The sequence below is a fragment of the Quercus robur genome, chromosome 11, assembly GCF_932294415.1.
Source record: "Quercus robur chromosome 11, dhQueRobu3.1, whole genome shotgun sequence".
NCBI lineage: Eukaryota > Viridiplantae > Streptophyta > Magnoliopsida > Fagales > Fagaceae > Quercus > Quercus robur.
This window is the reverse complement of record NC_065544.1, coordinates 11567188-11631787: the sequence shown is the minus strand read 5'-3', so window position 1 is coordinate 11631787 and position 64600 is coordinate 11567188. Positions and strand designations below refer to the sequence as shown.

The 64600-nt window shown below is 33.9% G+C and overlaps 3 protein-coding genes across 6 annotated transcripts; 2 read left to right on the top strand and 1 right to left on the bottom strand.

Moving 5' to 3' along the window:
* Positions 1-6600: 6600 nt before the first annotated feature.
* Positions 6601-11296, top strand: LOC126705595 (uncharacterized). The gene is made up of 5 exons (XM_050404674.1): positions 6601-6918; positions 7852-8412; positions 9428-9875; positions 10094-10171; positions 10926-11296. Exons 1-5 carry the CDS (start codon positions 6911-6913, stop codon positions 10977-10979), a joined length of 1149 nt encoding a protein of 382 aa, XP_050260631.1. The 5' UTR covers positions 6601-6910; the 3' UTR covers positions 10980-11296.
* A 17129-nt stretch (positions 11297-28425) lies between these two features.
* Positions 28426-38162, bottom strand: LOC126706039 (actin-related protein 2/3 complex subunit 2A). Its single transcript, XM_050405299.1, has 10 exons — positions 37983-38162; positions 37823-37889; positions 36829-37036; positions 33108-33277; positions 32219-32296; positions 31678-31810; positions 31498-31589; positions 30591-30647; positions 28944-29015; positions 28426-28798 (listed from the first exon to the last, which is right to left on the bottom strand). The coding sequence occupies exons 1-10, from the start codon at positions 38042-38044 to the stop codon at positions 28763-28765; spliced, it is 975 nt and encodes a 324-aa protein (XP_050261256.1). The 5' UTR covers positions 38045-38162; the 3' UTR covers positions 28426-28762.
* Positions 38163-40931: 2769 nt separating this feature from the next.
* Positions 40932-55568, top strand: LOC126707425 (membrane-bound transcription factor site-2 protease homolog). 4 transcript variants are annotated; one of them, XM_050407047.1, is made up of 10 exons: positions 40932-41132; positions 41209-41274; positions 41358-41424; positions 43013-43114; positions 43473-43576; positions 45122-45269; positions 45941-46021; positions 46142-46603; positions 46747-47070; positions 55343-55568. In XM_050407047.1, exons 1-10 carry the CDS (start codon positions 41008-41010, stop codon positions 55499-55501), a joined length of 1638 nt encoding a protein of 545 aa, XP_050263004.1. In that variant the 5' UTR covers positions 40932-41007; the 3' UTR covers positions 55502-55568. The 4 variants fall into 4 exon arrangements, with proteins under 4 accessions (XP_050263004.1, XP_050263005.1, XP_050263006.1 ...); XM_050407048.1 differs by lacking the exons at positions 40932-41132; positions 41358-41424; XM_050407049.1 differs by lacking the exons at positions 40932-41132; positions 41358-41424 and having other exon boundaries at positions 45100-45269.
* Positions 55569-64600: the final 9032 nt, after the last annotated feature.

The following is a 64600-nucleotide window of genomic DNA, read 5'->3' as shown; positions in this document are numbered from 1 at the left end:
GAGTCATGGGCGAAGTTACGTAGATTAAAAAATAAATACTCAATGTCGTGGCTGTGTGCAGAGGACTTCAATGAAATCGTTCGAGCACATGAAAAATTGGGGGGTCGTCTTAGAACAACTAGACAAATAGAGGATTTCAGAGCAGTACTTGATGAATATGGGTTCCAAGACTTGGGTTATGTAGGAAACAAATTCACTTGGTGCAACGGACATGAGGAGGGATACACAATTTGGGAAAGATTGGATAGAGCCGTCGCCACTACCGATTGGATTGAAAAATTCCCAGCAACAAAAGTCCTGCACTTGGAATGTGGGTCGTCGGATCATAAGCCACTGATTATATTGCCCATGGGGATCCTAAAAAAAAGACGAAAACCATGGCGGTTTGAAAAAATGTGGTTGGAAGATGAAGGATGCTGAGGGATAATCGAATTAGCATGGAGACAAGAATTCATGGGCAAACCGATTGACAAATTGGAAGGAAAAATTAAACACTGCCAAGCACAATTGTTCAGATGGAGCCGAATTGCTTTTGGTAACACTACGAAGGCATTAACTGAAAAGAAAAAAAAATTGAAGCAAGCAGAGTAGATGGCAATGCAGGGAGGGTCAATGGATAGAATTCATAGACTGAAATGGGAGATTAATGGGCTTTTGATCAAGGAAGAGAAGATGTGGAAGCAAAGATCAAGGACCTTATGGCTACAAGAGGGTGATCAAAATACACAGTTCTTCCATAATCGAGCTTTTCACAGATTTCGCCGAAATTAGATTGTAGAATTACAGGACTCATATGGTGTTGTTTGCTTGGGTGAGGATGAAATATCTACTATCTTAATTGATTATTATCAGTCCATGCTCACATCCACCACACCAACAAATTTGGAGGAAGCCTTAGCAATAGTACCGGAGTTGATTACAAAGGAGATAAACTCCATGCTCACGGCATAATATATGAGAGAGGAAGTTGATGAGGCCTTGAACCAAATGGAACCTCTCAAAGCACCTGGTCCAGATGGGTTACCTCCCTTATTTTTCCAAAATTTTTGGCCTTGCATTAGAGAGGAAGTCTCACAGGCTCTCAATTCAGGTTCTATCCCTTCATCTATTAATCACAACTTCATCACTCTAATACCTAAAGTAAAAAGCCCATCTAAGGTTACTAAATTTAGACCTATAGCACTATGTAATACTATTTACAAACTTGTGTCGAAAGTTATTGCTAACAAGTTCAAAAGAGTTATTCCTATCATCATCTCAGAGTCCCAAAGTGCATTCCAATCCAACAAGGCAATATCAAACAATATTCTGATAGCTTTCGAGATGCTCCATCATATGAAGACACAGAAGTCAAGGAGGGCAGATTTTATGTTCCTCAAATTGGATATGAGTAAGGCTTACGACCAGATGGAATGGAGTTTTTTTACAGGAATCATGAGAAAGATGGGATTTTGTGAAGCTTGGATAAATCTGATTTTCAATTGTGTCAGCATAGTATCATACTCAATTGTGGTGAATGGTGAGCCTAAAGGAAACATACTCCCATCTAGAGGAATCCGCCAAGGAGATCCTCTATCTCCATTCCTATTCTTATTATGTTCAGAGGGGCTAAACAGAATGTTGCAGTGGGCAGCCTAAGAAAATTCTATCCGAGGTTATTCATTATGCAAAAATGGTCCTAGAATTACCCACCTTTTCTTTGCAGACGATAGCCTGCTTTTTTGTAGAGCAAGACTAACAAATTTGGTAGTAATCCAAGACATTTTGGTGGTGTATGAACAAGCTTTAGGACAACAAATTAATAGAAACAAAACCACTCTCTTCTTTAGCAAGGCTGTGACCGAAGAGAAGAATGGAGAAATTTTGAATTTCCTAGGTGTCTCGGAGATTAAAGAGTACAAAAGATACCTTGGTTTACCAGCAGTAGTGGGAAAAAACAAAAAGGCTAGCCTCAATTACATTAAGGAAAGAGTTTGGAGTAAGCTACAAGGATGGAAGGAAAAATTGTTATCTCAAGCAAGTAGGGAGGTTTTAATAAAAGCCGTAGTGCAAGCACTTCCAACATTTGCAATGGGTTTCTTTAAATTACCGGTGGGATTATGTCATGATATTGAGATGCTTATTCGGAAGTTTTGGTGGGGTGAGTATGGGGAGCGGAGCAAAATTCATTGGAGGAATTGGGAGTCATTGTGCAAACATAAGCTGGAAGGTGGATTAGGCTTCAAAGATTTGGTTAAATTCAATGAAGCAATGCTCGCTAAACAAGTTTGGAGGCTGCTCATAGATAAGTCATTACTTTTCTTCAGAGTGTTCAGTACCAAATACTTTCCAACAGGGCCAGTCCTTAATGCAAAAAGTTCAAGGGGGTCTTTTGCTTGGCGAAGCATACTCAAGGCAAGACATGTCATAGAGAGATGGATGCTGTGGAGAATAGGAGATGGAAAAACAATCTGTTTGTTTTGTGACAATTGGATACCTAGGGACTTCCCATCAAAGGCAGTACCTTGCAATTTGGATGCTTCAAATGAGGCCACAATATCTACCATGATCGATCCAGATACAAGGACTTGGAATGATGCGCTTCTGCAACAGTCCATCGCCCCTTTTTTACTTCAAAAAATCAAGGCCATACCAATCTGAAAAACGGAACAGGAAGACTATATAGTTTGGTCGAGAAGTAGGTGTGGCTCATACACGGTGCGAATAGGGTATCAACTCCTATGTGAGTTGAGAAATTTGGAAAGGGCCTCTAGCTTAAACACAGCAACACAAAAGGTTTTCTGGAAGAATATTTGGAAATTAAAACTTCCAAATAAAATGAAGATTTTTTGTTGGCGTGCTTGCTCCAATGCCCTCCCAACTTTGAAGAACCTCCATCGAAGAAAAGTGCTCAATTCATCCTTATGCAATGCCTGTGGATTGTATGAGGAATCGACTCTCCATGCTTTATGGAATTGCAAGTCAGTCAAGCCAATATGGGGACCAAGATTTAATGCTTTTCGAAACGATATACCTAATGTATCCTCCTTCTCGGATCTAGTGTACTTCATTGGACAACACTAGAAAATTTTGGAACTATTCACATGTGTGGCGTGGTTTATTTGGTTTAGGAGGAACAAGAAAAGGCTGAATGAATCATGCCTTCCTCCTGAGAAAATCCTTGATGCAACTCTGACACTAATGAAGGAATTCCAGGCAAAACCAGCACAGCAATCACATATTGCAAGACTGAAAGTTGTGAGGTGGATACCACCAGGACCAGAAACCTACAAAGTCAACTATGATGGGGCGATGTTTACAGAGTTGGGTGAAGTTGGAATTGGTATTGTGGTCAGAAATGAAAAAGGCGAAGTGATGGCCTCCATAGCAAAAAAATTTTCGAGTCCAGAAAGTATTGAAATGCTTGAGGCTTTGGCGGCTAGGAGAGCTGCAATCTTCTCTGTGAAATTGGGTCTTCATCAGGTGGTCATTAAAGGTGATTCAGAAATTGTGTTTAAAGCCTTATCGAGTTGGTGTTTGGAGTGTTTTGGCATTGGTCATATTATCAAAGACTGTAAGTCTATTTCAGGTTTCTTACAAACTTGTTCCTTCTCACATACTAGAAGACAGGGCAACTATGTGGCTCATGCCTTAGCTAAACGAGCAAGGATGTCTTCCCCTCTCTTAGTTTGGATGGAGTCTGTTCCTCCAGACATTTCTTATTCAGTTTTCGTTGATGTAATTCCTTAATTCTATCTTAATAAAATTGAATTATATTCCTCTCAAAAAAAAAAAAAAAAAAAGAGAGAGAGAGAGAGAGAGATCATAATTATGTATATTTGGGACCTGACTCAAGTAAGTGCATTTTACTGTTAAAACTTGTTTTCTTGGTATCTTTTAATCTAGTTGTCCAATTAAAGCTCATGAATTGTCATTTTGATTGTTATGACATCAAGATTCATTTCATAAAATGTATATGGAGATCAAATGGCCAAAATTATATTTTTGCGTTGGATACATGAGATGGTGATGGTGATGATATGCAATGCAATGTAAATGAGGTTAAATGAAAGTTGCAAAATGGGGTGTCTACACATCATGTATGAGAGTTGCAAAAGCTGTGAGACCTTCAACACAAATTGGGAATGAATATAGAGAATTATGATCACCTTGCCTTAAACCCCAACTATGTTTAATATATCCCTTAGGATCTCCATTCAACAAATAGAAATAAGTAACCAATGTAATGCATTTTTTAAATCCACCCATCTAGGAGCAAACCCAACTTCAATACCATTTTGCCACAAATACTCCTACTCCACATGGTTATAAGCCTTAGTCATATCAAGTTTGATAGCCATATGTGCATATTTCCTTCATCTATTATTAAATCTAATACCTCAAAAACCAAAAGTACATCATTTGTAATCAAAAGCCCACGAACAATATATTGCAAGTTAAGGTTTTTTTTTTTGGTTTAATTTTTTTTAAAGAAAAAGGTAAGTGAAATTTTATTAAAGAAATTAAGACAAATACGATTGAAATACATCATCCAAATCAGTGGATAATTCTTCCACCCATACATCAATGTCTACAAATAAAACTGCTCTTCTAGCTAAACTATGAGCTAACTTATTCCCTTCCCAATGAACATGCTAAAACTTACAACATCCCAAATTACGCCCAAAGCTCTTTGTTTCTTCAATAATGTGACCAAACAACATTTTACATCGACCCAAGCACTGTAGAGCCTGTATAACACGAAGACAATCGCCTTCAAAAATCACATTGAAAAGACTCACCTCCCCAGCAAGTTAAGGTCTAATCCATGTTATTATGATAAATTAATTTTTCTTGGTTCTTAAATGAATTAATTTAAATTAATTACATGTTAAAATCTCCTTTAAAAAAAAAAATTCATCATAAAAGTGTAATAAAATGCATAAAATAAATAATATAGATATTAATTATTTTTGAAAATTTAATAAATTATCTCATAAAAGAGATGACTGGTTAAAATTTAAAAACTTTAAATGTCTTAAGAGGTTATCGTGATAAAATATTGTGAAATACCATTAAAACCTCATAATAATTCTCAAAATGATTAGAAGATTGAGCTAAAATCACGCAACTTTCGAAATCGGAACCAAAATATGAGTTCTAGAGGCAATGACCACAAGTGTGTATAAATTGAACCAAAATCTACGCAGTGACCTTGAGTGTGTACGCAAATTCAAGGCTGCGAACACATCCTAAAGGGATAAACCATTTCTAGGCTACATTTCTACCCTAGGTTTGTTATTACTTTTCTTTGAGGGAAAGAAAACAAGAGAAAAATAAATAAACTTAAAAGACAAAAAATAAAAAGGCAAGAAATTGAAAAAAATATATATATATTAAAGACAATATTTAAGAATAGGAGATAAAAGAACATGAAAAAAAGAAAAAAAGAAAAAGAGAAAACACCTCACTTGGTGAGTAGATTGACCAATCCTTTCGATCATTGGAGAGAATCTCTATACGAAGTAGAGCATAAGTGTGCTAGTGACAAAATTAACTCGAAGGATCAAAGCCACTCAAGAAGAGAGTGCCAAAAGCCCGTTGGAAGCCTTAAGCATACCCAGTCTTTACTCTCTTTTAAGTGTCTTTAATGATTTTTTTCTTCCTATGTGTGTTTAGCCCAAAGACCAAAGCCTCTTTTCTATAGTTGAGAAATGGGTGCAAAATCACTCCGCAATAGTATCGGACTAGGGTTTTTCACATATTCCCATTTTTCTTCAAAAACTTCCTTTATAAGGTTCTCTAATGTGTATGCAAGGATTAACCCTGTGTGCAAGACCTTGAGACTATGTACGTAGGGATGAGGCACGTGTACGCAGGAGTAGGGCTTTTTGAAATATTTTGTGCAACCATACATGTTACTTGCTTGATACTTACTCCCTTCAATGTTGTCATTGAGGACTAGGGGCTTTAGTTTTAGAAGTTAAAATGAGGTATTTACAACCCAAAAAAAAAAAAAAAAAACCTTTTAAATGGTGGAAATAGTGGCGGTGAAGAGACATGCATTATAACTTGGTTAAGAATCAAGTGTAACCAGCGACCCACTATTGTTCACAGCAATGTAATCGCACATTGTTCTTTTATATCTAAACAATGACATTAATAATTCAAACTTTGTATTGTTGGTTTTAAGCAAATACCAATATCTTGATCCAAAGGCAACTAAAAAACTACAAGAAAATTATTCAGTCAATATTCATGAAATGTATCAACCTAACACTTTCTCCGGTCATATAAACGGCGAATTCTACTATACTTTAAATTAGTAGGACCTCCTTCTCAAAAAACAGAATAGTAGGACCTACTATGAGAACCAACGTACGGGTTGGGTTTGAACTTGGATGTTGTAACCCTAATGTTGGGAAGTTGCAAGACTAAAAAAAAGGAAGATGTGGGCATAAACATAGCGACATAACATACACCAGACCAAGTAAGTGGCAAAGTGGGTAGATAAGGAAGACAATAAGGGGGGTGTTTTAGTAAATTCAGTTGATTAATAAACAAAGAAAAACCTCGCAGAGTCCCACTCACTTCCACATCCCCTACTTAATATTATATGTCTCGTCTTATTGCCCCCCAATCTCTCACTGTTGGTCTTCTTCTTCTTCTCCTTCTCCTTCTTCTTCTTCTTCATCTTCTCTATTTTGTTGTTTTCTCTTCTGGGTGTACTCTCTGTATTCCTCTATCTCTGCCATTGTTTCATAAATTTAATGAGCGAATGACTACATCATTATCTGATTGATGATTTTCATTGTCAACAACTTACATACATACATGTTCCAAAAAGCTGATTCAGTGAGTAGTTGAAGGATCAATCAAGGAACTTGTCTCAGCAATATTCATTCTCTGTGTTACATATATTACACATATAATGATGAGGTCTGCCTCCAGATTTCCCTTCCTCTTCCTCTTTCTCTGTTTCTCTCTGTTCATATAACAACAAGTACCACAATATATGGCCATTGCTTGAGGCTTTTTGAGATGAATTAAAGTTTCTTTCTTTCCTTTTTGTTTTTTTGGTTTTTGGTTCTTGTTTTTCCTTTACCTTTTGGTTCTTTTATCTGATTGTGAAATGGGTTCGTGGATCCTGTTGTTCCTGACAATTGACTGAGGTGTATTTTGCTGCTTTTGTTTTGTTGGTTTGAATGTTGTCCGAGATCGGCCTGTTTTTTTGATGAAAATGGTTGCCCAAGGATCAATGCCTCAGATTCTATGGGAAAGAAATAATGGGTCGGAATCTAAGTTGATTCTTTTTTTGATTTTCTTCAATGAATGCAAAGATTTTCACTTGCATAAAGCACAAGGAGGACCCTCTCAATCTCTCTCACAGTCTGTGTGAGCGTGGATTGGATTCACGGAGATGCCAATCAGATTGAGACTGAGAGTCATAGCTGATCCAAGAAGGTCTCTTTGTTGGATTTTGTTGCAAGAGGATTCATTGTGGCCTTATGTCCCCATATGAATTTCCATCCCAAGATGTTATTATTAGTTTCGAGTCTATCATGTTTTACCAAAATTGTTAAAAATCTGGCAATTTCTTATGCAAATTAGTGTTGGGTGCTTTCTTTACCTTAATATTCTTCTTAAGCCGAATGTTGAATTGAATGGTTGCCAAAATACAGTTTACAGCAATTGAGTAGTAGTTGGGAATGGCAAATTTGCTGTCTTTGTTATTTCCAAACGCTATGCCATCAGATCTTCTTATAAACACTCGTTTTTGTGATGAATTGGAATGTGTCTGCTTCTATTTGGGTTTGATTTTAGTACATTTCTGTAATATTCTGATGCTATTTTATTTGTTTGGTTTGACAGATATCAGAGAGTCAGCCCAGATTGTCTTCCTTTGAGCAATGGAAAAAAGACCAACATCAATGGCAGAATTCTACAAACTAATAACGGTACTAGTACAAAAGCAGCAATTGTGAGTAGCAGCACTACTAGTTGTTCAACTCTGGATGGCAAAGGATTTAGATTCAGATCCCCATCAAGAACCCAAGACCATCCTAGCCATCATATTGAGGCTTCAACTGCAACACCCACTTCTCCTCAATCAGAGAACAACCATGATTCTCCACCACCACCAAAGAACCAACAGACCCCAAGTCCCAGTGCTAGCCCCAGCAACTGTGGAGGTACTGGTGCTTGTGGAGGTGATATGCTTTTGCAGTGGGGGCAAAGAAAGAAAGCAAGGGTCTCAAGGGCTGAGATCCGAGCTCTCACTGATGACTCATCATCTTCATCCTCAGCTGCTATCAAGGCTCAGAGAAAATCTTCCTCCACAAGTATGCCACCACCTCCACCTCCTCTTCCTTCCACTTCTGCTTCTAATGCCAGCAGACCCAGAAGGGAAGCTTCTGCCTTTCTTTCGAACAGGTATTAGTATTACCTTTCTTCTGGACTCTCTTCTTCTTCTTCTTCTTGTTTGTTCCTCTCTCTTTTTTCTTTTTATCTCCTTTTGTTTTCTTTTTCCAATATGTATATAATGCATATTTATTAGTTAAGATTATTTGTGGATCTTGTCACCTCTATTACTGCTAGTCTTGGTGTTTGTAGTTCTTTTTTTTAAAAATAGTCCATTATTCATGCTATGCTTTTATATAGGATTGTTCATTAGTTTGATTTAAAAGATTGAGTCTTTTTTTTTTTGGGTGCTTTATGTGAGAAATTTTGAATTTTGATGGAATCATATGTTTGCTTGCTTTGTTCATTTTGCTCCAGGATCTGAGAAACTATGTTGCTGTTGTTAATGTTATTGTTATTGTTTCTGCTTCTATTCAATCTTATTCTTTACTAGTAGTTGAAAAGAACACACTTTAGCTAATTTACCTTTGTACCCCTCAAAAGATGGGGCTTGGAGAAATCTCTAACATCTTTTATCAGCTTTCTTTCTTTAGTGGGTATCCAAGAAGTCCAATCCTTAGTCCTCCCCCTTCCCCTGTAGTTTTTCTTTGCTTTCCAATATTTTTTTTCTTGACTAAATGTTAATGGGGTTTTAGGGTATCACCCATTAATCCCCTTTTATGTTCTACCTGCCTCTTGTGATTATTAAGACAGATCATTGCTTTGAGCCCCATCAGGGTCCTCCCAGTCCTCATCTTTAAACTTGAAAGGACACCATCTCTTTGAAAATCGTTTTCCTTGCTTTTTCTCTATTGGAATTTGTACTGTTTATAAAAAAAATTATCTGAACTTTTTTATTTTTTGGCAATTACCATGATATGGAGTAGTCTTTAGTCTTTAGTTTAGCATGATTATATGCACTTCTGTCTTTTCTGTTGTCTTCCTTTCCATTTATCTGGTCTTATAAAGTAGTTCCACAACTTGATCTACTCTCCAAGTCCAAGCCAAAAAGTTTTAGACTTCATCATCATTTTTTGGCCATGCTCAGGAACTTAGATGAGAGATCTGGTTGTGGTGGAAATGGATCACCATCAAGAAACGGTACTAGCAGTAGCAGCAGGGTCATCTCTAGATCTATGGTAGCTGGGAAACGATCTCCTCCTCCTGAAAAACTTGATAGAAAGATGTCTTCGGCAAAAGATGATAATAAGCCAAATGGGTCTTCTTTACTAGCCACTGATCGAATGAACCATGTTGATTCTGCTTCTGCTCATCAAGCATCACAACCAGAACAGGAAGCTGCTGGGGCCACTAACACTGCTGCTCCACTGGCTGGAGGAGCAGGAGAAAAGTTGAATGCTGAAGTGATTGAGTGGCCTAGAATTTACGTTGCTCTCTCAAGAAAGGAAAAAGAAGATGATTTCCTTGCAATGAAAGGCACAAAGCTCCCTCAAAGACCCAAGAAAAGAGCCAAGAACATTGATAAAGCTCTACAGGTATACATAGAAACATACAAACAAACAAACAATAATAATAATAATCTAATCTAATCTGTTTTTATTTTGAGTGGCTATCTTTTGTTTGTTGCTTACCATTCCAAAATTTATTTTGTCCATATATTGTATATATATATATATATATATATATATATATATAATCTTGTTTATTGGTTAGATAAGAAAAATAATTTGTGGGTTACTGTGCTTTTTGGCAGTATTGTTTTCCAGGGATGTGGCTATCTGACTTGACAAGGAATCGATATGAGGTTAGGGAGAAGAAAAATGTGAAGAAGGTATAGATGCCCTTTCTTGGTTGTATTCCTCCTTTGCTTTTGTTTGGCCCATAGTTATTTACCAAAAGTTCTTTTTACAAATTGTATTTATAAAAAATTTGTTTAAAATTTTCAACTTGAGGGGTATTTTAGTTACTATGCAATTACTGCTTTAAACTTTAGATGCATAGACCTTGAGGGGTAATTTAGTTACAATTGTTCTTGGATTCTCATTTAGGCATTGAAGTCCTTACAATGAGGGGGTATTAGATGCCATTCCTCCCTCCGGTCATAAACTAATAATTCTAATTACAATTTGGGCTGATTGATTTTCATTGACCTATTCTGCACAATCATTTACTTTGAGTTTATAAAAATAAAAAATAAAATATCTCATTCTTGACAATCACGTGCTTGACTTTTTGTGTTTCTTTCCATCCACTTTCCTTGATGGAAATTCCATTTACTTTTATTTATTTATTTCATTTCAAAATGCTTTTGCAAATCAACCCTTCATAGTTTATTAACTAAAAAAAAAAAAAAAACCCAACTCTTTATTGAAGAGAAGCAATATGGGCAAAGTGGTGTTACAGTTAGCTAGCGTTTAAGAATTGTGGTGCTGTTTTCAAGGCATAATCTTAATATGATTTTGTTCTTATATTATTGAAAAAGTGGCTTGGATTAAATGTCTTTATATTATTATAAATTTAAAAAAAAAAAAATTGTAGCAGACTAAGACAATTTTGTGTTTTTTGCTTGTGGATGGCATATGCAGCAAAAGCGAAGGGGTTTGAAAGGAATGGAGAGCTTGGACAGTGAATCTGAGTAGTAGTGAAATTTTTTATTCAATTCTGCTTGAGAAAAAGTTTTGGGGGGCCTTCTCAAGTCTCAACAAAGCTGGTGCCTGTTTGTTGGTTTATAGTTGGTGGGGTAGGGTCCACCAACCACTTTTTGCAATTCACCTGCCCCCATACTTATGTATCACTGAGTTGCTGTTAATGATATCATCCTAGAGGTTGAGGAACAGGAAAGAATGAATGAGAGAGAAAAAAGAAAAGAAAAGGTGACATCTTAATTTTCTGGTAGATCAGATGTCATAATATTTTGATCCCGGTTGCCTATAAAAAGACAGTAATTTCATGAGTAGCTCTTAGACCACAGCATTTACCACTTTTTTTTTTACTACAACTAGTCTGTGTAATAGTATGTCCAATCATTTTCACATAAGCTTACTTTCCGGTGAAACTCTACTAAAATTATTACAAAAAACTGTGGTTTTAGATTTTTTTTTCCCCAATTTTATAAGAATACATGTATGAATAGAAATGGATTTCCCATTTTTGGCTTCCATCATGTGTGTGATCTTTCTTTTCTTTCTTTTTTTTTTATCATTTTCTTTTTAAACACTTTAATTATTTATTAGAAAAGATAAAAGAATACGTGACAAGTTGTGATTGGTTGTGATCAGTGAAGCATAAGGTAGAGCATAAAATACACATACACACACATTTATAACCAATAAAATCTTGGCCCACAGTGTTAGAGCATTAACATTAGTTGTGTTAAAAAAATGTCATTTTAACACATCAAAAAATTACTTTATTTATTTTTAATACACTATTTTACAATTCACCTACATAAGATATTCTATTTTTCTATACAATATATTAAAATAATATATACAACACATTAAAATAACCTGAAAAACTACTACAATAAAAATAAATAAATGCAAAACCAACCACAACCATTGCCCACAACCCACTCCCACTAGATCCGAACACCGACTACAACCACAACCCACCATTATTGCAAAACCCAAATCAACCATCATTGATCATCGTAACCAAACCCCAAATTCATCTAACCACTGTTGACCACCATAACAAATACCCAAAATCAACTTAACCACCCCACTCTGCCATACCACAACCACCAAAATTAGCCCATCATAATCCATCAAAATCAACCCAAAACCACAAAAAAAAAAAAATTTTAATAAAATAAAAATTTCACAATTTGTGAACAATTCTGTTCCAAATTTGGTACGGTACTGTTCACCTATGCTAAAAGTTTTAGAATTTGAAACATGTGATGTGGGAGTTTTTTTGGTGTATGATATGCCAAGTGTCAAATGCCAAATATTTGGCATTTAGCACACCTGATGCTAGTGCTCATTTTATGTTTCACTCCCGTAAGTTAAAGTCTTAACTTTTTTTTTATTGGCATCAAAAAAAAACTTTTTATTTTATTTTTATTACCTATATAATAATTATTTAAAAAAATATACATAACATATTATAATTGAAAAAATATAAAATAAAATATTAAGAGTTGGATGGAAAGTCAATTATTTATAATAGTAACATGGAACTTATTGTGTATTTAAGGTTCATGAATGTGAATTTTATACGCATAGAAATGAAAAAAATATAGTACAAAGAGAAAACAAAAATGGTTGGGAACAAATTATAAAGAAAAAATTAAAACATATAGGGAGTGCATTGTTTATGAAATAAATAAATTCACTTTTTGGTTTAAGAAAATGTAATTTTTTATAGATAAAAATCTAACTTTTGAGTTAGCTAGAGAAAGAATATAGGGACAAATGGAGCGGTGACTCGAGGTTTTAGTCTTTTCTTTGTCTGACAGAAGAGCTTAACTCAGATCGTGTGACGTGGGTTCTAAGTACTAACTCACGTGCGGAAACCACCACGCCACCAGTTGTTTTCTTTTTCTTTTCTTTTTTTTGAAACTGCCACCGGTTGTTTTCAAAATTCAAAAATCCTTTTTTTTTTTTTTTTTTTTTTGTGTCATTTGTTTTGCGTTAAATTCTTTCACGCTCATCTCGTGTACAAAACTGCCCCTGTTCTGTTTTTCTTTTTCTTCCTCATCAATGACATTGACAATGACAAATAGCAGTTTAACCTTTTTGTTTTTGAACCCTCTAACATTTTAGCATTCATTATTTTTGGGCTATGCCAAATGCTAAATATAACACATAAAAAAAACCTACTTTCTTACTTTTTCTACTTAATATAGCATTTGATAATACACCATACATCAAATGTTATATTTTAATATAGCTGTTTAACTTTTTTATAGCACATTGTAAAAAAAAATTTGGGATTTGGCACATCTCATGAAGTATGGTTTTTAGTGTGCTAAATACTACAAATTTAGCATTTGATACACTAGATGCTAATGCTTAGAATTTGTATTTTTTTTTTAAAAAAAATTCTCATTTTACACTCTAAAAAATGACTTATGAATTTTAACAACTCATTTAACAATACACATTTCTTATTTTAACATACAACTCACACACACACACACGTGTGTGCCGGTGCGCACACACACTTGTGAAATACAAAAATCTCAAGAGTTCTCAAATCCACATTTTTTTTTTTGGGTGAAAAAGAGCTTCATTACAAACTAAGCAGCAACAATACAAACAAAACAGACCCTATTACAAAACAACCCATTGAGGTCATCCTCAAAAACATCTATAAGGTCCACAGGCAGACTATCAAAGGTAGAAAAATCAGCATCAAAACAAAAGCTCAATCTAGCAAGACTATCCGCACACTTATTCGCCTGACGGAAGCAATGCTTAATACAAAACTGTGGAATGCGAGAAATCAATAGCTTGCAATCATCCAACAGAGGCGATATGACATTATTCACATAAGAAGGATTTCCTAAGGCATCCACAATAGATTTGGCATCAAGTTCAACTTCAAGAGCATTAATGTTAAGGTTGCTGCATAAAAGAAGACCCTCCCTTAAACCCCATAGTTCAGTGGCAAAACTGTTGGTCATGCCAATACTCCTACTAAAACCCATAACCCATAACCCACCTACCTGCATCATTTCTAATCACCCCTCCACAGCTTGCCAAACCTGTGTTACCACAATAAGAGCCATCTGTGTTGAGCTTCAGCCATCTGTGTTGAGCTTCCACCATCCTTGAAACGGCTTCTCCCATCTAATCCTCCTTAAAACTTTCTGGGTCAACAGCCTTGGAGAAGAAAGGCAATGAAAGAATTCCACTGCTTGGTTTACAATCACCAAATCAAGCTTTGGGTTCCTACATTTGCCTTCGGGTTCTCAAATCCACATTCACCATCACCTACAATAGCCGAATAAATCCATTCCCGTCCTCACATGCCTTTAAGAGTGCACCCACGCGCCACCCATAAGCCTTTGCACAACCAAGAACAGAGACCAAACATCATCCCAAACCTCCCCCCTTCCCCCAACTAACTTATTCGATTTGATGAGAGAGAGAGAGAGAGAGAGAGAGAGAGAGAGAGAGAGAGGAAACCACCATTGTCGGTGAGTGGTGAGTGGTGCAGTTTGCAGAGCTTGTACCTCCAACCATGGAGCTTTGGCTCATTGAATTAAGAAAGAGAAAAGGAGAAGTAAGAGTTTGGTTTGGGTTCAAAGAGAGAAACCGTTGCCATGGTGGTGGTGAAAAAGCTCCTTAGCTTCAACCATGAAGCCTTGGTGAAAATAAACTAGACAATTCGAGAGATTCAATGTGAGAGAAAGAAAGCTAAGGGAGAAGAGAGAGTCAGAGAGCGAGAGCAAGAGAGCTGAGTTAAAAGAGAAGGGGGGGATAAAATCAAAATTTTGAGTTTTACATATGAGCTACAAAAACTTCTTAAATTTAGAAGTTATTGTGGCAAAGTTTTAAAATTTTTTTAGGAATATATACCTAGATGTTGCTAGAATTGCTAGAATTTTGGTGTTTCGCGATGTAAAATAGCATTTTGGGGGGTTTTACACTCCCAAATACTGATGCTCTAAAAAGTTTTTTCTTTTCATCCTAATTGTAAAATTTAGTGTAGGTAATTTTTTGTTCTTACTGTTTGAAAATACACAAGGGATAGATTATATGAAAACCACCTAAATTTATTTGGGATGAAAGAGTCTTATATCTCCATTGGTATTTCACAGTGTTTTCAACGAAGACATTTAGAATTCAAATTTTATATCTCTCACTATTGAATTATAATAAATAAATAAAATATCTATAATTAAAGTTATACAAATTAAAATGGGCTAAATGATGCTATTACATTACATTATTACTTACCAAAAATATAAATGATTTTACATAATATTTTAAAGGATTCAGATCATCTAGAATTCCTAAGATACTCTACCAAATAGATTTTCTTAAATCTTAACCATTCTTTAATGATTTAATGATCTAGATTTTGCCATGTCAACATTCCACTAACAATAATCTTAATTGTTTTGTTTGCAACATTATTTAATTATTTTAAAAGTATTATTAGTAGAATGCTAACATGGTAGAATCTAGACCCTTAAATTATAAAAAAGTGGATAGGATTTAAAGAAATCTATTAGTAGAGTACCCTAGAAAATCTAGAAGATCTGAATCCTATTTTAAAAGAAAAATGTTAATGTGACTTGAATTTAATGAGGTGGTGCATGCTTAATCAATACACCCACCATAGGTTATCATATTTCATACTAATCCAATTGCATTTATTAGATGAATGACAGCCGAAAAAAAGATTAAAGTATACTTTTTTGGCTTTTAAAATTTATAAGCATTTTCATTTTAGCCATTTACGTTTCAATATATATATATATATATATTTATTTATTTATTTATTTATTTATTTATTAAGCTTTCATATTGGCTAAGTCGTTCATTTTTGTTAATAATCTGGTGACACTTGGCATTATATAGGTGACGTGTATTAATGGATGACACTAATTTGACACTTAACAGTTTGATTACAAACATAAATAGATAACATTCATTTGATGTGCCTTAATAGATAACATTCATTTGACGTTTAACGAATCAAATTACTAACAGAAATGGACAACATGGGCAATATGAAAACATAATCAATTATGAAGGGTCAAAATGAAAATAATGAAATATAAAAGGCCAAAATGAGAACATCTCCAAATTTCGTTCTCTCCATACATTAATAGGTTGTAGCTCAAACCCCTTCCCCCCTCTTGAAACCCCTAAGCAATTCGTGTATGGAGATGCATCATCTTGCCTACAAGGCAGGTGGAAAAACATATTTTCCCCTAGTATCTAAAATCTTAATTGGTTTGCCCCACAATCAAAGCCTAAAAGCTGAATTAGAGTTTAAATAGGAGTGAGAGTATTAGTGAGTGTTGTGCTTCTTTTTCTTTTTCTTTTTTGGAGGGGTTTAAGTACCTTATTAGAAGTGAGAGAATCTTATATAAGTATTTTTAACTACACACTAAAAAAAAAAAAGTATTTTTAATTACACAAATAGAAGGATGGAAACTGAAATCCTATTCTCCTTATTAGAGCACTAGCATCCAGGGATGTAAAAAAAAACCTATTTTGCATTCTCAAACATTATTTTATTTATTTTACCAATCCATTTTACAACTCACCCTACATTCCCCTTTTTATTTTTACATACAATACAATAAAATAATATAAACTATCTAATAAAATAACAAAAAATATTCTACTCTCTCTTTCCTCCCACTATCTTTTTCTCTTCACACACAATCACAAGATTATTTTTTTTTTTTTTTTTTTACAACCTATGAATAGTAAAGTTATATATATGCAACCTTACTATTCATAGGTTGCAAATTTTTTTTAAGTATACAAACTTGGAAGGAGTGGGTTTTGGCTGTCTTGGGTTGTAAAATAGCAATTAGAGGGTGTTTAACACCTCCAATGCTAGTGCTTTAATAGTAATAGGTGACAAATAAATAACAAAACATTTTGGCGGAATTGATGATGTAATTGATTAGGGATTGAACTCGGCCCCGTGTACCTGTAAGATTTAGAGGAGACGACAAAATGTATTTGAAGAAAGCTAGGGATATGTTCGTACCTTTTAGGGTTGGTGACGGTGACACTGCTATTTTTGTTGCAATTGAGCTTGAAGATTGAATTATTTTGATTCCTGGATTTGATTGCACCCAATCCCATCCCTTCAATTTAGGTTCATTTTCCTCTAATTAAGGAGTTATACCTTAGCAGTTAAGAGACATAAAAGATAAAACTTGGACATGAAAAAGGATCTATGCAAATCTTTCCTTTCTTTACGAAACTTTGACTTTAGTGAATTTGATGACAGGCTTTAAAGTTGTGGCCAAACTGAGGTTAATCGGTCCAAACTCCAAACTGCCAAATCAGCCTTCATGTCTGATACCAAGGTGAAATACTCTCTTTCAAGAACCAACTAAACAACAATCACATACACTGCATAATTGGCACTTCTATGCGCTAAAGTGTATAGGATCAAAGAGGGAAAATGTTTGATTAGCAGCATATTGTAACTATTTAAAAATAAAAATAAAACAAGGAGTTTCATGTAGGGGTCAATAACAAAAATCAAAATTTTTTTATATAAAAGGTAAGAAATATATATTATTAAGGCTAAGTACTAGTGCACACGGTTGATGGCACAATTTTATACACACTTTACATTGAAGTTATAATTTCAGTGCAAAGTGTGCGTGTATGGTTGTGTGTAACTACTAGTGTCAAATAAACATTGTGTGTATGGATGTATGCAATAGCTGGTATGAAATTAACATTGCTCCATTATTAATATAAGGACATTACAAAGTTACAACATAGTATATTACTGCATGCAAAAATTGACCTGGCAAAGGCTCTCACCAAAACACAATCTATCTTCTTCTTCAAATGTTGGAGAAGTTGACTGCAGAGCTCGAATAAGTTGAACTTCATCAGTTTCAAAAGTAGCATCAAAGGCTCCCACTTTAAATGCATATTTTATCATAGTAAATGCAGGAAAGAATCAACCAACTTAGGAACCAAATCCAACAATAATCTGACGACTTTGGTTATTCCAACAATTCCCTTACCTACACAACCTTGCAAATTCTGCCTAGTTTACTTCCAAAGAAGAGCCAAGCCGACTCCCACATCCACTCTCTATCCACAGCAAAAGCATTGGTAAATTGTAGTCTCTAAAAAATAATTTTTCAATACGCTTACAAGTTACAATCAAGTCTTGTTTCAATATAAAATATGACTTGGGGAGCTTAGATATAAATGATCATAACCAACAGAACAACAATCAGATTGTTTCTTGATTGGGTAAATAATGAAGATTCTCCATATTCCAAAAATAATAGGGTTGTGTTTATTACACACAAAATGTTACACAGTTTTATACACCCTATTTTTCAACTAAAACCATGATTTGGAGTCACGATTTCGAACTTGGAAATCGTGACTTCAAATCACAGTTTCAGTTCAAAAATAGGATGTGCGTAACAGTTTGTGTGCAACAAATATTACCATAATAATAATAATAAGATATATCTAGTAAAAGAAAAAAAATAGAGAATAATTTTGGTCAATAAAAGATAGGTGTTATCTAAGAAGTATAGAACTGAACCGACCTGAGAGAAGAAACAAAACCCCTGATTCTTCTCCACTCAGCTCACAGTTAATTTTGTTGTGTGTTGAAGTGGGCCCGTCTGTGTGGCTTGAATTGCCACAAGCCCAAGTTAATTACAAGTAAACCAAATCCAACTTGTAACAGGAAACCACAAGTTGGTCACAGTTGACCGAATTCAATTGATACAAGGAATCCTATATTGCCGACTTAAGCATAGCAATATATAAGTGCTAGTGTGCGGCAATTATAATTGACAATTCTTAAAAACCTAGCAGCAGTCGCATAAGAAGACAAATAGTATTTTCTTGTCTTGTGGTTGTGGGTAAGATAGAGTTAGGATGTATTGGGATTTGGGTTTCTTGAGAGTATATTTGTGCATTATTACATTTTCCTATTTTTATAGTGAAATTTCTCCATCGTAACTATGGAGGTAGACAATTTGTTGAACCATATAAATTTTTGTGTTCTTTATGTGTGCTTGTTATTTAATTTTCACTTATTTACTGTTATTGATTTGAGTCTTGGGGTGCTATCTACACAACAGGGTGTGTTTATTATGATCGGAAAATATTGAACAGCCAAGAACATAATAAAAAATGCCATAAAATCTAGAAATAGTTAGCAAAATAGGTCTAGTTGTCTACCCAGATAAAGTCATTAGACAAAATTCTCGAAAGAATAATATCCTTGGCTGCTAGCATTGTTGAGTGTTTTGGACTTGGGTTGTTGCTGGTTCGGCACAGACTTTAAATATCTTTTTAACTAGTTCTGTCTTTTGCTAAAGTAAGCTATTCCTCCTTTCTACCTCTTATTTCTGCTATGCCCAGTAGAAGAATCTGCCAATCTTGCTGTTTCTCCAATGGCTTTTGCAGTCTCTGAGTGGTTACTTTGTTTTATATCCTTGAAAGCTCTCTCGAACCTATCAATCAAAATGTTACAAGTATCAGCAATTCATTAGAATTTGGGACCTTGCCTTGAAATAAGAGTTCGTTTGTTATGAATAGTTTTTAGTCTGCACGGAAGTTATTTGTTTTGGTTAGCAGAAGATAGCGACCACTGATCAAGATATTTCACTTTATCCAACACAACGCAACACAATTCAGAGGTTGTTGAGACTCAATTCAGTTCTTGAAAACACTTTTTTGGAAGACTCTAAAGACAGTTGACAAAGTGAGATTTAAAGAATCTATGCAAACATAAGTGAAAATATGTATTTGTCCATAATTTGTCTTTCTGACAAAATCAATCTAAACTAAATAGTAGGGATAGTGTTGGTATTAGGAAAAAGTGGACATTAAAAGTTCTATTCTCTAATGGAAGATGTGATCCAAAGAAAAAAAAAGTGGATGAATGAAATTGAAGCTCAAAGGTTGTGCCTTTGATGCCGAACAAAATGGAATCAACTCATGTTCTGCTGAGTTGATGAGGATGGAGGAATGACAGCGGTTGAAGAATAGGCAAATGGTGGCGGCAATGATGGTGGATCTGCTTATTGTAATGGTGTTTCTTCAAACACCATCTTTGATTTTTTTTTTAAAAATTATTTGTTCTATATAAATTAAGGGAAATGTTAACAAGCATAACAAGCACAGTGCGGTGCTTGTTAACATTTCCTTTTTTGTGTCTCATTAAAAAAAAAAAAAAAAATTGTTAAAAAAAATTATCAAAAGAGATAAAAAAAAATTGGCAAAAACTGTCTAAAGTTGCTCAAAAAGCTGAAAAGCTGCCAATAACTATGTTGTTAACGGGCACCTTACGGTGCCCGTTAACACAACCCATAAAATATTTGAGTTGTCCTCCAATTCTAATTTTGTTCACAAGCTATAGTTAATTCTAATTTAGCATTTTTTTTCCCTAATTTCATTCTATATGACTTATACTTAATCTATTTTAAAAAATTTGATAGTTTAGAATACTTGGCTTTTAGGCTTCTGGTTTTCTTAGCAGTACTAATGCAAAACTTGGAAACAACTACATCATTGATCACAACGTTGTAGGCTTCACATCTTTTCCTCTAAATTCTTATACCAATTTTAAGATATAATCTTCATGATTTACCATTTCCCCCTTTTGGATAATTTTTCTTAGTGTGAACATAGAAACTATTGCCTACATGGTCACATATGATCGCAGTGCTACTACAAGCTTAATTACCATTTCTATTGCTACATGCCTTAACATCAGTATACTTGTCTGCATAGGCCAAAGACATAAAAATTTTCATATATTCTTCATAGCAATTTGAGAAGCAATCACCTTTAAATTAAGTTTTTGCCATCTAAAATGTGGCTGCCATGAATTATATTGTACAGGGTTTGCAGATTGGCTCAATCTGTGGTCCATCCTGCCAAGCAACACCCTCTTATCGGTTACACACTTACACTGTGTACGTAAAATATGGGCTAAACTGGATCTCTCTAAGAACAACAAAAATGAAAATCCAGTTTTATTCTAGCTGTGTACCAAACTGGATCTCTCCATCATTTTAGATTCTCAGCTAAATATCAATTTATTCGTCCATACACAATGTAATGAACCAAAAAGCTTTGCTTGGATGTTGGCTGGATCAGGCTGAGGATTGCACGAAAAGGGAAGTGATAGAGTTTTAGGAGTTTCTATGAGGATAGGCATTAGCAATTGGGTTATTTTAAGTGTCCGCGTTATTATCAGATTTTATTTTCAATTTAGCCATATTGTATTTAAGAAAGGGAATGCAGAATTTCAACTCTAAACTCCATTACAGCTCAGTTCATATCACACCATGTTAGTAGTTGTTAGGAATCATCACTTACATCACATATTACAAAAATGGAATATTGCCACTTTCATTTGGCTCAAATCCATATACATGAAAGAAAGTACTCAAGACTCAAGAGCTCTTGAGTTTTGCCCTATTGGACCAATGACTAACCAAAACGCAAATAAGGCAAATTCAAACCCATCTCTATAGCATGATCCCAGCTTGACATAAAATTTGTTATGAAAATATTGTGTCACTAGCATCTTTCTCTACTTTTTAGTCAGCTTATTGACAAGCTAACAACAATGGCATCTCCTCCTTTTCACTGCAATAGTTGTGAAAAAGTTTTAGGCTCTATCAAGGCACTTTGTGGCCTCACCCCATGGAACTAATCCTTGCAATTACTCATTGTTGAAGAATGATGTAGAGTTACGTTTGAGGCGCAAAGTCTACGGCCTTCCATTTCCACACGTAACAACAATTAAATAATTTAAATTAATTACCTAAAAACTGAAAAGACAAGAAGAAATTTAAATGGTATAGAAAATAGAGTTCCTCAACCAAAACTGCACTATGTGCAAGGTCCCTTGTCAAGGCTCTATCTCTATCTTTAGGTTAGGGACCTCACAATTATTGAACTAAATTTGTCATTTGAGCTGAAATTAGAGTTAATGAGATGGCAATATCTATAAACCCTATATTTGAAATGAGATCCAAATCCTAAAGAACCATGGGTCCTCTAGAGATCTTGGTACCATTTTTACCACTTCGCAATTTTTATATTTATATTTTATTTTATTTTTTAGATATAACATCTGTAACTTCACTAACAATTTTATTATCAGTATAGAGATTGCCAATATAAATCTGCAAAATAATAAATTCCATCAAAAGGGACAATAGCTAATCCTTTTTACATGCCAGATCAAGATTAGCTCCCAATTACAATATAGGATAGGATTTAGCATTGAATTACTTTTTGCTTTCAATTTCGTTTATTTTCATTTAACAAAATGATACCTAAATTTAACAGATTGATACCTGAGTTACTTTTGCGTTGGTGGTTTGTGAAAGTGCTTGAATCTTGTTAATGTATTCGTCCTTAAATTCAGGAAAAAAATTAAATAAAAGTAAAGAAATAATAGTAATAATTCAACAATTAGCATGTGTGTGTTTAAGGGTTTTTCTATTTTTTTAAATGTTACAAATTTTCATTCATCCCAATTTGGGTTTATGTGTTTTTTCTGTGATTGGCAAATGCACAAACCTCATTGGATAAACACATAAATCCCAAATTTAGATGAATGAAAAATTGTAATATTAGAAAAAATTTAAAATAAAAAAAGGCTTTAATCATGTGCATAAAAAACACAATAATGATGGTTTACAAATATATATTAGCCCATGGTTGTCAAAATCCCAATCTGAATCCTACGATCCTACGATTTACGATCTCACCTGTCCAAAACGATTCGGATCTTTCAAGTATCTTAGTGATTGTTCAGGATTGGTAGGATCGTACGATTCTGATAATCCCAAATGACCTTGGTTTTTTGTAATCTTCTTTAACTTGATAAAAAGCTCAGTTAGATCCAAATGAAAAATAAAATCCTAATAAACCAAGTTTTTCTACACTAATGTAGAGAGTGTGTTAATTGGACTCAAATAAAAAATATCCCAATAGAGTGTCATGTTTTGAGATTTTTGACCACTTTAAATGATGTTTACAAATGAATGTAGTAATGTATGGTAATTATATCAATGAATGCATAATTTATGTGATTATTTAACATACTAATGTGTATTTTTTTTTCAAATAATGTAAGATCTTACAATCCATGATCCGATCTTACGATCTACAATTCCACTTACCTCCCACGATCCTACGTAGAATCCCGATTTTGACAACCTTGTATTAGCCTTAGAGGGTGATGACAATGTGTTAAGCACGAAATCAAAAGAGAAAAATAATGGTTTTTAACTTAAGAGAAACTGAGAGAAGGCTTTTCACTTAAGACAAAACGAGAGAGAAATAGTAGAAGTGGCGTTTTTTACTGTTTTTGTGAAGTACATGCATCATGGAAGATTTGTAACGTTTAGGTTAGGAGTTTCCCTCATATTATAGAATTATTTAGATATCAAGACTTCATTGAATATTTTGGTTTGAAAATAGCATTGTAATTGCTAAAGATAACTTCAGGAGTTGATATTCTCTTCCCTTAAACCTATTGATGTTGAAATTGGATTCTCACATTTTTATTATTGTATTTACTTCACCATTCAACACGTATCTAATAAATAATATAGAATTGATTCAAACTGCAGAAGCTGTTTGGAGTCGACACAAACGTATTTAAAAAGGGACCGATCTACCAATGGAGCCAAGGCTAGCAAGTAGAGACAAGTTCTTTTTCTGATGTGAAATTGAAGGTGAACTGAACTGGCCGATACATATATTTATATATTTTAATATATATAGTAACCTTACGTCGTCGTCTTATGCATAGGTTTAGGTTTGAGGGCCAAAATGGGAAATTAACCCTGATTTTCAAACATTATAATTAGTAGGCCACGTTTTCAAACTATATTTTTTACTAGCATCTCGAATCTAAAAAACTTGATTTAGGGCCTATAAATCGAGTTTCCTTCTCATCAGACCAAAAACCAAAGAACCCAGGTAGACCACACCACCACCGTGCGCGACCCCGCAGCGCAACCCAGGCCGTGCGACTTGGGTCGTGCTGCCTGGGCTGTGTGACCTGGCGAGTTGAGGTGAGCTCTCTCTCCTCAGATTCTTTCTCTCTCTGATCTGATGGGTTTTGGGGTTTTTAGTTTTTTTAATCTAGATTTTAGGTGGTTGTTGGGGTGGATTTAGTTGGATTAATGCTTAGATTTGTTGGTTGTATTTGGGACTTTGGAAGTTTGAGAAAGGAGAGTGGGAGAAGAACTGGGTCTGGGTCTCCAGACACTTGAAAATATTTGTACTATAAATGTTGTAGATGTAAATCGAGTCTTAGAGACTTGATTTACAGGTGGATGCCATGTGGAAAAAGTGCCCACTCAGACCCGATCAGAATATGAAAACCGATCCTTAAAGACTCGATTTATAGTCTAAAATCAAACCTCTTAGACTCGAGATGCTAGTAAAAAATATAGTTTGAAAACGTGGCCTACTAATTATAATGTTTGAAAATCAGGGTTAATTTCCTATTTTGGCCTTACAAACACACTTATAAATAATTATAATCCTGTTCTAGTAAAAAAATATAGTTTGAAATCGAGGCCTACTAATTATAATGTTTGAAAATCAGGGTTAATTTCCTATTTTGACCTAAATCGAGGCCTACTAATTATAATGTTTGAAAATCAGGGTTAATTTCCTATTTTGACCTTACAAACACACTTATAAATAATTATAATCCTGTTAGAGCATTCACATCAAGAATGCTAAAAATTATAACTTTTAACAACTCAAAACACTATTTTATCTATTTTAATATCCTACTTTATTATACACCCAACATTAAAGGTTTTATTTTTTTTACCACTTCATTATTATTATTTTTTTTTGCTAATCTGTGTCTCTTCCTCTCTCTTTCTATACATCTCTCTTCTCCAGCTTTGAAGATGAATCACCTGCTCAGTTTGCAAATAAACATGCTGCCCATCATGCAATTTATCAACTAATTTGGCAATTGACTGAGAACGATCAAAACCTGCTTGAGTCATCAAAAACTAAGAATTAAAGGAATTATTAGATTTGGACAAACAATTCAACTCTGCCTGCTCCCTACGAAGTCGCTCAGAATGAAAAACCGGTGGAGGAACTATGGTTGATTCATAGCTAAAGTCAGCTAGATAAAAGCCCAACCCAAAATCAAACAGATAACCACCACAATCAAACCTACCTTTCAAGCCCAAACCCAAATCAAACCCACATCACAATCGGAGACCTATTAGCCACAAGTGAAACCACCAAGAGCCGCAACCACTACTGGAACTATTGTAGCCCAAACCCACACTCGCCAAGCCACCGTAACCCACAAGCCAAAATCAAACCAATAACCACCACAAAATCCAACCTAGGGAGAGGGGGAGAAGATGAGAACGAGAAAGAGAGGCAAAACTGACAGAAAAGAAAGAGACACGCGTGAGTGGGTTTAAAATGCTATTATTTTATTATAGCACTCAACTACAGTGAGCTACTAGAGATAGCAGCTCACTGTAGCTGAGTATCAAAATATTTAGCATTTGAGAGCCTTGATGTAGTAGATATTTTTGTGTGTTGGTTGTTAAATTGGCTTTTGGGCATTTTTAGCATTCTTGATATGAATGCTCTTAACTCATAGACCACAACTCAAAAACAATACGACAATGTAGTAAAAGATGATCTACCTATTCTCCATTACTTTTGCAAAATCGCTTCACTGTAAATGGGAAAGCTGACCAATGGTGGTTTGCAACAGTTTTGGTTATAGGGAAATAGACCCCATTGGTTCGGTAAAAAATTTGAGAAATTACCAAACTAATCCAACTATGCACAACCCTAACACAACATTACTTATTAATATATTTGGTTTCCTCCACTATTTCAAGAAATAAAGTAGCAATAATAGGGAAAAAAAATTGTGTTCCATTGTTAATTGAGAAAAACATTATGAATAAATTTTGAATAAAATACCAATTATTTGTTAGTATAAATAATCCTTTTCTAATTGCTTGAATCATGTGAAGTAACACACAATTGTCATTTACACTCACTCGTAACATAAGAATTTTTCTTGTTAGCCAAATTCCATTTCATAACATAGGTGAGTATGTTATTCTTGGAACACTCGCACACCAGGTGGTAGTTACTTTACTTTTGAATGATATTCAAATTTCTTGGATGATGAAACTTTTCTAGTTAATTTAATCCTAAATCATATTATAAACCTAGAATTACAAAAAAACAAAAAAAAAAAAAAAACAAAAAAGAAAAAGATCCTAAGTACGTGACAAAGTGGTGATGAAGGTAATGAATTGGCACCTAGGTTCTTAAATGACCCACGGTTTTATCCTCCACGATTACCTAAAAATAAGGTTCCTTTCAATTATTTTTCTTCAAAATGTGGATAACATTGACATTTCATCTCCATTTCATTAAAGAAATAAGCATTACCCTCACTTTCAGTCGAATGCTTACGAGAAATAAAATGAAATGGAATGGACATTTCCTTCTAATTATTTTTACCACCTAACATCCATTTAAGAGCTCATAAAATAATGGAAATAAATGAAAATGAACCCAAAAAAAAAAAAAAAAAAATGTTACATACTCCTCTTAACTTTGTATCATGATGGGCCCAAGTGAGGTGAAGGTGGTAACTCAGTGTGAAGTTTTTGCAGCAATTTTTCCATGTTGTAGGCTCAATTTAATAATATAATACTTTAAAAAAACTATTTTTACCACTAGAATTGATTTAATTTAATAATAATCGGTAATCCATGCAATGCACAATAAAGTTCAACATAATATGATTTTTTTTTTTTTGTTTGAATATGAAATTTGATCGTTATGATAATTATTAATAATCATTTATTATAATTATGTATATATTATATATTATAGCATTAGGCAAATTTTTTTTTTTATTATTAACAAAAGGTGGAAGTTAGAAAATGACATTCCTAGCTTTGTGTTCTGTCACATATGTTGCTCTGGTAAGACAACAAAGCTTCACAAGGACCCCAGTCCCCGAGTATTAGAAAAAGTATTTTCTATTAAATGATATCACATCATCCGTATGACCTAATAAATAAGAGATAAATAAGAGACGTGTGTGTAAGAATAACTAACCAATAACACGTCTTTTATTTATTAGTGAAATTATTATTTTTTACTGATATATCTCACACTTATTGGATTTTCATATTACTAACATAATATTATTTGATATCAAATACCTTCTCCGATTACTGGGTAGGCCGCTCTTAGTAAATATTCATAAGCTCAGTATTGTGAATTGTGTTCTTGTTTATATATGGAATTATATATTCTACTATTTATATAAAATATGATATGTTAAGATTCTAATACTGTTTAAATAGAAAATAAATTTTAAATACAATTAAATAATATATATTAAAATAATTAAGTGTAAAATTGTGAAGTCTCAAAACTTTATCTAATACAATATTATGAGGTTAACTAACAACGAAACAATTTTGGTCTTATAAAGATTATAAATATTATTGTCTTATTATATTTATTTTATTTGGTATCATATAATATTTGTCAACTTTTAATACAATATTGTTTAAAATAAAAATAAAATGCCTTGTAACTCAATTAGTTGACACATTTTTGTATTTTCAACGGAAACATTTAAGTTTTAAATCTTCTCAGTCTCAACTATCAAATTATCAATAACAACAACAATAATAAGAGCAAGAATGTGTCAAATATGTAAGAGAGTATTATTGGGAGTATGTATGTTGTGAAGAAATTAAATTCTATAAAAATATGATATAATATCCAAGTTTTATACCCTCCAAAGTCCAATCTCTACATGCCACACCATTTAGTCACATATTAAAGAATAGGTATAGCTACACTCAATCAATTCTAATACTCATTTGAAAATCCAACTTAACTAAAACAAAGAGTTTATTAAGATGTTATTAAGTGTAGTAGTATGTATTGAGTTTTAAGTAAAAAATTAATGTGACAATCTCTTATTGAATTGTGAAAAACATGAGTTTTACACTCATCCTTATCAAATTCAGACTTAGTGAAATTTCGGTTAAAGTTCCTTATCGTCCATTCCATTCCCTGTCTATCAGCCCAATTGGAACAAGCATTCCATTCTACCATTGCACCCTCTTATAAATCTCTGAAACACGTAAATAAACGGAATTCATCTTTTAAAAAAACTTTCTTTAGCATTCATTTCCCATTCCCAAAGAAACTATAAACTCCCAAACTGGAGAATGGATAATAAACTAAAACATACCTGAAGTGAGCGCCTCACATTATAAATTACATGAGCATCAAATTCCACACAAGAATCTACAGGAGCTTCAGACCTTGCATGCAGTGCAGAGAGTGAACATCGGAGCAAGAGAGCATGTCACCCAAGTAACTAAGTTCCATGCATAGCTCCATTGAAATGTTAACAACAGATTAATGTGGGGATAATTAGATTAATTTTTCAAACTGGGAATGAAAATACTACAACACTTGAACAAAATAACCAATTCTGGTTCAAATGCAGTCAACTTCAAACAAAATTGTAGTATATTAGCAACTGAATAAATAGGCACTTCTCTTTTTCTTTTTTCTTTTTTCATTAGAGAATAAAATACAAGCTCTTGCAGCAATCTTCACTGAATATTGCAAGCAATGCCTTGGACAATGAGCTTCTTAGGTTCCAACTGGGAGCATTTCCTCTTCTATCCAGTGATCCCTTATGACTTTGAATTGGTCCTTGCTTCATTGAGGCTCTACAATCCAGTTTATGGAACTTGTTTGTTAATATCAGTGTAAAAAAATTTCGAAAGGACAAAAAAAAAAAAAGTAGCAAGGTAAGTCAAAAATCATGACTATACATTGTTAAAGCATATTAAAATAAGTATCCTCACAACATACCAGTCGTTTGAAGGATCTGCTTTGTGCCGTTTTCTTCGAATTCTCCACATTGGGTTTCGCACGATCTAGAGCCTACAGATTAACACATGCATGCTTCTTTATAAGCCTCTAATCAAACTAATTCTATTTGAACCCAATAATTGCAAACCAAAATTGATTTTAAAATGTTCAACAACCTAAGTAGATAAGAAATGAATTGGTGAGAAAATAAGAGATGGGAATAGAATTGACAATAAGTAGAGAGCCTTATAGGATTGATTCTAAAAAAGAAAAAAAAAATATATATATATATATATATATATATTGTGTGTGTGATTGTTAGGTGTTTTCTGTGTTCAGTTCGAAATTGGAAAAATTGGGAAACAAGTGTTTTCTCATTAATGGTGAATGGTGAGTTTGTAAATACGAGATTTTTTTTTTTTTTTTTGATAAGGAAATAATTTATTGATTGAAAAAAAAAGGTGCTGAGTGCACAGGCAGAATACATAAGAGTACAACACAATCATAAAAGAGAATAGGAAGGCAACAATTGAAAAACAGAAAAATACAAAACTAGTTTTCTAGGAACCCACAATTGGGAACGAAGAAGACAATAAAGACCAATCATATGAGGATTTCAGAATCTAACACTTCAGCTTCCCATACTCCATTATAAGGATTTCAAACAATGAAGACCAATTATAATTCTTACACATGAAACACCACTCCATTATAACGATGCCCGTTCTCCTTAAGTTATTGGTAGTCAAGATCTTCCACAAAGCCACACACCATGAAAAGAAAGCCATCCTTGGTGGGACCCTAAATTTCCATATACTTCTCCAAGGAAAATGTAGGTCACCCTCCTTAGACTCTATAGTAGCTCTTCACCTGGAAAACTTTGGTTCAGCAAAGGACACCACACTAATATCTCTCCTCATACGGTCATACCTGATCTTAACATTGAGCACTCTCTCCCTTTATTTGTTAACTCCTCATCCTTCCAAATCTTCTTCTCCCTCTTCATTTTCATCTTCACAACCTTTACTCCCTCTTCTCTTGATTGCCCAACAAAAACCAAAAAAAGTTTGGGCTGCTGAGTTGTTCCTTGATTTAGGGTCCATGGCCTATTCAAAGCTTCAACCCTTCCTTGATACGGGGTTGTCAATTGGAAATTGTGAACAATTTGTGTTCTTGGTGATGTTTTGGGACAATTTAGGGTGCTTTGGATGCCAATCAGTGATAGCACAATGTTTGGGTACAAGGGCCTGGTTAACCCTATTGAGTAAAATCCAGCCAAATGAACTCAGCCCTAGCAGGGTCTGTTCACATCACAACCCACCAGAAAGGTGGCTTCTCAAAATAGGATGCTTTACAAAACTAGGAATCTATTCTTTTTATTTATTTAGTGTGCATCAATTCTTTTTTTTTTTTTTTGGGGTAAAACTACACATCAATTTTATCTAAAGAAGGATTGGATTCAAAACATTTCTCTTTTGACTGAGCACTTTGTTGAATCACAGTTCAAGATATTCAACTTCATCTCCTTAAAAAAGCATACTTCAACAAAATCAAGAATAATATATCACAATAATACATAATAAAACTAAGAGGGACACTTCATAAAACTAAAAAAAAAAAATAGAGACTGATCAAACAGGAAAAGACCTGAATCAAAGATTCCACACGACGCCGCATCCGTGTATGCATGAAACCCTCTGAGCACTGCAGGAATATGCATGGAAAAGATTTAAATCAATCAAGAAAGGAATAAGTAAAAAAGCATGCTAAAATGAAGCATGGTACAAACTGGAAACACCAAAAGGTGCCAGTTGAGCTACAAGGCTCTTTGCAACAAAAACAACAGATTTCAAGATAAATGAGAGCATATTATCAAAATATGTTGTAGCTCTTGTACTTATGACGCCAAATTTCAACCATTATCTATTCAACTGAGAGCATGGTGAACATATACATGATCAACTATAGTAAACACAATAAAAGTGCTGCATGAATCCTCCCATCACCTTCCCTAGCTAGAGCACTCACTGGGTGGCTGTGAGAAGTAGAGAGAACATAGTAACATGTACCCTAATGGTCATAGTGACATATACTCATGCTAAAAATATGACAGATCTACAGTGGTGTTCATACACAATACATGCTCCTCACTAGAAGATAATATAGCCAAAAAACCACAATATAAATAGATTTAAACTGAATTGTGTGAATATATCCAAGAGCAAATGGTGGATTTTGTCTGATGTAATAAAGCATATCAAATATCAAATAGTTTTAACCACTAACCAAATGTTTTTAATATAGGTACCATTTCCAGCCAAAACTAATCATTATGTGTACATTTACCTAAATGATACTTAAGAAATTTTTGACATGCAATATGGAATCTCTGTGTAAGAAGGTGCATTGCTTTCTCTATCATAAATATTGAGACTAGCATATGCACATGTATTAATTTTAATTTTTTTCTGTACTTCACATTTCCCCAAGCATGTGAAAAAATTTCAGCTAAAAGAACGAAGAATTCAGGCAATTTAGGTAAAAGAGATCTCACTTTAACATGATAACTAACATAAGCGTGAAATGTTGATAAACTCCAAACAGTACGGTCCAGCTTTTTGCCTTCTACATGACGAGGGAAGATAACTGCATTTGTTGAACACATGGCAATCTGTTACATTGAGAAAAAGGACAGAGGAAAAAATAAAAAAATAAAACAACTCTTCTACATTACCAAATGTCACAAATCCTGCATTGGCCAATAATGCTTCGGCAGGAGCTCCCTCTAGTTCTGGAGGAGGAGAAGGAGACCACAAACAAGAAGGGGCACTGTTAAGTCCAGCTGTACGTCTTGCTTCCACAAACTCCTAAATGATAAACAAACCTTGAATGTGAAAAACTAGAAATAACCAAGAACAGATTAAAGAACACATACCAGAAAGGTATGCTTGGAAGTGTCAACAATAGAATTAACATAAATATGGTAAAATTGTAATATTCAATATTTGAAAGGCCTTCTTAGGTTGACCAATAGGCTCCAATTTAAATGGTCCCTCCTCCTTCCATAATAATAGGATGGAGGGTGAGCTTGTGGGTTCAAGGCCCACTTGGTGCATATGTAGCTTACCAATAAAGTAAATTAAAAAAGGCCTTCCTAGGACCATCAACAAAATGTGACAGTCCAGCCGTATCTTTCCCAGATAATAAATCCATGTCTGCATTTTATTTCAAATGTACTCTTTGATCAGTAAATTTAGATCATATATTTATTGTACCTGCAGGAAGGAAGTTGCAAGAACAATATCTATGGAGTCCGTGAATCTCATAGGATATACAACGGTCACCTTTTCAACCTGGCAGAAACCATTTCAGAATTTTGTCAGCATAATTTCAAGCACTTTTCTTCTATAGCTAATAGTGGGCTTGAAAACCTTATATAGCTAAAAATGGGTGAAACGAAAACATACACAAATGAATTGCAGATTACTAGAGGCTCTGCAGAGCAAAGACATTTTTAACTGGATTTTATATATAAATTCACTAAAAAATATGATATTGATGAGGCAAAAGATCAGCCTACACTTAATAGTGACTAAAGGAAGGAGACAGGGCTCTCATTATCCAGAATACTAGAGTATTTAACTTTTGCTTTTGGCTTTCCAAAGCCTTTTCTTTTTTTATGTTGTCATTTGTTGGCTTTATTAAATGAAGAGGCTGTCAGAAAGTATAGAGTATGTAGGAAGTCCAGAATTATTTTAAAACAAACAAGCAGATGAGGGGAGGGGGAAATCAGTTTTAGCTTTTGAGCTATTGAGATCTATGTGACAAACATGTAGGAAGTTAACCCATTTTATTGCTTTCTAACTTGTTTTTTAAAATAATTGAAGTAGAAGCTGTTCCATCTCTGCTATTGCCAGTTTTTCATTTGTGACTTCTTGCTGCGTCAGCTATAAACTAAATGCTAAATTAATTGAAGCTGAAGAATTATTTCAAGGAGAGAGGGAGAATACTAAATGAAAAACTATTTCACACAAAAAAACTTTCTAGTGAATACTACTACTTTCTACAAATAAACCCATGAATGGTTAAACAAAGTTGTTCAAAGTTATAAAGAAGAAAGAAATGCAACAAAATGTGTCAAAACTGTTGAGATGATATTTTTACCTTAGGAACCAGGAAAAAAGACTCATTTGGTCGATGTACAATGGCAACCAGCCGATCCTTATTAGGAGCAACAGCCCTTGAACCAAGTTTTTTTAGAATTACTCTCAATGGAGCTCCAAGTACCACTTCCCTTACAGATGCAATCTTTACCAAAATAGCATGTCTGTACTCTACACAACATCAACAAAACAAAAGTGCCAAAGAGCATCAACAAACTCAGCCACCAATTACATAAATAAAATAGATAAGTGAATACATGAAAAGTGTGTTTTAATACTATATGATAGAAAACAATATTAAACAAAGGTAGACTTCACTGCATTTATATCAGACAAACTGTTCTTAGTTTTTATATGTAAGGTGAAAAAACACTCAATTGTTAATCACAATGATTTGCTTCAATCACGATGCATTTTTAAGAGCATCATTCAGCATTCTTGCCTGCACAGAAGCCCTGAACTGCATGGTAAAAGGGGGATAATGATCCAAATAATAAGGCTTCAGAACAGTAGGTGCAGCAAATATAAGTCAGGTTGGGAAAGGGGAAGAATGATCCGACCTTTAGGAGGTGGTATCTCATGGAATGACTGTATGCAACCGCTCCCTCACAACATGCTTGTGTGTCCCACATGCTGTGAGGGATCAGCTGTATAAGATAAGTTTCCGACATATAGGGCTTCAAAACAGTAAATGCAGTAGCCAGTCACTCAAATTATATCATAAATCTACAGCTTTGAACACAAGGGCGATTTGCACACCTGATGTCAGATCTTTAATTTTGAGTAATATAATATGGCATTTATAACTACAGTCTATTATAGGAAGGTCTACAAGTGAATAAGGCATGTGGAAGAGGATTTTGGAACTTCAGTTATAAATTGTCCCAGGGATTTTTTTTGATAAGTATATAAATTAATTTAAAAAGTGCCAAAGGGACACAACTCTAGTAGGAAGAGCAAGAAAAAAGTAAGAAAAGCATTAATTATCGATAATTCAACTGATCTAAGAATTCTAAGAACTCTGTCAAGGGGGTTGAACTTGCTCCTCATGCCACTCATGCAAGGAATGTAAAAAAAAAAAAAAAAAAAAAAAAATCAGCTCACTACAAACAAAATTTCAAACCAAAAATTCCACATGACACACAAGGGCAAGACTCACTGCACCTTGGCTCCTCTATGGCACTCAAACTGGCCTTGTGAACATTCCAACAGTTCAATCATATATTTGGGCATCACCAAAGTCAGCCCAACCAAAGTAAAGATAAAGGACTATATATCAGTTGCCATAGAGCAATGGAGAAGAAAAGGATCAATAGATTCCCCACTGCATTTACGCATAACACCAATCAACTATTAAAATGTGATGCTCGTGAAGGTTATCAACTGTTAGAATTCTCCTAAGGACCACAGTCCACACGAAAAAAGTCACATTTCTTGGCAACTTAGCCATCCAGATGCTCTTCCAAGGGAAAGAAACTTGTAGGGCCTCTAAGAGCATTTTTTATATTTTTTTAAGACATGGAACCTACCAAGGCAGGGCCCTTTGGACCCACCTCTGAGGAGTAAACCATGGATACATGACCCCACTCACCAAAACCGCGTATCAGGTAATCTAGGTGAACTCCATTAGGGATCGACCCCAAGATGCCTGGTTCAATAGCTCATCCCAAGCCTCCAACCACTAGGCTGCACGGGTATCTAAGAGCATATTAAAATATGATTTCAGCTCAAACACTTCTTTCTTTGATAACAACCACACCACTTTGTCTTGACTGAATGAGGCAAGAAGATTAAGCTCTCTAGCTTTAAGGCGATGCAATGCAACAAGTGCATAACTTTTTAACTACTGCACTTACACATTACACATCTATTAACAATCCCTAGCTCCCGTTTAACAAGGTCATCTATGGTGATTCACGTTGCTTTTATTTCAACTCTATTTTCTTTTCTTTTTTTCTCCAAAAAAAAAAATCTACTTTCTTTTATACAGGTTTTTCTTTTTGTTAACCAAAGGAAAGTGCTTAGGGGAAAAACCTATGTTCAAAGAAAGAATATATCCTAGAGTCTTCTTTTAAAAGCTTATGTTGTCCATGGTAATCCACTTTCTTCCTTGATGTTTCTATTCTCTATTGAGACATTTTTTTTAATTTAGTTCCATTTTCTATTGAGAGATAAAATGAGAATTTCTTACAACCACTTAGCAGCAACAGGGAGGAAAATTCTAATAAGCACTTGAGTGCAAGCATCTAACTCTGAACCTGAGAAACTGGCTTGAACCCAGGAGAATAGTCACAATCAGTTACCATCCTAAAAAATTTTGGAATTTCAAAAATGAATTGAAATGTTGGTTTACCTATTCACTAGTTAATGCAATACAACTAAAACAGAGTTACAGGTTATACACAAATCTTTTTATATTCTCCTAGTCTTAGAGTTTGTTGCGCCCTAAATTTGAATGAGAGCATAATTATCCAAAAAGATCCTACTTGAAGCATGAGTTCATGAATATGAGGAATTACTGCAATGAATTTTTTTTTTTTCTTTTTTTTATTAAGTAATGAAATTTTTTTTGAATGAAATATACCCAAGTACACAGGGGTTGTACTCAGTGAGTAGGTACAATCAAATTCTCAAATTATAATGCTCGAACATATCTAACAAAGTAAAATAGGGCACAGAAGGAAAAGCAACACTCCAATCCAACAAGTGTGAAGGAAAAAGGATTTAACTTGAAGAATAGACAGTTCACATCCCTCAAAGCTTTCTGTTCCCACCAAAGAAACCACATTAATGCAGCAATGCCCTCCAAAAAGCTATACTATGATGCCTACCGAAAGTACCCTGCCATGTGGCTAAGATATAGAGAACCTTCTGTGGCATAACCCATTGAAATCCAAACAAACAACACACCATTTTCCACAGCTCATAAGCTATAGGACAATAAAGAAGGAGATGATCCACCAACTGGAATGTTACCTAAACTGAGAAAGGAACTGCTATTGGCAGATGATCACCTAAGCATAGTCTAACCTTTAGCCACACATCCATGCCTAAAATTCCTTTCAGGTGCTTCTGCTGGGGCAAGTTATTGATTGCATAACTATTTACCAATTTCTATTAGCTTTGCACAAAACCTTCTCAGAAGGTCAGACAGAAAATCAAAAGAGGTTAATAAATGAATATTAGAGCCCAAAAGAAGCACAACCCTGAATTGCTTCATAAAAAAGAATTGAATAATACAACTAATTGAACCTAAGTTAGGATAACACAGGGGACTTAAGTTCTTTAAGTTCTATACAACACATATGGACAAACTAGCAGTGATCTCTTCAATTCATAAATTGATTTCTTTGAACTTCATGAATATTAAAATATGTGCAGCTACACTTATAAGAATGGCATATATGTTTATAAAATGAGAAATCATTAAAGTTCCAACATTTTTAAATTCTTCCAAAAGGTCACACCATCTCAGGTACAACTTCTAAACATTTCACTTATTAGTTCATCAGAACTGATCCTTGACACAAAATTTTACCTATGTTATGTATGAAGGGTGAAAAGTTGTTAAAAGAAAACCTTTTTCGTGAAGTGAAAGAAATATTTCGAGCAGTCTTAAAAATTATACGCGAAGATGGACATGTTTAACAAGTGATCCTAGATATTTCAGCATATCTACTATAGCAAGCTTATAATGACCTTAGAAAAGGAACTCGTTGAACCTTCATCTGGAGGAAGTTTTGACAGATTCAGTTTCAATGTGAGATTAAAGCCATCCTTTGGAGGATCAAGAATTTGCACAACCACGCCATATGCAGCTTTTATAGCTTCAATGGCTCCAAATGGAAGCCCATTAAAGAAAATGGCTTCTGCAGGAGGAGAGGGTAATGATACTGATAACAGCAAGACGTGGGAATTCTTCAACGACACCTGCAATATAATTTTGGCGCATAGTTAAAAGAACCCAAAATACATACTCTACATGACAAAACTACCATATCCAAATAAACAATTACTAGCCTCTTCACGCGCATTATGTTCAAAGGCCCTATCTAATTACTATAAAGTACACATATTTAATCAAATTAGTTATATAAGCAGTTATTCTAGTGCAAAAAGTGGGGTTGCAGGGAATCTGTTTTAAAGTTTAAGTCAAGAGCCTTGTAGCTCAATTGACACCTCATGGTATTTTTAATAGAGACATCAGAGTTCAAGTCCCCACACCCCCAACTTTTTATCCAAAAAAAAAAAGTTTAAGAGTCCATTTGGAAACCGCTTATTTAGTTGAAATTGAAACTTTTTTGCTGAAAGTACCGTAAATAAAACTAAAAAATAGTTGAAATAGTCTAGTGAAACCCCTACCATAAAGTGTAATAGGACTCATAAATAATACAAAAAATAAGATGAATAGAAAAAAAGTTGACATTTTAAGACAATGCCAAACGCAACCTAAATGTGACCTAAATTTTAGGTAAGTGAAATTTATTATTTTCCTTACTAGACCCTATTAATTGAAGTTGTTAGAACTTATTTTCCATTTTCTACCATTTTATTCTATCAAAATTCAAACAAATTATGAAAATTTACAAGAACAAATCGATTCAAGACCCTTTTTAGTTACAAGTTTTACTCTACAACTTCATTGAATAAAGAAAATCAATACAGCCAAAAAAAAAAAAAAAAAAAAAAAAAAAAAAAAAAAGAGGTGAAAATGACCTGAATGTGGAAACGAACATCGTCAAACTCGACCCAGTTGTAATCCAATTCCACTGCTTTATCAAGACTGCACAATCAAATCAAAAATGTAACATAAATATGTGAAAGAATTTCGAAGCATGAATAAAAAAGAGAAGAAGAAGAGAGAAATGGAACGAACTTGTGAACGCGATTTAGCAAGGTCTGGAGGAGAAATCTGGAATGAGATTGCAACAGTATCATCTTTTTTCTCTCTCTCTGTGTGAATTTGAGAGAGTGAAGTAATGACGAGTTTGGGGGATCAAAACAACATCATCAAGTGTTTATTATTATTATTGCTTTTGCTTACAACTTTGGGTCTTTGGAGATTCTCTCATTTCTTTTATTTTCTTCAACTCTCGTCGGCAACGGGTCGGTTTGACTCCATTTTTATAATTGGGTCGGGTTTGCCCACATCTACAGTTAAAATAATTAATTTTAGTTAATCTACGGCTAGGCTATTTCTTTTTTCTTTTTCTTTTTTTTTAATATAAAAAAGACTAAAATTCAATTTATTCCTTAATTTTTGTCCAAGTATTTCATTAATTTTTTTTTTTATATTAATTTAGTCCTTCATATTATAAAAGTGAATTAATTCATTTGTGTTATTTTAATTGATTTTGTTTTTTTTTTTTTATAGGAATTGATTTTGTTGTTGATAAGTTATTAAGAAAAAAGTGGTCAAATAGTCTCACTTGCTATTGAATTTAGTGTATTTTTGAAAATTTCTTATTTGTGATAACTCATTTACATAATGTAAAATAAAAAGTTAAAAAGTTGGCTTAATCTCCAAAATCTAAAAGGTAAATTATTTGAAATAAAACTAAGACAAAAAGTAACGTGGGATTCTCAAACAACAAACAATACATAAAATAAGTAAAAAGCTCACTTATGTAATCACATCTCCAAAACTCACACTTTAGACAATATAAACGTATTGACTTGTTTTGACAAAGTTAGAGATTTATTTATTTTTGGTTTTTACAAGAGACACAGTAAAGGTCTTGTGGGGACACGATTCTCAAGCGGCCCAACGATGACGTTGGGCTCGCGCGTGATGGATCCCCCACAATAAATTTTGTAGAGAGTGGGCTTGAAAGGCTGGAGTTGGGTCACGGGACGCTAGTACAGGCCGGGCATTAGATAAACCTAGACTGGAAAAGGCTTTAGTCCGGTTATCTAAGCCCATTAACTTTATGAATTGAGGGATTGGGCTCCTCGGATAATGTCCGAGGAGCACTAGTGTATTCTCCGATTACCCGTCGATGGGTTATCCCTGGTGGAGCGTATATACTATCCGGGCATTCTCATTCCTGGAGTCTTTTTTATGAAGTGAGATGGGGATCCCCCACTTTGTTACCTTGCGTTTTCTTTTATACTAGTCTACGTTCATTATCCCCCGTCCACGTGTAGGGTCGACTTTTCCAGGACAGAGGTTTGTCCCATCAGTCTAATCCCGAAATTATGGGAGATGGTCCATAAAGCCTAAGAATCCGGCTCTGTTAGGTGTGATGTCATGTCAATGAAGGGTATTAAGGACTATTTCCCTGAGATATTTTCTGATCTTTTAAGTTTGCTTGTACTCCACTTTCGTCAATGGGATTCTGGGTCCTCCGAGGACTGAGCGGTCCTCGGACGTATCTTTGGGCCACATCGGGCTCACTATTTTTGGGCTTGGGCCTTGGCCTCCTTTAGTTTGGGGCCTGTGGACTCCCTATAAGCGAGCGAGTCGGGCCCATAAACTATTGGGCCCCACAGGTCTTAATAGGGATTTTTTTTTTTTGGGATAATTAACATCATTTTGCTAACAATTTTGTTAATTAGCAACATTTCTAAACTAATTAGAAAATTAGCATCTCGAGTCTCTTAGACTCGAGTTCACTATAGCAAATCAAGTTTTAGAGATTTGAGTTCCATGTGATAGCAGAGTTGAGATAGAAAAATTATCCACATGGAACTCGAGTTTTAAAGACATAAAACCCAACAAAACTTGAGTTCCATAAAAACTTGGATACAGAAAGAAGAGCAAAGAAAAGCCCAGTAACACATTTGGATATGGAGAGGAAGAGTAAAGAAAAACCCAGCAATGCATGATCAAGAGGAAGATCAACTTTGCTCAAGTACATCAGTCATATTCTTCTTCTTCTTTAGTCAAATAATTCTTCTTTCTTCTTCTTCTTCACTTTGTTCACTCTGTACTCTGTATTCTATACGCTTCTACTTTTAGCTCTGTGAAAATCGAGTTTTAGAGACTCGAGTTTCATGTGGATAATTTTATCCACCTCAGCTTGGAACTCGAGTGTTTAAGGCTTGATTTTTTACAATTGAACTCAAGTTTTTCAATTTCAAGATGTTAGTTTCCTAAGTAGTTTCAGAAACCTGCTAACTAACAAACACTTTGAAAATCCCATCATAAACCAATATCTCTAAATTTAGAGCAGACCATTCAGAGTGTCCCAAACAGGCAGACTGTTATCTGTATATCTGTATATATTAAGAGGATTCAGAAAGTTAGTTATTGCTTTTTTTCCTGTCAAAAATACCCCTAAATTAATTAACCAACAACTTAAAAATGGGGTTAAAATAGTAAATCTGTATATATTAAAAGAATTCAGAAAGTTTGTTATTGTTTTTTTCCCTGTCAAAAATGCCCCTAAATTAATTAACTAACAACTTAAAAATGGGGTTAAAATAGTAAATTGACAAAAGAAAGTTAGTTATTGCTTTTTTTACTATAAAAAAATACCCCTACCTAAAACTTAAAAATGAGGTTAAAATAGTAAATTGTCAAAAATAATAAATTCTTTCTTCTATGTTGAAATGTCTTCCTACTTTTATGTTAATTTAAATTCCTACAAAATAGGATCATTCTTTTGTTAGTTTTAAAACTTCTCTAATCTACAAAACTCACCCTATGTATTTATTTTTTTATTTATTTTTTTATTGGAAAAAAAAAGTAGAAATCCCCAATTATAATAAATACAAATTATAAAAAAAAAAAAAAAAGCAGCAAACCAATGATTTGATATAATAATAATTCATAATTTTTGTTGTTGTCAAGATTAAATTGAATTTTAGCATTTAATTCCATACACACTTTAATTCGACATTTAAACCGAAAGAATCTGAGAGTGAGTCAGGAAGAGAAGAAGAGACAGTGGTGAGTGATGGAAGGAAGGCGAATGAGAAGGTTTGGAAGGGGTGTACACAGTAACACTCGATCTCACTCTCCCTCTCTTCTTCCCCTACACACCACACCCAACCACAACATCTCCAACTCCATTTCTTGTTGGTCAGTCTCTCTCTCTCTCTCTCTCTCTCTCTCTCTATATTTTGCTTCAAATTTATTAACATCAAAATCTTAACAGGTATTGTGACTATAAAATCACTGCTCTCAATCAACCCCTTTTCCGTTTTGGTCGAAGATACGCCAGGTTTTCCATCTCTCGTCTCAAATATGTTTTTGTTTTTAATAAGAAGAAAGATAAACTGGGTGACAATTATTTATCAAATACAGGGCTTTGAGAGTGTGGTTTTCCATTGGGGTTGGTTTTAGCCTAACTGCACTGTTTGGTGTTACTATGGTATGCTCTCTCTTACACAAGTTGGTGTGGAATGTTATGTAATGGGTATATGCAACATCATTTTCATGTGGGTGTGAGTTTAATTTATGAGTTTCACATTCATGTGATAGAGGAGTGTTGCACACAACAATGTTCTAAGATACCCTTTGCTCAAATTAAAGTTTTTTTACACAAACAAGCAAGGTTGTCAAAATTGGGATCTTAGTAGGATCGTGAGAGGTAGGTGAGATCGTGGATTGTAAAATCCTATATATTTTCATATTTAAAACAAAAAACACATTGATAATGATTTTGTATGTTGAATAATCACGTAAATCGTGAATTTATCCATAAAAAAACAAAGATTTGCATTATATGATGTAATTTGCATATCATACATCACTATGTCTATAACAACGAAACAAATATATTTAAGTTTTGACCTAATGTATCTAAGAAGTTCAATAAATGTTTAATTAGCAACCAAATACCAAAATATTTATGAACACATATGGAAATATATTCTATCAAAAAAGAAAAAAAAATTATGAACACATATGGAAATATATTCTATCAAAAAAAAAAAAAAACATATGGAAATATATTCCAAGTTCCAAGTTTAAATTCCAAAATAAATTATCAAATGGAAACTTGCTAACTAAAATATGAAATCCAAAAGCAAGATTAATATTAAGGTGAAGTGAATATTTAATTATTCTCATTTTAGGATTCTTATGACTATCTTCCTAATCATCATCATCCATTTCTTTATCTATGTAGACATTGTATATTTGTATACTAGAGTTGCAAAAGAGATCAAAATACAACTTCACATTCAACTATTCAAGTTATGCCACTTAGCAACAATTACAGAGCATGCTATAAAAAAACCAATCAATCAATATACAAATACAAGCATACTAATAAAATTATATATAAGAAAAACATTTTAGGAATATTATAATACAAATTAGTATATTGTTTAAACAAATTTAACAACATTATAGCTTAAAATGTAGTAAAGCCAATATAAATTTTTCATTTAGAAATGATGAAGCATTCCTTCATTTTAATTACAAGTGAACTAAAAACTACAAAACATTTGCTTAGGTTAACATAATTTTATAAATAAAAAATAAAAAGGCATACCATCACAATATAGAAAAATAAAAACCCTTAAAGCTTCATCAAAACCAAAAATTTATCCCTAAAAAAAAAAAAAAAAAAAAACCAAAAACCAAAAACTGATATTTTGGTAGGATTGGTAGAATCGGTAGGATCCCATACGATCCTACACGATCTTACATACGATCCTACCATTTTTACGATCTTAGTGCAATTCTAAACGTTTTGGTAAGGTGGAAACGTAAAATCATGCGATCTTACGATCCAGATCATGATTTTGACAACCATGCAAACAAGAGTGTCTAGAGCTCTTCAAGTACCTGACTATTCTCCCCGGTATGTGTAGCTCCTTGAGAGTGGCCCCGCGATATTGGCTAGAGTTTTCGAACCTGGGACTTCATGAGACCTTAGGAATCACCAGGCCAATCTCTTAGGATTTTAAATTAATGTTTTTCTGATGATAAGTTTTGTTGCCATTCACCAGATTCTCCTATGGGAATTAGGCAAAGCCCTGCATCTTATCCACCAAGACACAAAGCTTGGCAATCTTTCTACTGCCTTACTGTTTGGTTTTTCCCCCACTGCGGTTAGTTCATTTCATTCCTTTATTATGATGATGATGTTTATTGTTATTACCATTAGGAAAAAATTTTCCTCCAAGCGGTTTTTTGCATATATTTTTTGGCCATTATCATCGTTATCAACAACTGCTTTAGTCACATGACCCTTTTAAGTTATTTAAACAAGTCAAAATGACTATCAAATAGGATGTGTGACTGAAAACATACATGGATAATCATTTGATTTTCCACGTACTGGGCTGGAGGGCTTGGAGGAAAATTCTGTCATTATTATTATTATTATGGTATTCTTACTTATCAAAAAAATTATAATTTTATGCTTATTTATCAAAATGACTCTTAACTATCTACTGTCATTTGTAGGTCTCTGGTTTTAGCATGTCACTTGCTGATGCTGGATATATCTTTATTTCTACTGTGATTTCTGTATCCGTGCATGAATTTGGGCATGCCCTTGCTGCTGCATGGTCAGCTTCTTTCTGTTCTATTTTTTTTTTTTTGTTTGTTTTGAATTTTTATTAACGATTTTTTATATGTTTTTTTTTATTTAGTTGTTTATTATGGTATTATTCAAATATGCTGTTGTAATAATTGTAAAGAGTTAAAATAGAAGATTGATACTCTATAAAAAGAATATTAGTTAGCATTATTTTCTGATAATCTAATGCACAAGGGACATGTCTTAGGAATGACACAATCTCAAGATATAGATTTTTTGTGCCTCTTGTATGTTATAAATTTGTGTTGCACAAGACTTGGGGATTTGAACTCCTAAAATGTGACTGTGAGGTGATTTCCTTTAACCTCACAATTTTTTAAGTTGTAAGTTGCACATGCACTTGTTGGGTCATGAACCCATGACCACTCCCTCCATATTGCTCTTACAAGGGAGGAGGAGCCGGTTGAGCATTAGGCTAAGGTTAGTTTCACAACCCATTTTATGACTTACGTCCAAATAAATTTGTGTCATGGATGTCTTTTATTGATATTGATATATGCTAAATAACTAATGTATTTGCATCAGTTCATACATACGGTTGATTTTCAAAAAGAAAAAAAGATAAGTTCATGGATTAATTATTTTTAAAGAACATTGTTGAACCAACCTATAAAAGTGACTATATTGAATGACCAATTCCATTCATGGTCAATGAATCAAATGCTTAAGCTTATTAGGAGAATAGCCCTTTATAAGAAATAAATTTTAAATAATATAGAAGCTTGAATAAAATGTATATCCAATACTAGTAGAACCTCCTTGAGGATCCATAGCTTATATCAAGATTTTGGAATTAAGGCTTGGTTGTTGTTGTTATATTAACAATTTTCATATAATATATGATAGGTTTTTCACATTAATTTCAAGACTACAATCAATGAGTTGTCAATTTAAATTGATCAAGCAATTATTATTCTAGCAAAACCTACCCAACTCAGTGGGATTAGGAGAATGGAGGATGGTAGGGTGGGATTCAGGGGTTTATAATTCCAATTACACGATGCAGTGCTAAGTTATGTGAATGTTATCATGTTTTGATCTGCAAAACTGCTTGATTTGTTTATGTTTTCACTTCCAAGAACAAGAATTGGCTGGTTGCAGGGTCTATTGGGAGGTGGCAGGTGGTTGTTTGCATTGAAAATTCTAATTTGTTAATGACTGAAATTATTTACTAAAAAGAAAATTTCAATGACTGAAATTGCACTTGGGGTAATCTTAAGTTTTACAACAACAACAAAGCATTAGTCCCAAAATTTGGAATCGGCTGTAGATCCCTGACAGATTTGATTGAGTCTGCAATTCAAGTAAACTTGGGGTAATCTTAAAGTTTAATATATATATATATATATATATATATATAAATACCTGGGCATCAATTCAAGTAAATTCACATGATGCACCTGTGATGAAGTAAAATATGGCAGGTTGATTAACCACAAAACATTTTATCTTAATATGTGGAATACTAGATTCTCATTCATTGTACCGTAGGCACCTTTTCATTGGAAAGCAGTGAGAGCATACAGATGGAGTACATTGCGATTTTTATTGCAGCTTTATTTCCTGGTGCTCTGGTAGCTTTCAATTACGAGTTTCTGCAAGCATTACCGCAGCTTACTGCCCTTCGTGTATATTGTGCTGGTGTGTGGCACAATGCAGTGGTAAGATCATAATGATATTTTGTAGGCTTCTATACATTTTACCATCCTGTAATATGTGGTATGTGCCACATACATCACTACATTTCTAATCTAAGCAATCAAGTCCCTAGGTTTGCTTGAATTCTAAAAATCTAGTCCAATCAAAGATGCATGTAATGAAATTGAAGCAATCTGATGATGTCGCTCTCGACAATGGCTTTTAATCCGTTAATAGGTGATGTGACAATGCTGTTAACACACTCTGAAGGTGAAATCAGGTAATTGACACTGGAAGTTACTGTTGCTCATAATTATGCGAAACTCACTGGTGGTTGCAGTGAAGGTTGGAATGGGACCCCTTGCACTCTCACATTTTCTATTATCAGTTACAACATGCACTTTTGAGTGAAACACCATCCAGTTTTGCCAATGTCATTAGTCTTTGATTGGATTTGATTGCCACTATTAGAAAAATTCTCGATTCTTTTAGTTAAGCCAAATTTATCTCTCCTAATTTGCTGAAAGCATTCCGAAATCTTATGCATGAAAAAAAAAAAAAGGTTAGGCTTATGAATTTAACTGGTATCTGAAATACTAACTTCTTTTCTTGACTCTTTGATTTTTCATCTTTATGTAGCTTATATGCTGCCAAATCTAATGTTTATTGTGTTTATTTATTTATTCTCCTCTAGTGTTGTGTAGCTTGTGGATTGGTGCTATTCCTCTTGCCCATGATCTTGTTTCCCTTCTACATATATGGTGAAAGCCCCATGGTACTACATCACAAGCATTTAGTTGAAACATATTTTATATACACACGCATATAGCATATGTGTATATTTGGATTTGACACATTTTTCCAATTGCTTTTCGGAAATGGTTTCCTGGAATAGGTTTTGGATGTATCTTCTACATCACCTTTGTCTAGGTATTTGTCTCCTGGGGATCTTATTATGTCACTAGATGGTGTTCGCATCCATAATTCACAAGAGTGGATGGAGATGACTTCTTTGATAGATAAAATGGCACTTCAAAGTACAAACCATTCCAAATATGATGAAGGCTTTGGGAGAGTCAATGGCATAAAAGGATATTGTGTCCCCAATATTATGATAGAAGATAACCAGAAGATTCAATCAGTAGGCAACTATTCTGCTTGTGCTGAGGATCTTACTGCCTTTGAAACCATTCCCTGTCATGATATGAGAATGTCAAATATTGGTGGTGGTGAAGATGGTCATCCAAAGAGAAGAGAGAATACTTACTGCTTGGATGCTAAGGACATTGTCAAGCTTAATAAATGTGGTGATGGATGGGAAATAATAACTAATGGAAGCAGCTGCATATGTTCACTGGTAATAGATGTTTGAATGTTTGTAGGCATTTTAGTATTTTTAGCAAATTCTCCTGCTTTTAAGTCTTTTGTGTATCAAGCAAAATCGAAAGTGGTTCATACGCTACTCACTGCAGCTGAATACATTTTTTTTGGTGTTGATAGGATGAGTCTTGCTTGAGTCCACTTCAGATGCCGGGTTTGAGCTGGGTTGAGATCACATTCTCAAGATCCCTTTCTGCAGAGTGCTTGCAACTTGGAAGAAATTCATTTTCAGATTCCAAGACTTCTGATCTTATAGAATCCAATTGTCGTGGGAGTTTTGTTTTTGTTGGTGATGTAATATCCATGGCTCGTTCAGTTCGTTTAACCGCTTATCAACCTCGTTGGGCATTTCATATTGGTAGAGATCTTCCAGATGTGCTGGAAAGGGTTCTGATGTGCACATTCCATGTCTCTGTAACACTAGCTCTTCTCAATAGCTTGCCAGTAAGTTCTTATAACTATCTCATCTTGTATTAAATTTTACTTACTAACCAAAAGAGAGAGAGAGAGAGGGACAGAGAGAGAGAGTGATTTAATGTCCATAAGTTTGCATGTTTTTGAACAGATGTAAATTTTTTCCTTAGAAAATTTGTATAGTCAGGTCTGGGAGCTAAATATTAAATACATTAGGCTGTAAGACCTCATAACTAATTAGTTGTTAAATTAATAAATTGTGGCCTGAAACGTCTGTATTTCCCGTTTGAATTTACCCCACGCATCAACTACAAGGCTTATTATTCTGCTGATTTTGAACTTTTATTACATAAGCCACTTTGACAAAAATGTGACTAAATTTTGGAATGGACCATCAAAATGTTACATGATTGTTATATGGTCTGAAGCAGCTAAAGCAATAAGGATGGAGGTTTGTTTGTCATGAGTTTACCTTTTGAATGAACATGATAGGATATTATTACATATGTTGGTGAGCTTGTTGATGTAACTCCTTTCAATATATAAAATTGAAGTGATGAAGTCAAAGATGGGATAATATATTTTTATGAGGGTTTGTACAAAGAACTCTTTGTCTGGCACCAGAAGTTGGATGGTCCTGACCTTGCTACTCCTTGGGAGGAAAAGAGAAAAAGGCTTGAAAGGGAATTTGGTGAGGAGGAAGTGCTCTCGGCTATTTCAATGAGTGGTGATAAGGCTCTGGGGCCTAGTGGATTCCCAATAGCTTTCTTTTAATGTTGTTGGAGTGTGATAAAAGATGTTGTGGTTCTTCAATCTTCAGTGAGTTTCATATAGATGGCTCTTTTGGGAAATGCTTGGATGCTTCTTTTATAGCCCTTGTCCCAATGAAGCCGGGTGCCTCATTAGAGACTTCTACCCTGTTAGTTTAGCGAGAGGCCTATTTAAGATTTTAGTGAGTGTTAGTTAGTAGGCTGAGGGGTATTCTTGAAAATCTGATCTCTAACTCTTAGAATGCATTAATAAGGGGGAGACAGATCCTAAACTCTGTTTTAATAGCAAATGAATGCATGGATAGTAGATAGTAGAGTTAGAAGTAAGAAGCCAGGTTTGATATGCAAGCTTGACATCAACAAAGTATAAGACCCACCTGAATTGGGAGTATTTTGTTTATATGTTGGAGAGATATGAATTTGGGAAGAGATGAAGAAGATGGATTAGAATGTGTATAACCTTGGTTAGATTCTCCATATTAGTTAGTGGGAGTCTATTGGTTTCTTTCCAAGTTTAAGGGGAATGAGGTAACGAGACCCTTTGTGATGGAGGAAATTAGTGAAAAGGAGGGCTGTTTTAGAAAGCTAAGTTGTTTAGAGAAAAGAAAGAATGACCTATCTCTTCAAGAGGCACACAAACAGTGACCCCTTGTTATGCTCCTCATTTGCATCTAAAAACAGCCATGATCAATAAATTTTTTTTTTTTGATAAGTAATAAGAATTTATTGATAATAAAAATAGAGACACCCAAGCACACAGGGAGTATACAGGGGTGAACAAGTCAAGAACGAAAATTACAAAAGTCAAGTAAATCCAAAATAGAAAAAGGATGGTTTTTCCACACAGAGAACCATTCAAGTAAGGTTCGGATGAAAAGAAGCTTGAGGTCAGGCATAGCACGCTCAATGTCTTCAAAGCATCTACTATTCCTCTCCTTCCAAATACACCACATCAAACAAAGAGGAACGACCTTCCAAATAACTCCATTGCGGTGGCGACCAAAGCGACCTTGCCAGCAAGCAAAGAGCCCAACAACAGACAAAGGCATGACCCAACACACTCCAAATAAACCAAAAACCATATCCCATAACTCCGAAGCAACTGGGCAATGAAGGAGTATCGAGCTTAAGGGTTAACCTTAGAAAAAGTACGTTGGGGTTAGTCATTATTCGTGCTAGAAGTTGAAGCTTTTGTTGCAGGGTTGTAAGGTGAACTTACTCTACTTATTTAGCTTTATCATTGGGTTGATCTTTTAAGGCTTGAAATATTTGGAATGATATTTTGAGAGAACGAAGAAGAGATTGCAGGTTGGAGGGAAATTTATCTACTTAAAGGGGGTAGATTACTCTCATAATGAGTACTATGTTGAATCTACCTATTTACTTTATGTGTCTATTTGGAAACAACTTTTCTTTTTTGATAGGTAATATGAGAACTATTATTAATGAAATAAGAAAGAAACATAAAGGGTGTTCATGATGATGAACACAGAAAAGCATACACAGTAAACAAAAGAGAAGAAATCAAGAGCCTAGTCTAATAGAATAAAAAAACTGTAGAAGAGGAGCAATTTGTAAAACCCCAGCAGTGCGACCAATCAAAAAGTCTACACTGGCACAAGTCTTTTAACTCAACCAACGTCTTCTCAGAATCTTCAAAGAAACGACGATTACGTTCCAACCAAATAGTCCACATCAACTTATCTAGCTTTTTGGGAACAATTTATCTAGCTTTTTGCTGAAAATGTGTTAAAGTATACTTGTACTTCGACAAAACGAGAAAAAAGTGAGGTTTTAAAAACCTGTATATAAAAGCTAAAAGCTAAAAACTGAGCAAATAAGTTCAAGCCAAATGGACACTATGTCACTCTTCATAATGTCAGTTAGGGATGGAAAAAATTTCCTATGTTTCCCAACTCACCCTACCTTTTGTGGAATTTCTCGCTCCAAAGAGGCCATGGGACTAGGATAGGTTTTGCTTGCCCCACCCCATCTCACCTTGCTCCACCCTGAATTTGTTTGTATATTTAAATTTTATATATATAAAGACACACACACCATCCCCAAAACACTTATATTCTCTTTCTTTTAGCACTCTCTTGACTATTCCTTCCTGATCTCCGTCATTTCCATCTTACTAATGTCGAAGCCAACTAATTAAGGACAGCAAAATAACTCCAAACCACTTTGCCCCAGACCTTTCCTATTCCCACCCCGCTTGGGTTTTCCCTGCCTCAAATGAAGGACAGGGCATCCACAATCTGATCCAGCCGGCCTGTTGCCATCCCTATTGTTAGTGAATGTGACTTACATTTGGAAAAATTACATCAAGATTTTTATGGGCTAGAGTTGGGGAGGAGAAAAATTCATTTGGCAGATAGAAAATTTCTTTTACATTACTTTGAGTTCAAATTGGAGATTTTGGATATATTAAATTTAAGTACATTTAGTGAGGCGTTGTTTGGGAATTGGTTATGGAAATTCACACATCATTTATAGGGATGTTTGGTGGTATCTAAGGGGCAGATAGTAGAAGATTAGACCTTAAACCTAGTTAGTTCAACCCATGGAGTAGGTGTTTTGAAGGCCATTTAAGTGAGTTTAGACTCCATTTGTAGATTTATAAGTTTTAGAGTTGGAGATGGCAAGAGTATCAGAGTATGTTTGGTTGGTGCTTTTAAATGTGTTTCAAGCACTTAAAAGCAAATTTATGTTTTAGGGAAAACCTTTTTGGTGTTTTCAGTATCAAATTTATGTTTTCTAAATGAGTCGGGGGCAAACTTATCATATAAACCCAAAAATAAAAACGCATTGTCAACAAGTTTTGAGGGGGAAAAGCGCTATAAAACAATTTTGAGAATAAGTTCATAAAAAACAGTTTCCAGTGTTTTTAAGAATATTTTAAAAAATTGCTACTAAACAACACCTCGGATTCTAGAATGATAACTGGCAGTGCCTTGAACTAATATGACATCCCTCTTCTTGGATTGATAACAAGTTTCTATAAATAAAAATGCTATGATGCTTGAGTGTATGGAGTGGTCAAATGGCGAAGTGCATTGCATTCCTACTTTTTTTAGGGCTGCTTAGGACTAGGAGGAGTCTTTTACTAATTTCTTCAAGGTGTATATATGAGTCAAGTTCAAGGCGAAGCCATGAATTCCTTTTTTTTTTTTTTGATAAGTAGTAAGTTTATTGATATTAAAAAGGGAACACCCTAGTACACAGGGAGTGTACAAGGCGAAGCCATGAATTCTTGTTTGGGGCACCAAATTGTAGCATCAATACACTAGTCAAGACAAGCTCAAAGTTTATGCTAAGAACACTAAACATTTATACACTAAGAGAGTGTATATATTGTGAAATGTTTATTTTGATGACATAATTATTACTAGTGATCAATAAATTTGATTTGAGTCACTTAAGGGGGAGTTTGGGGGCCCACATATGAGGGTAAGTCTTAGAATAATCAATAATGGTTAAATGATTTAATTTAGGCTTTCCTAATAAGTTAAGCTTTTGGGACAAGCATTATCAATAAGGAAAAAAGGGTAGACTCAAGAAAGTTAACATCAACAGTGTTAAAATGATGAAGAAGCGTACTGCATACACAAGAGACTGTAGTGTTAGTATTAACTCATTACATAAGAGACTCTTGTACTATTAGTATTAAGCTAAAAACTTAATAAACGAATACTTCTTTGGATAGTAAACCGTCTCTTTTATTAATCAACTCAATAAAAGAGATGGTTTACTAGTAACTAACAATCTTAATATTACAAGGTGCAAAGAAAATTTTATTACAGATAGTAACTACGTTCCATCCTTAATAGAAATTTTCTTTTCATCTTTCTTGGTGATGTTTTAGAGGCCCGGCTACCTCAAATTAGTCACAAATACTGTCTGCGTCTACTTCTTTGGATTAGTATGGGTGGATCCCGCAGTTTTTTTATATTGAATCTAAGCTGTTTCAGTTGGTGGTTGAGGAAGGGGGGAATTTTTTCTCCCTTAAGATTTTTGAATGGGGAAAATATTTTATGCAATCAGTTTTTATGGGTAAGAGCACAGCAATTTGGCATTTGGAACACATTGTGATTGGGGTCAACCCCAAGCAATTTTTCACGCATAGGGAATGAGATACTGCTTACAAGGTGCAACGGGGCTCCAACTTGTTTGGTCAGTATTTATCAGTGTCAGAGCTCGAAGTAGGCGGGAGGAGGAGATCTATCATTATCCCTGCAGGTAAGGTACAACAAAGGTGGAGGGCTTTTGGGATTGAATTAAGAAGAATGTTGGATCCTTCCCAATATGTGTTGGGTGGCCCGAAATTTGTTCTGTACAAGTCTAAGCAGCCTTCCGAGATTTATTCTTCCTGGTCCTTTGTAGTAACAGTGAAAGCCCCTGTGCAGGCAAGTTTGAAGCACTCACAGCAGCCCTTCATCAGAGAGAAGGGGAAGAATAGAATAGTGAAAAAAACAAAAGTGGAGTCTCCGAGAGACAAACCTTGCACACAGGTGGTGGTTTTTGAAGCTCAGGCCGGCAAATCTTCCTTGACTGCTGTGGGTGGGGTGGAGGGGAGGGGAGAGTCTGTGATATTAATGGGGATAATAAATTTGAGGTGAAAATCCAGGAAGGAAATAAACACAGATTCCCTTTGAGGTTTAATTTGAATTCAAAAAATGAAGCTGTTGGGAAGGAGCGAGATATTAGGAGATCACGTTGCTTAGGGAAAGGTCTGATTGTGGAAGTGAATGAGAATGGAAAGAGGTGGGTACCTTGGGATCATTATAAGAGTCTCTTATGTATAAAATTTTCTTAAGACTAATCACACGTCTCTCTTTTATTAAAATTTTCTTTGCACCTTGTACTATTAAGATTGTTAGTCACTAGTAAACCGTCTCTCTTTTATTAATCAACTCAATACATAAGAGACTCTTTTACAATTAGTATTAAGCTAAAAATTTAATAAATGACTAACTTGAACTTAAAGAAAATAGAACCTATATACTTAGGATTTCCTAGAAAATTCTAAGACTCGACTCAACCACCAAAATATGCTTAATTTGCAGAAATTGAAAAAAATTATTGATTTGCCTTTGAATATGAAATTGACCATAACTTATTAATTAAAAACCCAAACAAAAAATTGTTTTACTTCAATTGGACTTCCACCAAATCTTGAATAGACAAATTTACGAATCAAACTTCATATTGTTGTATAACATCGGATTTAATCCAAATGGTGGATAAAAGCATAGTTGTCATGGTCATTCTTGTAATGCTGGTGTAGATGTGCCTGTTGGGGACATCAAAAAAGTTGTACCCAGTGTACAAAACTCCCATTTTTACAAGGTTTGGGAGAGATCATGGTAGGCAACCTTACCCTATTTTTTTTTATAAATATTTTACGGAGAGGTTGATTCCCAAAATTAAACCTGCAACTAGTCACTTTTGGTTGAAGGTGCTTCACGCACTCAAACTCGACCTCTAACACCTTCTAACAGACCTCAGGTCAGGTTGCTGTCATTGTTTAACCGAAGTCAATGACTATACAATATCACCAAAAAAGGAGGGGATATGACAGGACAAATTGGAGATTTTATCTGTGTGCTCTCGGTATGTTTAGGTTTAGGAGGATTTATGAATTTAGGGTTTAGAACTTATAGAAGAAAGAGGTAGTGTTCAAAATTGACTAGAGAAGACTGGTAGTGGGATTTTCATATGCACTCTGCATGCATAAAGTATCTCCTTCCTTTCACTAAAATGGTTATTACTTATATTAAACAAAAAAATTGATAACATGTTGAATAAGGACAAGAAGACTATTTCTCGAAGCAAAGAGGTTGCTAGAAAATTATGGACAGCGATTTTTGCTTAGGAATAAAAGAGTGGTTTGATGAATTATTTGATGGCTATTTGGGAGAGAGGGCATGTAAGGTTTTATGGTTTTGATGGGTAAGAGAAAGGGCTTGATTAAGGGCTATAAGGAAGAAGGAAAAGAGAGATATCAATGGTTTTCATGTGTTGCATGAACATTATTGGTGAACGGTACCACAAAAAAGAAAAGATAGAAGAGAGGGAGGAAATTGGGAGCTGAGGAAACACTGTTCTGTCTATATGGAGTCGCTTGGGTGATGCCCAATATAGTACTTGCCAAGTTGGCATACCTTGGAAAGGTAATCGGGTAATCTTAGGATTGAGAATGTTTGGGTAACAACTCCTTGCCTCATGCGGTGTATATGGAAAGAGTGAAACCTCTGTACTTTCAATGGAAGAGAGTTACTTTTGCCACACCTCAAATTTCTCTTTTTGAAGACATTATACGAGTGGACTACCAATTCCTACGCACTTTCCAATACTACTTTCACGAACTTCTTAGAGGATTTACACTTCAGTTGTTAAGTTTGTATTGCTCCTTTTGTTCTCCCGTTGCTATATCTTATTTTACTTCCCATGTACCAAGATAACGCTTTATTTTGTGCCTCTTTAATGAAATTCTATTGCTTATCCAAAAAATGGCTACTAGTTTGACTGGTAAGCTAAAAACCTCATAAGGTAATTGCTAATAAAAGACTAACTTGGACTTGAAGAAAATAAATCTTAAGGTATTTGGGATATTCTAGAAAGTTTTAGACTCAACTCAACTACCAAAATATCCTTGATATGCAGGGGTTGAGGAAATTACTTTTTTGCTGCTAAATAAAAAATTAACCATAACCTGTAAATAAAAATTGCTTTAACCCTAGAACACTTATAACTATATATTTTAGACCACACAAAGTGTTTTTTAGGAGTAGGTGAAAGAGTATTTTTTAGGCTTCTTGTGATGTTTTGGTTTCAAAGAACTAGTTGTCCTTTTCTGCTCGTCCTGAATAAGGTGGCCTTTTTCCTTTGGGTGGCTGCTTTGGGGAATATCCTCACTATAGAAAATGGAAAAAATCTGTGGAAGCATAACATTACTTCGGTGAGCAGGTGTCATATGTGTAAGAGGGATGAAGAGACTGTAGACCATTTGTTGTTACATTGCCCTGTGGCTATTGAATTATGAGGTTTGGTTTTTGCTCTTTTTGGGGTGAAATGGGTGATGACTAGAAAGGTTGTTGATCTTCTATAGCTTGTTGGCAAGGTAGTTTTGGGTGTCATCAAAGTTGTGATATATGGAGATTCATTCCTCACTGCTTGATGGGGTGCATTTGGTGGAAAAGAAATGCGAGGAGCTTTGAAGGATGTGGGTGGACTTCTTTAGAGTTAAAAGAAATTTTTTTGAAGACCTTGTTGATTATTTTTGAATAAATATTATTACTTTTTAAAAAGAAAAAAAGAACTAGTTGTCCTTTCAGTTTTAGGACTTTTGTCTTTTTAAATGGTTCCTGGAGTTTCAAAAACAATCTGAACATGTGCAGGGACACGCTTTTGAAAAGTGGTTCCTTGAAATATCCCTTAAAAAATCTTATCGAATTCCAAAGTGATGTTCTCAACTTTGAAATTATACAATCATAAAGTATGTTCTCTTATCTTAGTAATTTTATCAGGTCTACTTTCTGGATGGAGAATCTCTTCTTGAGGTGGCCCTGTGCCATTTCACTTCACTCAGCTCAAGGAAGAGAGAAAAGGTTCTTAAAGTATGTCTTTTGGGAGGGACTCTGATTTCTATCCTTGTCTTTGTGAGAATCTTCTTCAGTTTTATGTAAGCCAAAGGTAAAATGTATGTTTTGCTTTTTTCTCAAAATTAAATGTCACCTCATTAGCTTTACTGTTGACTTTGCTTTGGCATTTGTCTATTTAGAAGAATGCCAGAATATGGTTTAAGTGCTTACACGATGAAAGCTATACTAAATGCCAGAATATGGTAGTGCTTACATGATGAAAGTTATACTAAAATTTGTTAACCAATTTACGGAAGAAATTGTGCTCTTTCCTAAGGATTCTTAAAAGTTTTGAATGACGCAGAGCATCAATCAGGGACTTTAATAATGGATAATGACAAGGGTTTAGAATAATGATTTTTTCGTTGTCATCATTCATCCTTGTCAATGCACAATCTCTACAAGATCTTTTGATGTCTAGAAAATGCCACACAATGAGAGGAAGGAGCACTCCTTAACACCTCAACTTTGTGATGAAATTTATCACATCCTTTTGGACTTTCTGGTGATGTGAACAGTTAGGCTACTAGCTTTAGAGGCCAGATTTGGTGCAATGGTAAGTGCCTTCTGTCCAAGCGATGTGTTATGGGTTCAAGCCAGGAATCAACCCATCCAAACTTAGGGTAATGCTGCCTACCAATTATTTCTATCAGACCACAAAAAATCCACGACCATTTTTGGTACAACTTGAAATTGTATTAATCTACTAACAACTAAAAATAATTTAATCAACAATTAACCATTAATCAGTTTCCTTAAAAGATTAAGAGTTCAATTTGGTAATGCCAATTAGGAGGACTTTCTACACAGAAAAAGGGCCAAGGATAAGAAAGGGAAAAACATCAATCCAGACTTGCATTAAGATAACTGAATTGATCAAATCTCCCTCAAATTTAAGTACAATCAAATATCTTCAAAAATTACAATTTATTATTATTTCACAAGTACAGTCCATGTCTAATGAAGAGGTTGTTTTTTTTGTTTTGTTGTAAAGCTTTTGATCTCGAATGTTACAATCGGTTTTCCTCTCTTCTGGCAGTTCTGTTTGATTTCTTGTACATGTCACCTTGAGGTTGCTTTAGTTTTCTGTTTTGGTTAACCATGTGGTAACTCCTGACTGGCTAATATATTCATCATGACTGTTGATTTACACTCCCCCCTTCTCCCCCACCAACCAAAAAAAAACTTTGCAACTGTAACTCTGTAATTATTACATATGTTATGAAGGAAACAAGCACGAAACAATACACTTTGTTTATCCATCTTACGTGCACTTGAGTCTTTACCTCCTAGGTAATATGAAATAGTAGTAAGGAAAAAGGCAAAGTAACATAATAAGCTTTTAAATGCTTCGCTCGCTAAACATTTTTGAGCATTTGCTTTGACTATATCCGTTCAAGATCCCAACAGAGATATACAACTGTACGATGTATTGCAATCCATTTATTATTCGACTGGTATATAATGAGTTGTATGTTTATGTGGCTTTGTTAATTATAATATGGACTTGAGAAAAAAAAAATCTCATTGGACATGGAAAAGTCCTTTGCAACTTGAAATGGAATGGCTCATTATACATGCTTGTACCTTCACATTACTTAGCAATAATTCTTGCAATGTAACAGAAAGAAAATTCTCTCACGGGTATGCTTTTCCTTTATTGAACAATGAATTATATAATGGTTACAGGTTTGCTCATTGCCTATGGACTTTATTGTTTAGCTTGACTCCATCTTTCTCAAAACTAATGACACTGGGTAGGCTCTTTTCCTTGTAGTCGGTGTCTATCATGTTCTGTTGTAGCCATTTGGTGTTTGAATGGTCTATGAGGTGATTGCACAGTGTTTAGCTAGGTCCCCATCATTTTTATCACTAACCCAGTAATGATGACATGCATTCCTTGTAGTCTATAAGTCTAGCATGGTTTGTTGTTTCTATCTGGTATTACCTTATCTTTTTGTTGAAGTGTAAAAAGTTTAAAGGCAATAATAGCTTGAATAAGCAAACTTTAGAACAAGGTGGAACCCTAAAAGGTGTCAACTGCCTAGTCAAAGGAGAGACGTGAAGGCATACTGGCAAGTGATACCTAGCAAGGCCGCTGATGAAAAGGTAGCATTGCAGAAAACACCTAATTGTGTCATGCGTGGGCGAACGTCACAGGACATACCCAAACAGCAGAGATTTGACAAAGGATTAATACCTCAACTACACAACAAATCTATGCATTGAGACACTATGCCAGGCCTCATTTAAGCAATGTGCCTGTTTTATGGGTTGGAAGTAGGAACCTACCCATCATGTCATAGATGCTGTGTATGAATTATTCACTTCTATTTTTATTGATAAATCAGTAGGTGGAGTGCTAGATAAATTGTGTTGAAGGGGTTTTGTTCATTATCTGCAGAACCCACGTATATTGTTTTGTCTTAATTCTTATGGCTGTACTGTTGTCAGTGGGTTCATTAAGCAGGCAGCATTTCCATGTGTTACTTATGGTGGCACTGTTATCACTGTCATGTAAACAGACTGGCTATGAGAAATAATATATTAGCATAGGGCAGAAGCAACTCTCATTGACTATAATTTTGAACCTTACCTCTACCCGAGATGAAATTTTAACGTCTGTTAACCTGATGGGTACCTAACATTCATCTAATTAAGAAGGGTAAATTGTAAATTATACCGTCGGGGGTGTTTGAATTTTACATCCTGAAGTTTCAAAATTTGGATTTTACCTCCTAAAGTTTGAGGGTATTTAAATTTTATACCTTGACATTTAGAATTTGGATTTTACTTCCTAAAGTTTGGGGGTATTAGGATTTTAGGGTGTAAAATCTAAGCACCTCCAAACTTAGAGAGTAATATCCAAACACTTCTAAAATTTAGGGGGTAAAATCCAAATACAGAAATTTCATGATGTACATTCAAATATTCCCAAACTTTGGGGTGTAATTACCCAATTAAGAACCACAATAGTAAAAGCATTCCATGGATGTGGTTTTATATTAAACAAACTTTTCCTCTAATCCATTGCGGCAATTATATGATCATCTATGTGTTATTAATAACATTACTTGTTAAGTAGTTGAAAAAAGTCACATACTTGTTAAAAGGTCTATATGATTAAAAAAACAGGTAAACGATTGTTTAAATTGCCATATAATAGGTTGGAGGATTTTTTCGTATTATATTTCATTTTTTAGCAAACTATGATCTCTTCATTTTGTAATGATAATAAAGAAAAATGAGATTTCTTTATGATATTGATAAAATTATCTTTCATTATTGATATCAAATGATGGGATATACTGTAATGATTAGTTTGGTGGAAAATAATGTCCTTTCTTATTGCTCGCATGGGGCGGCTTGCAAGCTCGGAGAAAAATGAGATTCTTCGTGATATTGAAAAATTATCTCTCTCATTGAAATTGAGTGATGAGATATACCGTCATGATTAGTTTAGAGGAAAACTATGTCCTTGCATTCTTGAGGCCGCTAGTAAGGTCATATTTTTGTTACTATAATGGAGAAAAACAATGATACTGAAAAATTATCTTCCTCATTGAAACTAAATTATAGAATATACCATCATAATTAGTTTGAAGGAAAATTATGTCATTTTATATTGCATTCTTGAGGCAGTTTGTAACCTTATATTTTTGTTATTATAATGGGGGAAAACGAGACTCTTCGTGATATTGAAAAATTATCTTTCTCATCAAAATTGAATGATGAGATAGACCATCATAATTAGTTTGGAGAAAAATTATGTCCTTTTATATTGCATTCTAAAGGCTTGTAAGCTCATTTTTGCTACTATAATGGAGAAAAATGAGACTCTTTGTGATATTGAAAAATTATATTGCTCACTGAAACTGAATTATGGGATACACCCTCCTAATTAGTTAGTAGGAAAATTATGTCAATTCATGTTACATTCTTGAAGCAACCCGTGAGCTCTACTTTTTGTAAGCATAATGGAGAAAAATGACTTCAATATATTGAAAAATTATCTTCTTGAATTTATATTGAATGATGGGTTACATATTTCTTAGTGATTCTAGAGTCGTCTTTTCAATGTTAAAAGTATTTGTGAGCTCCGCATTTTGTTAAGTTAATGGTCAAAAATGAGGCTCTTCAAGACATTGAAAAACTATCTTCCTGAATTTATATTGAATGATGGGAGACAAATTCCTTAATGATTTCATATTCATCTTTACAATGTTAAAAGTAACTAGTCAAATTGTTGGACTTACTCAGCTACTCACTTTGCCTTTTTTTTCTCTCTCTGTTGGATATTTTAATCTAGTTTTACTAGTTCTTGAAACGTTGGTTTAGCCAATTTTGAAGTTGGACTCGTCAATGTTGTACACTCCCTCTCAAATGTTTTTCCTTCTAGTTCGTGACATCACTTTGTCTAGATTCTAAATCAATATGAATTGGAGCATATTGAGGAGGTTGTCTTTGAATGTAACTAATGAATCTCTGGAATAAAGCATTCTTTTGTGGTTAAAATATTTCATTTTCTCTTCTTTTCCTGTGCATAATGTACAAATATTCAAACCTTCTAGATTCTCACTCTAAATTTATTTGCGTGTAACATGCAAAAAGTAGCCATTTAGAGATTTTTTATTAATGAGTTTTCTATTTTTTTTTGGTCAGCATTTTAAAACATTTAACATAAAACTGTAGTCAATGCGTTTTCTCTCTTGATGTACCTTTTGGTGTAGTAAAACTTAAACTTACGAATGCTTTTTGGTTTAATTCAACTTTATATATTGGTCTAAGTCTTGGATTTGATTAGTACTAGTCTTCCACTATACCAAAAAAAAAGAGACTAATTTGAGTTTAGTATCATCTCACTAGATTAACAATTTAAATGTTTACCTCAGCACCCCAAGCAATTTTTTTAATTAAAGTTTTAATAAGTTGCTTAACAACTGTAAACCTGTTTCTAATATGGAGATTCTAATTCTACATTCTGTAAAAAAAATTTAAGCTCTTTTTGTTCATATCCCAAGTTTCCAACTTCTGCATTAATGGGTCAGTTTGATTGGGCCTCTCACAAGATAGTTCAGCCCTGTGGACTTGCTTAAATTAAGGAACCAATTAAGCAAATTTGACTGTTGCGTCCTCTATTGTCTTCAACTACAATGCAATAGGCAAGGTTTTGTCAATTGTCATAGTTTTTCCTGTTTTTTTGTGACTTATTTGGATTGGATTGGGTGGTTAGAAAATGAGTTTTTGATGGTTTTTGACAGGTAGCAAGTAGCAACCGTTGCCCGCATTGCTACAAAAAAAAAAAAAAAGGGTTGCAATCTTTTTTTATATGAAGTAATTATTTGTACGACACCAATCATGATTCACCCTCTCATTTCATGCCAAGCTTGCCAATAAATCTTTCTTTCTTGTATTTATATAATCAAAACTAGGGGGAAAAAAATAACGGAAGGTAGTTTTTCCATATAAAATATTGGTTAGTCTTTAAAACTTGCCTGACCCTGGCCTCCACTTAATTTGAAGTCATTTTCAAAGAAGAAAAGATATTATTTAGAAAAGGAAAAGGCAAAAGAACAATGGAAAATTTGAGACTACGTGCTATAGTTGTCTTATTTTAATTTATTTTACAATATAAGATGGCTTATCGAGTTTTCACCGGATCTTTCTTTCTAAAATGATTTGTTTATCCACATTTTGTTCCATTAGTAAGAGAGAAGCTGAGTTTAGGGTTGTTTCATGACCGGCCATACCCTTTACCATATATACATTTTCATGACTGGTTGTTGTTGTTTTTTATTTTAATTTTTTAAAAATTTATTAAAAGTCAAAAGGGTCACTTTCTATCAAATATATAAAGGTAACGATACGGATATGATATTTATTTCTATTGCTTGCATCCCTTGAACTCTTTACATGTACGAGGAGTTTATATATTAATTTATTTTGAGCTAAATTGGCACCTTCCCATGCACAAAGTGTTTGGGCGTATAGGAGGGAAAATGTTCGAGCTGCAAGGTTAGTAGCATGTTGTAATTATTTCTCAAAAAAAAAATATTTTGAGAAACTACGAGGGGTATATTGTATGCAAAGCATTTCTATTTTGTTATTAGGGAAACTATAATTTTTTTCATCTTTAAAATATAATTTAAGTTTTATTTTTGTCCTTAAATTTTTATGGTTTTTTACCTGTTATCTTTTTGTCCCCTTTTGTTAAACTGTATTATTTTTATCCTTAAATTATAACTTTATTAAAAAAGTTAATGAAAGTAGATGGAAAGATGAAAATATAACTTTTTCAATATACAATAAATTTTAAGGAAAAAAAGAATACTTTTGATTTAATTATTCATCTCATGTGAAGAAAACAAGAACTCCTTAAAAATAAAAAATAAAAGGCTTAATTTTTACCTATTTTATAACCCTTAGTGGCAGAGCGAAAATTTTTCCAATGGGCCGGGTTAAGAGTAAATGTTAAAATGAAAAACTTTAATATTAGTCAAAAGGCTAAGAAAAAGGTAGCTTATATTAACAATCCACTTTTGACAATTTATGAATTAGTCTTAAGAGCTTTGTAGCTCAATTGGTTAATACTTTTTGGTATTTTTAATGGAAACATCCAAGTTTCAAATCCCTCTCACTCTCAACTATCGAATTATGAAAAAAAAAAATATATATATATATATATAGTGTCAAGGAAACAAATAAAAAATTAATGTGTCGTTCCCATAAAACAAAAAGGAAATTAATGCTTGGATACTATGTTTATAAAGTAGATATTATACTCGATAGCAATTGGCTAATACTTTAAATAAAAATCTTCAAGAGCATTTTAGCTTTACTGGTTGGTCGACGGAGATATGTAGAGATCAAATTCTCCTACTTCCAACTATCAAATTATTAGAATAAATAATAAAATAAAAACATGAAAATTGAAATAATCTTGTTTGAATTTTCAAAATCGAAGTGTATAAAGACGTTTGTGAGCTATTCACATTAAGCTATGTGCTCTGAATTATAATGAAATTCGTAATGCATAATTATAGATTATTAATTATTAATTGAAGGAGAATATCACAAAAGCTATAATCAACTTAAGATATAATCTATGTATGTGTATGTGTATTAATAGGCAAAACTTAGAGAAAGTTCAATTAGAATTTAATTTTGTGCCATGTGTCAAAATTTATGTGGGAATCACTCCATAATTATCCACTTAAATTTGTGCCATGTGTCCACTTAAGTTTTCTAATATTTGTACTAAGTGATTTCATGAGTGTAAAATACTAAGAATCTAATATTAATGAATTATAAAATTAAATTAAAAAAAAAACAATCACATATACTCATTAAAAATCACCACACGTTTTATCTTATTAAAAATTAAAAAAAAATGATCATAAGTAATATTAAATTTAGGTAAGAAATTTAATATGTGACTATTTACATTTACTTTTTTTTTTATAAAATAATTTGATTAATTATTTATAATTTTATGATAAAAATTGTGTTTAATTTTAAATGTATCTATACATATGTATGTGTTACATGCTATTTTTTTTTTAATAATTTGACTAACTATTTTTTTTATAATAAAAATTGTGTTTAATTTTAATACATCCATACGTTTGCATAAATTACATGCTAGTTATTATAATATAAAAATGTTATTTCAGATTAGAACTAACTAGTACAAATAAAGGAGAGGAAAAAAATAAGAAAGGGGCTAATAATAAAGAAGACTGTAATATTTATCAATCTCAATATAATTTAAATAAGTAGGGATACATATAGCCAGGGAGCCACCATAGCATAACGCTTTTACTTTTTTTTTTTTTTTTCAAATTATTATTTTGATGTAGTCTATTCTTTTCTTTTCCCTTTCTTTGAGGGTGGATGGGGGGATAAGTTAGTCAATTCTTTTTAATGGAGTTCGGTTTTTAGAAAGAAAAAAAAATTATCGGTATGTTTAATTATTGTGAATAAAAATTGCTTTCCACTTGTCCATTGAGAATTTTTTGTAAGAACTAGATAAACTATGTGTGGAAATGAAGTAAATGAATTTGAGAGAACAAAGTACCTTTAAGGCTTTAACATTTTGTTAATGGTATACTTAAGGGTTAAGTTGGTGTTTGATTTGCCTTTCCCCTCCATCAAGATCTTGTGATCTTGTATTCTTGTCCTGCTTGACTTATCTTTTACTTCCTAATAACCTGCCTGCATAATGCCTAGCCAAGATACACTACTCTTGGATTGATAACTTTCATTAATTGCAAGTTTGACGAGTATTGTTACTTTTTTGGTTCTACGTTTTTTCTTCATATCTTTTCAAGGTCTAACAAGTTTAAACAAAGATGATAATGTAAACTACTTTGGGACTTTTTTAGATGGATTTGTTTAACCAGTCTAACTCCTCACATTATTCAAATTCACAAAAGAAAGAGAGAGAGAGAGAGAGAGAGTATGTTTTCTTTTGTTGACATCCTTGCCATTTTTTAAGTTTTTAATTAACTGCCATAACTACCGGAACTTTTCGCATTACATGCTCTGCCTTTATTGACTCCTAATCTTCTTCCTCTTCTTCTTCTTCTTCTTCTTCTTCTTCTTTTTATATCCTCTCTCTCACTCTCTTTCCCGATCTCTCTCAATGAACATAATTAATCTAATCTAAATTAAATATAAAAATAAAAAGTTGTTATAAGGAAGTGCAATGCCATGAACGCAAAAATGTTGACATTTCAAGTGATAAAGTTTTTTATTAGAGTAATATCACTTTTACATGAACCCATTACTGATTTAAAATATGAATACAAATTTTCTGTTTCATTTTTTGTTTTTCACTTCATATTTTATTGGGAAATAAACTTATCATCTGTCACGTCAATAATTATAAAAAATTGTGTCACTAGATTTATTGCATCCTTGCCACGTTTGTTGTCGGCCTATATTACCTATTTGATCAGACAGCAGATTGTGACACTCACATGGCCCTCCAGTTAGAGCTCCATGAATAACCACATGTATTTACAAAATACATATAGAAGAAGAAAAGAATTACCATCACCATCAATTCCTCTCCCTTTAGGAACAGATTTCTTTCTCTTTTTCTCTCACCGTCATCATTATGATGGAAAATGTCTTGTAGGT

Bases quoted from the DNA above. Each gene is read 5' to 3' on its own strand.
- LOC126707425 (XM_050407047.1), top strand. From the start codon at position 41,008: ATGGAAGGAAGGCGAATGAGAAGGTTTGGAAGGGGTGTACACAGTAAC. The intron at 41,425-43,012 runs GTATGCTCTCTC...GCCATTCACCAG, and splicing joins CACTGTTTGGTGTTACTATG to ATTCTCCTATGGGAATTAGG. The intron at 46,604-46,746 runs GTAATAGATGTT...TGGTGTTGATAG, and splicing joins GCAGCTGCATATGTTCACTG to GATGAGTCTTGCTTGAGTCC.
- LOC126706039 (XM_050405299.1), bottom strand. From the start codon at position 38,044: ATGATACTGTTGCAATCTCATTCCAGATTTCTCCTCCAGACCTTGCTA. The intron at 37,037-37,822 runs GTCATTTTCACC...ATTATATTGCAG, and splicing joins ATGTTCGTTTCCACATTCAG to GTGTCGTTGAAGAATTCCCA. The intron at 31,590-31,677 runs GTAATGTAGAAG...CAACAAATGCAG, and splicing joins TGCAGGATTTGTGACATTTG to TTATCTTCCCTCGTCATGTA.
- LOC126705595 (XM_050404674.1), top strand. The intron at 8,413-9,427 runs GTATTAGTATTA...GGCCATGCTCAG, and splicing joins TCTGCCTTTCTTTCGAACAG to GAACTTAGATGAGAGATCTG. The intron at 10,172-10,925 runs GTATAGATGCCC...TGGCATATGCAG, and splicing joins AGAAGAAAAATGTGAAGAAG to CAAAAGCGAAGGGGTTTGAA.